The 60,948-nt window shown below is 37.0% G+C and overlaps 1 protein-coding gene and 1 pseudogene across 5 annotated transcripts; both read left to right on the top strand.

The window, feature by feature from the left end:
- Positions 1-1,361: 1,361 nt before the first annotated feature.
- Six6os1 (Six6 opposite strand transcript 1) lies at positions 1,362-37,602 on the top strand. Of its 5 annotated transcripts, none has more exons than XM_063262668.1 (18): positions 1,362-1,468; positions 2,230-2,286; positions 2,388-2,444; positions 3,882-4,008; positions 5,918-6,007; positions 9,082-9,269; positions 9,360-9,402; positions 11,040-11,160; positions 12,471-12,568; positions 15,006-15,127; positions 15,848-15,924; positions 21,123-21,208; positions 21,366-21,412; positions 25,163-25,224; positions 27,102-27,277; positions 29,019-29,157; positions 32,664-32,721; positions 36,522-37,602. In XM_063262668.1, exons 2-18 carry the CDS (start codon positions 2,238-2,240, stop codon positions 36,716-36,718), a joined length of 1,737 nt encoding a protein of 578 aa, XP_063118738.1. In that variant the 5' UTR covers positions 1,362-1,468; positions 2,230-2,237; the 3' UTR covers positions 36,719-37,602. The 5 variants fall into 5 exon arrangements, with proteins under 5 accessions (XP_063118738.1, XP_038969181.1, XP_063118739.1 ...); XM_039113253.2 differs by having other exon boundaries at positions 1,379-1,468; positions 12,474-12,562; XM_063262669.1 differs by having other exon boundaries at positions 1,379-1,468; positions 12,474-12,568.
- LOC120093488 (U2 spliceosomal RNA) lies at positions 7,164-7,336 on the top strand (annotated as a pseudogene).
- Positions 37,603-60,948: the final 23,346 nt, after the last annotated feature.

The following is a 60,948-nucleotide window of genomic DNA, read 5'->3' as shown; positions in this document are numbered from 1 at the left end:
TGCTGATAGATTATAAAAAGAAGATAAGGGACCAGAAGAGACACAGTACCTGGTTGATGGATATCTTGTGGTGTGAGGCCTTGCATTGCTTTGGGACTTAATTGCCAAGAGTGCTATCACCAGATGTGGCCTCTCAGCCTTGGTCCTCAGGAAGGATGAGCCAAAATAAACCTCATTAAAACAAATTTACTGGTCTGTAGTGTTGTGTTATTAGCAACAGACCGAGAATACACTAATGGATTCAAGATTATGTTATACTCTGCAAATGTATACTCGGGAGGTATGAGCCAAAGGAAACTTCTTTAAAACAAAGTTACTAGTCTGTAGTATTGTAGGTTTAGCCATAGACACCGAATACATTAATGCATTCCAGTTTCTAAGTTTCGCACTATAAATATATACAAATTTATTTGTAAGTTATACTTCGGTAAACCTGGAAAAATAGATTCTCATATACACAGAAAAAAGAATAAATTTGTTAAATTTTTATGTCATCAAAGCATATTAACCTTGATGGCTTGGTATCATTAATACCAGTAAGTAATATGATATGTTATAATAAAATTGATTACATGTATGTGTGTGTAACTTGAGATATTTGAGAAAAATGCTGGATGCTTGTTTTTTAAATTTAATTAATTTATGACAACACTTGTTGAGATGATTTAGGATGATAATAGAACCACTTCCGTTAGTAACATAAAACTGAGGGGTTGGGGATTTAGCTCAGTGGTAGAGGGCTTGCCTAGGAAGCGCAAGGCCCTGGGTTCGGTCCCCAGCTCCGAACAAAAAAAAAAAAAAAAAAAAAAAAAAGAACTTGTAACATAAAACTGAGAAATGGTATAGCTCCGTGGGTTCGGTCCCCATTACTAGTCGATTAAAAAATAAAAATAGGCATAAGTTAGTGAATACTTTAATTTTTCCTCTGTATGTTCGCTTTAGATACACAAAGTTCAAATGCATAAATTACGTAGGGGGAGTAGTTTTAAAAAGAAAAATTTTTTAAAACCAAAACAAATGAAACGGTCTTAAAATTTGCTTTGCAACAAGTTTTGAGAAATGCTAAGTTCAAGCTGAATTTTGAGTTCAAGTTTCTTCTTGTGTTACTGTCCATTTTACTGCTGATTTCCAAGTCACTTTTGTTGTGAGGACTGGGTAGTGTTTGAAGAACACCAGCCTTGAGAGAGCTGTAGATTCCTTCTGGCACTACTTTCTGCACCCAGCGTCCATTTTGGGATTTTTGACAGAGCTCCACCTCGGGAAGGCTTGGTTACAGCAGCCCAAGGCACCCTGTCAACGTGATCTCGCGAGATCTGTGGCTGACCACGTGGTGCGCAGGGTCTTCCAAGGCCGGCACCAAAGGGCTTAGACTCTTAAAGCTCAGGGCAGGTAGCGTTTGCAGAACCCCGCGCTGGGGACCCCGGGAAGAGCGAGCGTGGATGTCCGGGGGTCCGTAGGGACCTATTAGGTGGGCCGGGGAGGGGAGGGGACGTGCGTGGGCCGAGGTCTGAGGAAAGGGCCTCGGGTCTGAGGAGAGGGTGTAGGTCTGAGAAGAGGGTGTGGGTCTGAGGAGAGGGCGTCGTCTGAGAAGAGGGCGTCCGTCTGAGGAGAGGGCATCTTTGGGTCTGAAGAGAAAGCAGCAGGTCTGAAAGAGGCAGCGCTGTGGGCGGTGCACCAAGGGACCAGGGCCTCCACAGGCGAGCATCTGTGGGAAGGGGCGTTGTCCTTGAGCGAATTCCCGCCACAAATGCAGGAGCAGATATGCGAAGCCAGCCTGGGGCAGATCTAGGACTGTGAGTTGTGGAAAACCTTAAAAAGCAAAACAAAACAAACACATGGCGGTCAATTCATACACGTCAAATTGCACCATTTCACTTTCTTTAAGAATTCTCCAGTTGACACAGAAGTTTTAAAATATATATCAAGAAATCTGGATGTCTGGGTTCTAGTGTTTCAAAGACTTCCTGCAGTACCCTATATAAACAGTCACGAAGGAAAACTTCCAGAACTTTCCTTCTTGAAGAACCCTTCGAGTTTCCACTCAGTTGCTTATCTGAGCTCTGAAAGCTCTGGCTGGGAATTGAGCCGATAATTGCTCTGAAGAGACTCCCTTTTCTCCTCGTCTTAATCCACCTATATTTTCCTTTTGAAAATGCTATATTTGAAAGGTTCTTACATTATGCTGCTTTATGCATGACTTCTGAAATTTTTATTATTTATTTTACACAGTGTCCAAGATGAATGACAGCCTGTTTGTCAGTTTGGACAGGCTTTTGTTAGAATTTGGTAGGTATAAAATGAAAATAAAGAAGGAAATAACTATTTGTATTAACAATTGACCTTTAACCATGAAGAAAAAAAAATCACAAAAGAAATCTTTATTTTAGTTTTCCAGTATGAGCAAGACATAAGTATTAAAGAAGATAAGATTCAAAGAATTAATAGTAAGTAGTTTTGCATGAAATAAATATTTTAGTCTTTAAATTTTATATAGCATAATGCATAATTACACTACTTAGAGCAACTTATAAGTTGTTTGTGTGTGAGAAGGAGATCTTTCCTTTGAGTAACAATGAGCTATTTATTTGGGGAATAATAGTTGAAACAGTGTTGCAACAATGTTTGTATTCAACATCACTTTGTAAAGAATTTCTCAGAAATAATTCCTTATATACAGCTCAAAGACCTCTTTTTTTTCCCTTTCAAGTAAAAGTCACTTTAAATATTGAATTTTTTTTCTAGAAATAATAAAAAAAAACCCAGATGGTGGCAAGTGGCAACTTTCAGGAAGAATGATTCTGAAAAATAATAAGTAAAATAACAGGGTAAATTAAATAAATTAAAATGGTTCAGTTCTAATTTTAGTCTTGAAAACTGAACTGGTAACTTTTTAGTATTCTTAGTATTCCTTAGTATTCTTTTTAGTGTTCTTTAGTATTCTAAAAAATGTTATTTTATGAAATAAAAAAGAAAATAATGTATTAATTATTTCAGAGCTGGAGAGATAGTTGAGTAGCTAAAAGCACTTGTTGCTCTTGTACAAAACTCATGTTCGGTTCCCAGCACTCACATGGTGATTCACAACTTCTTGTAATTCCAGTTTCAAGGAATCTGACTGCCTCTTACATGGACACTAGACAACACATAGTACACGTGTCATAGTACACATACTATACAGCCAGGCAAAGTACTCATACACATAAATTTTTAGAAAACTATTCCAATTTTATGTGGAATCTTTTATATTTAATAAGCAACAAATGTGTTGGTGTATTTACTAACTGATGTGCAATGGATGAAATTTCACATTTGTCAAGAACCCCTTTGGTAGTATTATTGTTCTTTTTTTTTTTTTTTTTTTCGGAGCTGGGGACCGAACCCAGGGCCTTGCGCTTCCTAGGTAAGCGCTCTACCACTGAGCTAAATCCCCAACACCAAAATGTGTAGCCCAGGCTGGCCTCGAACTCGTGATCCTCCTGCCTCTGCCTCCTTCAGCAAATCCTACCGGTGTGCGCCACCACAACCGGCGCCCTTTGGTAGTATTATTAATGAGTAAATGTTTACATGAATTTATAGCAGCACAAGATAAATTAGCTTTAAATGCCCTCTAATTTAACACTTATTATAAAAGATGAGGGGGCGGGGACATTTGTTTTTAGAGTCTTCTGTTCTTTTTAGTTTCTGGGTCTAGGAAGTGGTAGGTCTTGCCTTGGTTCTTTTGATTTTTAGTATAGATGCCTATCTCTTAGGCCTCTCTTCCTTTCAGTTTTCTGATCCCCCCCCGTTAGGTATATTGCCATATACTTTTGTTTTTCTGGTATATTTCTTTATTTTGAACTTATGATTTCTGGTTAAATAAAACAAACATTTCCTTTTTCCAGAATGCCTTGAAAGTATTAAAGAAAACAAAGCAAATATTTCTAAAATATGTGAAGCTATAAACAAAATAGATGAGGACATCGCTTTTTACTATAAACATAGTAAGGAAATCAAAGACAGCTGTAGTAAGTAAGTATTTGACAGAAATGAACGCCCATATCATTTGGTACTTTTATTCAAGGGTTTAGAGTTTATAGTAGAAAAATGTCAAATTGGGGATGTAGCTCAACGGTAGAACACCTACCTAACATGTGCAAGGCCCCCACTTTTTTTTTTGATTACCACAGACAAACAAGTTAAAATAAATCCTATTTTAAAGTAACAGTGTTCTCTATCCCCCTTTTCTTCTTCTTCCTTCCCTTGCCTTCCTCTTTCTCCTCCCCTGGGAATTAATCCCAAAGCCTTGTACATTCTTCCCTCCCACTTCTAAGTTAGTATCCATATTAGCAAATAAAAAAAAAAGTCAGATTGCCTAGTTATGTGGCATTGCAGAAGAACTTAGAGAAGATTCCACAGAAAATAGAAATAAGGGTTATAAGTTCTCACTAATTCAGATCTACTTAATCGAAATACAGAATTTTGTAAACTAACAGTGTTGGCACACGCTTGTATCCTAGCACTTGAGAGATATAGATAGAAGAATTAGAAATTCAAGGTTGTCCTCAGCTGCATAAAGAGTTCCAGGACAGGTTGGGATATATGAGATCCTGTCTACGTAAAAACAAATAGGTGATTTTGAGTCTGAGCTTAGTGTGTAAAATTGCTATTAAATAAACTTTGAAGTAATTTTCATCTTTGGCTTTTCAAGTTCTTATATTTCTTTAAGAATTTAGCCTAGGGACTAAAGAGGTGGCCCAGCAGTTAAGAGCTCTAACTGCTCATGCAGAGGCCGGGGTTCAATTCTCACCACCCACATGATGGAGCACTACTGGCTGTAATTCTAGTCCCAGAGGATCCCATGCTCTCTCTGGCCTCCATAGGAACTTCATGCATTTGGTACTCAGACTGACACACAGGCAAAACACCCATAGCCATTAAAAAAAATTCAAGATCGAAGACTTAAAAAACTGTGTCTTTGTATTTATTCACTCAAATCTTTTTGGTTGCAATTGAATTGAGTTTCTTGTTTAAAATTTTAATGGTCAGAACACTAATTCAAATATCTAAAATGGGGTTTCATTGATTTAGGTACATACTTATTACTAAGCATTTGACCATTAATGAAATTATGACATGTACATTTGACATGGAAAGAAGTTAACAGTAATGATGACTAATGTGGAGTACTAATCAAAGACCATTAGTAGAATATGTAATAAAATGCCATAGAGGTACAGAATCAAACCTATACTTTTCTAGTAATCAGAGCCAATTTTTGTAAAATTTAATGAATATTAATATTATGATCATATGAATGCTGATAGTGGTGATGATAGGTTATGACATTTTTTAATGTGAACTTGTTTTGGAAGAGAAGGATGTAGATTAAATGATTATTATGTTCTGTATATATTAATTAATGGTGGGAATTAATGCAGTGGCAATTATTCCTTAACCAGCTTTCCCCCAAATAACCACATCGAGACCTTTTAATATTTCAAAGCTTAGGTCTTAGCTGGGCAGACTCTCAAATGGCTCATCTAAGCTAACCCGACCACCTAGCCCCATCTAGCCACATAGCTAGCTATACCTCCCAGACCTGTAGTCAGTGTCTGCCTCCCCTGATGTCTCCTGGTAAAACCTTTCCTCCTTCTCCTTCCCAGAGTTTTTTGTCCTTCCCAGGAAGTTCCTGCCTTCCACTTCCTGCCCAGCTAATTGGCCATCTGATTTTTATTAAAAACTATCAGAGAATGCCTTAGATAGGTGTGAGGGGAGGGAGGACAGAGACATAGTTTCACACAGCATACCCCAATAGAAAGATGCATTGTTCCTTAAATTATTACATTCTTTTTTGTTCTTATACTCATCCCATAATGTTATTTTTACATTATCAATTTGTCATTTTGAGATGGTAATCACAACTGTAATTTTTTCATAGCTGGAAGCCAACATGTGATGTTTTTCATAAGCATGAAGATTATATAAAAGACCAACTTACTACTTACCAAGAAACCCATGAGAAAGACAAGTAAAGTAATTTATATGTTGTATCAGTTCCATAAATGTGTATTATCAGAGCATGTTGTATAAGAATGATAATCAAAAATGTAAGGAGTTTGTATGAGTTTTAAGTTAACAGGTTCTCTGTACCATTGTGAGTCTGTCTATTATAAATCTCCGTTTAACTTTCTGTGTTTAGATATTTTTCAGATATAAACTATTTCTCAGTAGCAACTATTGTAGCAGAATCCTTCAAATAATTATCTTTGTAGAAAACCATGTAAAGGAATACTAATATGGAGAATTAACTTATGAAAATTTGGGGATATTGACTGTTTTGCAATGCTGGAAATTATATTACTGTAATTGGGTGGTTAACAATATTAATATAATTAGGTTAGCATACAAAATAATGGTATTCATCCTGACATGTTCACACAAGTGTGTCATACTTTGCTCTTGTTTGTATCCTTTCCTCATTTATTCTCCTCTACAACACTCCCTCTCAAATCTCAAGCTGGTTTCCATTCTTCCACTAGTTAGCCCCCCTCCTACATTTTAAAAACATTACTGTTTTCCATCTCCCTTAAGATCTACTCCTCTTCCTCCTCTTTCTAGTTTTGTTAGACACACACAAATAAATACAAATTAAAAAATACATTCTACATATAAAAAATGCAGTCCTTTTGAAGATGAACTCTAAAAGAAGTGGTGAACGTTATAGATTTAGACTTACTGTCATTAGAATTCAAGGAAATGTCGTGGATTGTTTGGGAAGGATGAGGAGCTGTAGCCTTGCCATAGGAGATGTGTCACTTGGGGTGGGCTTTGAGGTTTCAAAAGCCCATACCATTCCCAGTTAGCTTTCTCTCTCTGCCTTGTGCTTGTGGGTGAGATGTGTAAGCTCTCAGATGCTACTCCAGGACCCTGCTTTGCTGGTTGTTTCCATAATGGTTAGGGACTCCATCCTGGAACTGTAAGTCCCCTATAAGCTCTTTCTTCTATAAGTTGCCTTGGTTGTGGTGTCTCTTCAAAGCAATAGAAAAGTAACTAAGAGTAGGAAGCTAGAGTATATCATCTGAAGGCAGAAAATAGAAAAGGAAGACTATTAAGCTATCATTTATGGACACTGCTTTATTCCCCCAAAGAATTTGAAATGATTTATAATGGCTTTTAGAATCATCATCGCTTCTCGGCCTTTTGGCTAAGATCAAGTGTAGAATCATGGCTTACATCTAATCTCCTATTTTTGTCCAGGGAGTAAGAATAATGTAAGAAACCTTTGATTGAGTTAGAAATTCATACAAGGTGATCCTGCATATCTTATTAAGTATAGGTGTAGATTTTGAAATTCCTAATAGTCAAAGCATTATAGAAATGTGATCAGGTTGGGACTCAGACCATTTATTTAAAAAGCAGTTCAGTTGCCTAAGTAGATTTTCCTGATGTTTCAAAGAAATTTCTTTCCTTCAAAAAGAAGAAATAAAAGAATGGAATGATTAAAATTTTGTATGAGTGTGCATATATATATATATATATATATATGCATGTGTGCTTATGCCAGTACAATTCATCATCATTTAAGATTTTAAAAAATTAATTATTTAATTATTTAATGTGTATGGGTATTTTGCTTACATGCATGTCTGTGTACTGCAAAGTGTACCTGGTGTCCCTTGAGGCCAAAAGAGGGCATCAAATCTTCCAGAGTTGGAATTATAGAGAATTGTGAAGTGTCATGTGAGTCCTGGGAATTGAACCTGGGTCCTTTGGAAGAACAGCCAGTGCTCTTAACTGCTGTGCTATCTCTGTAGCCCTCATTCAAGTGTGTGTGTGTGTTTGTTTGTTTGTTTTTTTAAAGAAAAATGTTTTCATGAGATGCTAAAGCAAATCAATTCAAATATATATCTTTTTATAGTGTTTATTGTAGATAACTTTTTAAGCTAAACAGAGTTTTAAGTAGAAACAGTGGTTTTTCTTAACCAGTCATATATATAATTTGAATTGATGACTTAAGATCAGACATTTAAAAAAGAAACAGTCATGCACTAGCCATTTTGCCTGCCTTCTTCACATCATTTTCCAGACATGGTTTTTCTATGTACTATCAACTAGCTTTCAACTTGCTAAAACCTGTCCTTGCTTCAAACTTTAAATACTTTACTGTCAGTCTACTAACTTCTTACCTCTAATCTCCTATTTTTGTCCAAGATTCAGGAAAACTACTATTGCTATCAACAGGTGAGATAATGACTCTTCTTAATTGATAACTTAGGGAAGTTATGCGGTTGACCAAATTATTATATGGAGCGGTCATACACATATGTCATTAACAAGATGGATATATGCTAATCTCACATGGTATATTAGCATTCTTTGAGGTATCCTCTTTCTTAAAAGTATCCCCTGAAACTTTTTTCCAAGTTATTACAAGTGATAAGTGATTGATTAGCAAATACACAGTTTGAAAAGAAGCTTATTTAGGGACTCAATTTCAGTATCTTGTTAAAGAGGGCAGAGTTTAGAAATAGTGTCTAAGGAAGCCACAGTTAGGAATAGCAGCTACGGTTGCCTGCAAACTATTGAGCCAGTCAACATTCTAGCCCCATCCACAAGAGAAGAGCTATGGATAGTCTATGCCTTCTATGGGTGTGGAGAGTCAGTTTTCTTTAAGCATGTAGCTTCTGGCAGGTTGACCATGCTGCAGTGGGCTTCCCCACACCCAGAAATACATTAACATCACAGATGGGAGTTAGTGGGCTAGTAATTAACAAAAAGAAGACAAAAAGTTTGGGGTACTGAGAAGACAGGTAAAGATCTGTGCAAAGTTCAAGGTTAATAAGATCAAAATGCATTGTATGAAATTCTCAAAGAATGGCATTAAAATGGCAGGAATGGATGATAAATTGAAGAGGATTAAGGAGTGCAATGACTAACTCAGGTAATAAAACAGGTTCAGTGGAAGAGTCAAAGAGAGTTTGAAGAACAGAGTCTTGAAAGAAGTAAAGTTGAGTAGATGCCATTTGTGCTTAATGGAAGAGTTTAATAAATGATATTTGCTAAGTTTGTAGATTTCTACATACTTTCTTTTCATTTTAACAGAAAAATGTATCATGATTATATAAGTCAATATGAAGATGTTTTGAAACAATACCAACTAAAATACTCAGAAACACATTTTTCATGTAAATATTACGAGAAGAAAAAAGAACATGAAGAAATTAAAAATAGAGTGTTGGCATGTACTGAACAACTAAAATTGAATGAAACTACTCTTATGAAATTTCTAGGTATTAACATTTTTATTATATACTCTTTGATTACAGCATTTTTACACTGAAAAGAATATAATCATTCTCAATTACAAATTTGTTTTACAGTGCCTGCTCCTTTCCCATCTCTTACTAAATGGACATTATACATGTATCCACAACAGATTTCACTTATAATTTTATTAGATAAGTATAATTTATGTTTTTAATTATTAATGTGTTTTCATGTTAGAGTCTCATATACTTGCTTTTCAGTTTAAGTCAGATTTTTAAAGATTACTTTAAAAGTCTTCTGGGGTTAGTTTTCATATGTACCCATGTGATCAGAAGCAAGCAATTTAAGAGAAAACGAAATGGTATAGGCTTCTGACTTTAATGTGACTATCAAATTATGAAAAATTATCTTTACCTTTTAAAGCATTCCAGATGAATTGATTATTAAATATTCTTTAGGATAGAACAGAGTAAGAAGTGAGTCATAAGTATTACTTTTGAAATGTGTTGACGAATTGAAGAAAGCAGGCAGTAGAGTCTTTGAAAGAATGGCTTAAAATGGAATGGGAGCAAAACAAATGCAAGGATAAAGAAGACAGCACAAACAGGAAGAACTTGTGATTTAGCATGGGAAATAGACACATAAATAAATCTGATACGTACCACTGTAATAGACAATTAAGTAATTCTTAAATGGTTTAAGCCTCACCTGTTCATCAGAGAGATCTTTCCTGATGATGAACTTAAAACTTTAATCTTCTTCCAACCCTTAGAATCCTTATATGCTTTCTTAGCAGATTATAACTCCACCATTTGAGCTGTCTTCTTTACCCATGCATTTGTTCCGATTCCATCCGAAGCCATTCTTTTAATGCCTCTACTGCCTGCTTTCTTCATATTTTGGTCTTAGACTATATTTTTATTTGCTGTGCATTAAATTCTCAGTGGAAAATCTCAGGGCAGAGATTGTTAGGCACTTTAAGATGCAGCCAGAGTTCAAGGAGTTGGGTATGATTGGGATGACATGCGAGGTTTGAATGACAAAGAAAAGTAGACAATGGTGGGAAGAATCGACAATCAGGGATTACACGTTTATGTGTAAGATTTTAAATAGACACTTTCAGCAATAACGCGTGATAGAGTATTCACTGGATGCTTTGAATTGTAGCATGCAAATCATGTATGTTATAAGTCAAGATAGGAAAGGAATAATACATTTTCTTAAGAATTTTATTCACAGTTTATTATTCTACTCACTTCTTAGTTCTCCTAAATGGATTGTACAGTAATAGGAAATTGCATTATTTAATAACGGCATAGGATATCTATTAATAACTAATAAATACACTATAAATATAAATTCAGTTCAAGCAGGTATCCAGATGTGTGCTCTTTTCTGTTATACAGGATATATTGTTGAACATTGTAGATAAACAAAAGATAAATTGAGTGGATTTTTAGTGTTGTCTGGAATAAATAAATGATAGGAATTTAATTTGTACTTGAACTTATTATTAATATTTTATTAGCTATGCCAAATAACAGGATGAAGTTGTATAAAAAGAGATCAGAATGCTACCTTGTAAAAATATTTTATTGAAAAAGATTTGTAATAAGTATTCTTTATAGAATATTATTTTTTAAGCTCACTAATGTACTATAGGTAAACTAACTATATTAGTCATATTTTTGTTTTCAGATATACTGCTCTTGTAGAACATACATGTAAATGGTAAATATTAACCACATAATAAATGTAAAATTTATTTCACGCCCATTCCTTAACATAAAAAGAGTTAACTTGAGATACAAAACACAAGATATTCTTAAATGTGCCAACGATTTTACAAAAAGATCATTTGAATTGGAGAAAGAAGCAAATGATATGGAAATAGAAATTAATTCTTTAAATAAGGTATATATTTTAGGTTTATATATTGTTAATGTATAAATATGTTGTTATTTATATGTCTAATATGTCTTAGAAGAGTTGCTTTTTTAAGATTAATTGATTTATTTAATACATTAGTGCTCTATCTGTATGTACACCTGCGTGCCAGAAGAGGACATCGGGTCCCCTTACAGATGGTTGTGAACCATCATGTGGTTGCTGGGAATTGAACTCAGGACTTCTGGAAGGGCAGACAGTACTCTTAACTGCTGAACCACCTCTCTAACTAAGAAGAGCTGTTTTAAAAGACAGTTTAAATATGAAGAAAGGCTTTTTTTTTCCTTAGCGAAGCCAAAATGTATTTCAGGTTCTGAAAAAATTTAATTCTTTGTTTGGGAAATAGTTAGGCATTATTTGAGGTCTGAGGAAAGATGAAGAAAGAACAAGATTTAAGTTAGTCATAAGATTTATTTTGTTCATTGAAGGATCAAATGTAGGCTACTGTGCTTGTTAGACAAATGCATCACTGACTACACTCTCAGCCAGACTTTAAAGAACAACAGTGTATTTGAAAGAGGGAACAAAATAGTAAATACCTTAGGGATTTAATCTGGAAAAACTTATAGTTTGTAATATTTAGAAGACTAGGATAAAAATAACTTAGTTTTTATGATTTTCTGGAATATATTTTAGTATCATTCCTTGAGTTGTGTTTTTTTATTTAAAAAATTATGTATTTGTGTGAATGTTTTTTCTGCATGTATATGCACTAAATGAATGCCTGGTGCCTGTGGAGATAAGAAAAAGCCACCAAATTCCCTAGGACTGGAGTTATAGATGGTTGTGAGCCACCAGGTAAATTCTGGGAACTGAACCTGAGTCCCCTGTACGAGCAGCAAGTGTTCTTAACCATTAGTTATCTCTCCAGCCAGGGCATGGCAGTTTTTGACAAATACTAACAAAAATTATAGAAAGAATATACCTACTAGTTACGAGAAATATATACATGACTACTCTAAAAGTCAGTCTGTCTCTCTCTTTCTCTCTCTCTCTCTCTCTCTCCACATGGAGGCCAGAGATCAGCATTGGTATCTTCCTCAGTTCTGTCTCTACCTTCCCAGTACTGGCTTTACAGGCTCACAACCTTACACCTGGCTTGTGTGGATGCTGGACATCTGAAGTGAGGTCCTTATGCTTTCAGAGCAAGCACCCTACCAAGTTAGCTTTCCTTAAATGCTAGGCAGTGGCTCTGCTATAGTCTTCTAAGTACTGAGGATTGAAAGTGTGAGTCATCATGAAGCTAACTATTTTGTTTTTCTCGTTTTTCTTTTTAGCAGATCGCAAGACTTTTTGAAAGTAAAAAATTTTCAGAAGCTCTAGATGAAAAGAAAAAAAATACAGAAAAGAGAAAAGAATTTGAAGAGAGGTATAGGTAAACTTTAAAACAATTTTATGTGAACAGATATTCTGTATCTAAAATTTTTGAGTGTGTTCCTGATATAATTTTATGCATGATTTTCTATTAATTTTATGAAAATAGTATTTTTAAATGTTATGAATTAATATCCCAAACTGCCTTTTGCTTAAGAAGACCAAAGGTTCATACAGTAAAACACAGGGTAACAGCAGCACATCTATTCTAGAACTTATCAGAGTGTAAACTCTGTCCAGTTTTTGTGCTAATACCACAGCAGTTACAAACCAGGTTAAACAGTAGAGAAGCAGTGTCTTTGCCTTTTTTCACTTGACTAGTGACCAGTGTGACTGGTTCTTCCTTTACCACAGAGGAAGATGAGACCCTTTGGAGTCTATACCATAATTATTTTCATTCATCCTTATGGAGATAATACAAAGCATCGCTGAGACATTAAAAACATACTGATTTTACCTATTATTGTGGGAGAGAAAAATACATGGATTACTATTCCTAGTTCTAATCAGCTTTCTTCTTTTGGTTTTTGCATATAACTTGTTTGTTTGTATGTTTGTTTATTTCGAGACAAGGTTTGTCTAAGTAGCCTTGGCCATGCGGAAACTTGTTGTGTAGATCAGGCTGGCCTTGAACTTACAGAGATCTACCTCTGCCTCCCAAGTGCTGAGATTAATAACATATGCCACCACCACCCAGCTTTTTGTTTGTTCTTAAATTTCAATCCCCATACTCCATTACCTTTATCCTAATTTTTTTCAAACATACTTTTCTTCTGAGTTAATTTCCCTGATGCTACTTTCTTGGAACTATTATGTTGATGCCTCCACTCTTTCATATTACCTCATGACACTGTGTCATTAATTTTATGAAGAAATTGATTGGGCAGTCTGTAAATATATAGAGAGACTTTTTTTATGAATACTTGAATATTATAAAAACTTTGTATATTATAAGGAATGTATTTAATTACTTAGCCAATTTTTTACTCAATATATATTATTTACAATTCATGTTTTTGCTTTCCATAATTTGTTATTAATACTCAATTGTTATCTAAAAATATCATATGGTAAATTCCAGAAATAAACAAATTAAACACCATTCTGAACTGAACAACATTCATGCTGTTCTTTCACACATAAAATGTGAATCATTCCTTGGTCCAGTGAATCAGTGTTATATACACTGTTGGTTGCTTAGTATCCATCTCAGTTATCATATCAACTGTGCTGATATCATATTGTCTATACCCAGGGTAACCCGTATTTTTGAAATGGCTTGTACATATAAGAGTAGCAATGCTGGACTGGGAGATGGCTCAGAGGTTAAGGGCAGTGACTGCTCTTGCAGATGACCCAGGTTCAAATCCCAGCTCCCACATGGCAGCTCACAACTCTCTGTAACTATAAGATCTGACACTCTCACATAGACACACAGGCAGGCAAAATACCAATGCTCATAAAGTAAAGGTAAATTTAAAAAAAAAAGATAAAAAGAGTAGCAATGCTGGCAATTGTGATATGCCAGAGAGATGATGTAAAGGGTTTTCTTAAAGAGATAGTTTTCAACTCACAGAAAGAAAGCAACGATATACTTTGGTTAAGATTTGTGATATAAAGTTTATCTGTGAAACTCTGTAGAAGGAAGAAATAAATACCACTTTTACTGTCATACATTAATGCAGAAGTTAGGAAAAGTGTATAATAAGTGCTTATTTATAATGAAAAAGACATTTAGTATGTGCATGCTTCTGTGTATAGCAAAAGATATACTATAAATAAACTTTTACATTTAGGCATCCATTGAGGGTTGGGGGTCATATAATGTATCTTCTGTTCACAAAAGAAGAATAATGTACTTTTACAGTGCATATACTCAGTTGGGGATTTAGCTCAGTGGTAGAGCGCTTGCCTAGCGAGCGCAAGGCCCTGGGTTCGGTCCCCAGCTCCGAAAAACAGAGAAAAGAAAAAAAAAACTACAGTGCATATACTCATTTAATTTAGAAAATATTCAATGAAGTTGTTCTTACAGTAATAAGGTTAAAAGACACATTTACCTTTTGACTATAATATTGCTTTAATAATTTTTGTATTCATGATAATCGATTGTTTCTAAATAAATCTTTTAAAATTTCAAGTCTCTGAAGTCTGGAACACGTTATTTTTAGTGTAAGTGTTTAAAATGGTTTTTATCTTTGTTAAGTGGTTATGTTTACAAGGAAGGGTGAGGTATATTGAGAAGAGCATTGGGTTTAATCAGGACAGTGCTGGTACTACTTATTTCCAAGTAATTTAATAATAATGATTAAATCTGTTAAATGTTTTGTAAACCTAGTATCATAATCTGCAAAAGTGAAGATGTTTAACAGTATAGTATCTAAATAATTGCCTTTGGATTTTAATTGTAATCTAATAGTGAGTGTGAATTCTTTCTTCAGAATTCCTGAGAAAGATGAGCAAGTGTGGAACACAAGTTCTCAGAGCAGCCAGTTACTGCCGTGCGACCCTCAGAGACTTGTGAGACTCACAAGTAAGAGTTCCTCAGAACCAAGAGGTACAGGTACAGAATGTGTTTATCATTCAGAAACTTCGTTTTTTCTAGACAGAGAGGAAATAAAAGGTAATTTTAGTTATCATTTGATGTAAGCAAGGACAAAATACTTAAGACCTGTAGACATGGGAAAGTACCACTTTAACTTTGAGAACAAACAGGATATGACTTGTACACCATCTTTTCTACTCTGTTTTTGAGGAAATCAATTTTGTAATGTTTTTAAAAAGTATTCTAGTCTGGTAGTACAAACGTCAGATGAAAATGACTAGCTCTGTTTAAAGGGCTAGGTCATATATTTATAGTGCTGGTCATTGAGATGTTTCAATTACATTTCATTCAAGAGTTTGCAGATTCTATTAAAAACATTGAATACTTTGATTACACTTTAAATTTTTCTTCATTAGTATTACTACTGTCTTTTTAGTAATCAATTTTAAGAGAGTAGTTTGTCACTTGACTGTCTTGCCATTTTACATTCATGATTATGTAATAACTAGTGTACAGTAGTGAGTTAAAATGTTTGAAACTTTTCATATTTTAAGTTAAATACTCTTATAAACTTGATTTTTAAAGTATAAATTGTGATCAAATGGTTGGAGAAATGAGGGTGGAGCTGGATTTACAGCTCAGTGGCAGAGTGTGAACTTAGCATGTATGAGGCAATGAGTTTGAGATCTTGTTTGGTTTTATCTTTGGAATTAATTTGAAACAATACATTTAATCTAGATAAAAAAGAAGAAAATTCAGCCAATCAGTCCAAGTTTGTTAGAAGTGACTTGAGACAAAAAGAAAATGATCCGCAGGTATGTATTTCTGTTTTCAATAGGATAAATAGCTTGCTTAAATGAGATGATACATGTAGGTAAGACACAATAATGTATGTGTGTGCCTCTGTATTTATTTGCATTAAATTAGCCACTACTATTACCTCAGAGTTTCAATGTGGATGGGTGGTGGTGGCACATGCCTTTAATCCCAGCACTTGGAAGGCAGAGGCAGGTGGATCTTTGAGTTCAAGGCCAGCCCTGGCATGAGTTCCAGGACAACCAGGACTACAAGGAGAAACCCTCTCAAAAAAATAAAAAGAAGAAGAAGAGGAACAGGAACAGGAAGTGGGAGAGAGAGGGATAGGGAGAGGGAGAAGAAAGGTATCAATATGGCATTCAGGATAAACTTTCCCTTTGTGACTAAATATCATATAAAATATATTTTAAAATACCAAGCCTGGTAGTTAGTATACCAAAACTTTTGATAAATATCTACTAAACCCTTCATTAATTACAGGACCAATTTCACAGGCTGCACCTATAGCACTCTCTCATAGGGATTTCTGTTACTTACAAAATACCAGAGACAGTTCATAAAGAAAAAAAGTGACTCCCATAACATTATGGATTATTGCTATTGTGCTTTGTTGACTCTCAGAACTTGACCCTACTGCTCGAGATACCACACATTTCCAACATGGAACCTGAAGAAATTGAAGTGGGATCTGACCTAGAAGTCTCCCCACAAAAGACTGATTCTCTTAGTATTCAAAGATACTATTAGAGCTGCTAAGAGAGAAAAGCAATTAATAATCCTTCCTAACTCTAAAGCCTATGAACCCCAACAATGGGGTGTTTATCACTCTGTTTCATTCCCTAGAGACAGAGTCTCTCACTGAACCTAAAGCTTGATATTTCTGGGACCTGCCCATCCTTGCCTCTCATGCACAATTTTTATGTGGGTGCTAGGAATTCAAATCCAGGTTCTTATGCTTGCCCAACAAGTGAAGTTACTAGCATCCTTTTCTTTAGCCCTTTAAAAAAATTCTGTTTCTGTCTCTGTCTCTAGCTCTACCCAGTCTCTCTATATGTATCCATATCTTTATCTATAAGTATCTGTATCTTATGTCTCTATACATCTATATTTGTCTATCATCTCTCTATGTATATACATTATATATATATAGCTACCAAGGGAAAAGAATTTTGGGGATTATAGAAGAAATCAAAATAGAATTTATAAAATTTAACAAAATACTATAAAATATGTGATATGTGGACAGACTGGTTCTCAGAGCAAAATATATATTTAAAAACAAACATTAGAAAGTGGAAATTATTAATTATCAAATATTTCTACTTAAAAATTGAAGAATAAAATTTATACAATAAAGATTAGTAAACAGAAAGCAAAAAATTAGTGACATTAAAAGGTTGGGTTGATGATTCTGATCAAGAGCTAACATACCTTAAATATCAATAAAATTTCAACAACTTAAATAACCTTTCTGGAACAGAAGAGACAAAAGATAAATATTTATCTTCCGAATAAACAGATCATTCTACATGTGGAAGAATATTTTATTTAGAATATTGAGAGAATACTATGTAAGACTTTTTAAAATTAAATGTGGGGTAAGAAGGATATTTCTGTAAAACAGTTTAAATTATAAATAGGCTGACAGAAGAAAAACATAGCTATATAGTTTCCTCTCTCTAACAGCTTTTGCTCTTTCTCTGTTAATCTTCTCCCAGCATATATGGCTAGACTCAGAGTCTCAGGTGAGCATCATCAAAGCTTTCAGGATCCCATCAAGACTGCTTAGCCTTGATGCTACTGACTGGTTTTTTTTTTGTTGTTGTTGTTTGTTTGTTTGTTTTAAGACAGGGTTTTTCTGTTCATCCTTGGCTATCCGGAAACTTGCTCAGTAGATCAGGCTAGCCTCAAACTTAAATCTGCCTGCCTCTGCCTCCCACGTGCTGGGACTAAAGGTGTGCAGCACCATGCCCTGCTGCTACTGATAATTTTGACTAGATAACTTCTTTGTTGTGGATAGAGGCCAGAAACATCTTACTTCTAAGTTAATGACAATCAAAAATATCTGCATACATTCTTAGATGTTTTCTGACAGCAAAATTGTCCTCAGATGACAACCTCTGGTTCAAATAAAGCTCTTTAAACAATTTCAAAATACAAAAAATGTTGGAGAATTATCACAACAAACCTGATAGCAAAGACAAGAATACTTATACAATCAGTATTAAGAATAATCATAGCTGTAAAAGTCCCAATAATTAGCAAAGTAAATTTAATAGAATAACATTAATAACATAATTATCAATACCTCTGAGACATGCAATGGACTTTGAAAATTAGAAAAATCTGTTAATATGATTCATTACATTTACCAATTAGTAAAACATTTTAGCATCCAATCCCTTGGACCTGGAGTTACAGACTGTATGATGTCATGTGGGTATGTGTGCCACCAAGTATATCCTAGTAATTAAACCCAGGGTATTCTTAATTGCTGAACATTTTCCAGTTCTATGTATGCGTGTGATACTTGCCATAAGTGGTATGTGCCTTGACACATGCAGAGATCAGAGGTTGGCCTTCAGGAATCATCAGTTCTGCCTTCCACCCTGTGGGTGGGATCTGGGGATCAAACTCCAGTCATCAGGCTTGGCAGCCAGTGCCTTTATCTTCTGAGTCATCTCTGTGGCCCCCAAGAAATTTTTTAAAGGACCAAGCAAGGACTGCCAGCTATTGAAAACCATCCAATGGAAAACAGATAGCATTTTCAACAAATGGTGCTGGTTCAACTGGAGATCAGCATGTAGAAGAATGCAAATTGATCCATTTTTATCACCCTGTATAACCCAAGTAGATCACCTCCACATCAAACCAGATACACTCAAACTAATAGAAGAAAAAGTGGGGAAGAGTCTTGATCACATGGGCACTGGGGAAAATTTCCTGAACAAAACACCAATGGCTTATGTTCTAAGATCAAGAATTGACAAATGGGACCTCATAACACTGCAAAGCTTCTGTAAGGCAGCAGACACTGTCATTAGAACACAATGGCAACCAACAGATTGGGAAAAGATCTTTACCAATCCTACATCTGATAGAGGGTTAATATCCAAAAATAGACAAAGAACTCAAGAAGTTAGACTCCAGAGAGCCAAATAACATTAAAAATGGAGTACAGAGCTAAACAAAGAATTCTCAGCTGAGGAATACAGAATGGCTGAGAAGTACCTAAAGAAATGCTCAACATCCTTAGTCATCAGGGAAATGCAAATCAAAACAACCCTGAGATTCCACCTCACACCAGTCAGAATGGCTAAGATCAAAAACTCAGGTGACAACAGATGCTGTTGAGGATATGGAGAAAGAGGAATACTCCTTCATTGTTGGTGGGATTGCAAACTGGTACAACCACTCTGGAAATCAGTTTGGAGGTTCCTCAGAAAATTGGACATTGCACTACCTGAGGACCCAGCTATACCTCTCCTGGGCATATACCCAAAAGATGCTCCAACGTACAACAAAGGCACATGCTCCACTATGTTCATAGCAGCCTTATTTATAATAGCCAGAAGCTAGAAAGAACCCAGATGCCCTTCAATAGAGGATTGGATACAGAAAACGTGGTACATCTACACAATGGCATACTACTCAGCTATCAAAAACAATGACTTCGGGGTTGGGGATTTAGCTCAGTGGTAGAGCGCTTGCCTAGGAAGCGCAAGGCCTTGGGTTCGGTCCCCAGCTCCGAAAAAAACAAAACAAAACAAAAACAAAAACAATGACTTCATGAAATACATAGGCAAGTGGATTAAACTAGAAAATATCATCCTGGGTGAGGTAACCCAATCACAGAAAAACACTTGGTATGTACTCACTGATAAGTGGATATTAGCCCAAAAGCTTGAATTACCCAAGATACAATCCACGGACCACATGAAGCTCAAGAAGAAGGATGATCAAAATGTGGGTGCTTCACTCCTTCTTAAAAGGGGGAACAAAAATATTCATAGGAGGAGATATGGAGGCAAAGTTTGGAGCAGAGACTGAAGGAACAGCCATTCAGAGCCTGCCCCACATGTGGCCCATGTATACACAGCCACCAAAACTAGGTAAGTTTGATGCATCCTGACAGGAACCAGATACAGATGTATCCTGAGAGACACAGCCAGAGCATGTCAAATACAGAGGCGAATACCAGCAGCAAACCATTGAACTGAGAACAGGACCCCCGTTGGAGGAATTAGAGAAAGGATTGAAAGAGCTGAAGGGGCTTGGGACCCCATAAGAACAGCAATGCCAACAACCAGAGCTCCCAGGGACTTAACCACTAGCCAAAGACTATACATGTACTGACCCGTGGCTCCAACTGCATATATAACAGAGGATGGTCTTGTTGGGCACCAATGGAAGGAGAAGCCTTTAGTCCCGCCAAGGTTGGACCCCCAGTGCAGGGGAATGTCGGGGGGCATGAAGGGAGTGGTTGGGGAGGGGAACACCCTTATAGAAGAAGGGGAGGGAGTGTGATAGGGGGCTTATGGACAGGAAACCAGGAAAGGGAATAATATTTGAAATGTAAATAAAAAATCCAATAAAAAAAAACTCATTTGCCTTTTTCTTAAAAAGTAAAATATACTTACCAAGGAAGCGCAAGGCCCTGGGTTCGGTCCCCAGCTCCGAAAAAAAGAACCAAAAAAAAAAAAAAAGTAAAATATATTTCTTTGAGGCATTCTTCTACATAATTCCATTACAAAATTTACTAATTGTAAGTTCAATGATTTTTTGCATACAGTTTGCATAACTATCGTAACTGTCAGATTCCAGAATACTTCCATCACCTCGTTTATTTTGAAAAATAACATAAAAATCAAGTGATTAATAAAAAATTAATACTCATTTGATTAGTGAATATGGATAGGTTAAAATTTTAAAGTTTACCTTAAATGAAAAATTTCTACCACAAATAGTTACCATATTTATCAAGAACATCAATTATTTAAGAATCCTAAACCTTTTTGCTTCTCAGTATAGTTGCCTTATGTTTCCTTTGTAGCTATTTCAGTTAATGTATATAGTTTTAGGTACTGATCGTGGTAGTAATTATGGGAATGAAATGCTAATATAAGTAGAGATCCCAGTGTAGTTATGATACAGGATTATTTTATATAGTCAATCTAATGTTTAATTATTTTTTCAGATATTTAATGACTCCGGTATGGATAGTAATTCAAAATCTTCACATGTTCCAGCTGTTAAAAGTTCACAAGGTTTTATGCAATTCAGGTAATTTTTAAAATTTAAAAACTGCCCAAAGTGTTGGGATTTAGCTCCATGTTAGTGTATTTGTCTGCTTTCATCCAAGAAAAGAAACATTTTCATCTCTGAGGTAATTTCAAATATTGACTCTGAAGTAATAAAAATTATATTTATTGCATTTTAGATTGAATCAACCAAATTACAATCAATGGATTGAAAAGGAACATATAGGTATTTACTGTTTATATTTTTTCTAAATAATAACTATATCAGTTTTTACTAAATTATTTGGATGTTTTTTTGTTTTGTTTTGTTTTTTTTGTTTTTTTTTTTTTTAGTTTTTTTTTTTTTCCAGAGCTGGAGACCGAACCCAGGGCCTTGCGCTTGCTAGGCAAGCGCTTTACCACTAAGCTAAATCTCCAACCCCTATTTGGATGTTTTTAACTCTCACTAATGGAAGTATATATGTGGTTTAATGATACATTTTTATCAGAAAAAATACATTTCCTTATAGAAAATGTGGGAAACAAAGAAAAATATAAAGAAAACAAAATGTAACTAACCAAACATAACTAAAATAATGCAGTCTGTTGTATAGTCTCTTAGTTTTTTAAGATATGTGTTAATTTTACTCTCTATTCCCCATTTGAATTATACAATATATGTAATTTAATCCCATTTCCCAATTCGACTGCATACAGTCATTACAAATAAAACATGACATGAGGCCATTTTTCCTATCATTAATTTTATTTGCAATGACTACATAATATTCCATTGCATGAATATAGTAGATTTCTGTTATTTTCTTACATTTAATATCTTTTTGTTTCTATTTTTGAAACTATACATAGTGCTTTTATATTTTTATATTAATTTTTGCTGCCTTGACTATTTTCTTTAACTGAACATCATAGAAAAGTCATAGGATATATGTATGAGCTTATTTTCACAAGATCAACAAAACGTTGGAACTGTGGCAAACAATGGGACATACCTTTTCTAACTATTTATATGTGGATGTGAATGCATGGATGTATAGTGACATAAGCACACACGCATGTATATCATATACATAGATACATATTGATAACCTTTTAATGAGTCACATTATACCCCATATCATGGTATATGAAAGTCATCACCTTTTGACTTTTTGAAGTTTTACAATGAATCATTTGGAAACCATACAGTTTTGCAAACTGGGGCTGGAAAGATGGCTCAGTGGTTAAGAGTACATCAGCTTTTCCAGAGGACTCAAGTTCAATTTGCAGTACCTACAATGAAAACAACCATTCATAAGTCAACTTCCAGGGGACCTGCTACTCTCTTCTGTCTTCCTCAGACTGTCACACGTATGGCAAACATTCACATAGATACATATACATAAATAAAAATATCTCTAAAAATATTTGTAGATGTATATATTTTCAGAATGTTACAGTCTATCAGACTATTTTTTCACTTCTCATATATGGATCAATTTAAACAACATGTGTATATTATACAGATGAATACTCTTTGCTTTCTTTTAAGAGGAAAAAAATGCCTTTCCTGTGCATGTGATCTACTCCAGCTGTTTATAATCCTCTTCACAAGCTAAGCCGATTGGATTAAACAGGGAGGAATAGCTAATCTCTTAAGAACAATGCATCCTTGACATAGAGATGTTGGGAAATATATATAACTGGCATAGTCCTACTTGTGCTGAGCATGTGTTGTGAGACTTCATGCTCAAGAAGACATGTAATTATTTTAGAAAAAAACAAAGACTTTCAACAATCTCTAAACCTGTAAGTTGAGGAAATTAGTATGTGGTAAAAAAATAATAGGTGTGATTTAATGCAAGAGACAAAGGGTACAAAGCTTTCAGGAAATAGATGCATGACTTCAAGAGAGGCATTTTTATTTTTAAAGATTTATTTTATATACCTTATGATTTATTTTTAATTATGTACATGTATGTGTGTCAGAATATAGGCATGTGAACAAGAGTGAAGGTGCTAGTAGAGGCCAGAAGAAGGTGTTGGACCACCTGAAGCTAGAGTTACAGGCAGTTGTGAGTTGCCTTGAATGTGGGCTGGAAACCAAAATCATAATAGCTGCATATGTAGCAGAGGATTGCCTAATCTGGGCATCAATGAGAGGAGAAGCCCTTGAAACTATGAAGGCTTGATGCTCCAGCATAGGAAAATGCTAGGGTGATGAAGTGTGAGTGGGGGTTTGGGAGAGTACCCACATAGCGGGGAGGGGGATGGAATAGGAGGTTTGCAGAGGGAAACCAGGAAGGGGATAATACTTGAAGTGTAAATAAATAAAATAACCAATAAAAAATTAAAAAAAGAGTAATAGTCATTGTTAACCCATTGAATCATCTCTCCAGTTCCCAAGGCAAAGATTTCTTAAGCAATAATTAAAAGCCCAATTAATAAAAATTGATGTTTGGCTATATTAAAATAAAGAAATGTTATCAAAAGATACAATAAAAAGAAAGCTATAGAGATAGCTTAGAGGTTAAGAGCACTTATTCTTGCAGAGGATCAGTGTTTGGTTCCCAACACTTACAGATCCACTAATACCACCTTTAACTCCAGTTTCAGAAGATATAACACCCCTTCCTAGATTCTGTGTGCACTGCACACATTAAGTGGACAGACATACATGCAAGCAAAACACATGTAAATAAATATCTAAAAAAAGATGCAATAAAAAGAAGAAAATGAGTCATAAAGCCAAGGAATATATTTGTATGTAATACATAAAATTGCCTAGAGAGTAGTTCCAAAAAATGTAAAGAACCTTTACAAATCAAGTAGATGACAGCAGACAACTCACTTAGAATATTTCAGAATAGAGGTGTGGCAGGTGGCCTAGTCGGACAATGGTGACAGGACAATCCCTGGAAATTTGTAGGCCAGCTAGCCTGGCATAGTAGCCGCAAACAAGATGAAACAAGTGATTGACAGTCAGCACTGTCCTCTGACTTCCACATGCGTAAAAACACATGCATACACATGAATATGCACACACATGTAAATGGAAAGATTAATAATTTAAAACTTGAAAAGTAAAAATATGTGAACTGACATTTCAAAAGAAACTTTTCCAGCAGATAAACATGAAATGATGGTTAGCAAATTATGAAAGTGTAAAGCTACAGTAAGATCTGGTACATATCTACCAGATTAGCAAGTCTTAAAAAGTACCAAGATTAATACTTATAAGAGTATTGACCAATAAGGGCTCTCATAAGCTAGTGATATAAACTGTAATAATAAATATTATATATTAGCATTAATAAATAGTATTGTGATATAGTGACATAATGAATCCATCTTAACTTAGAGCTAATTTTCTGAGATTTCATTATTTTTACAATGGCTAGTTATCTCAGCCAAAATTGGTACAGCCATTTTAGAAAAATTTGACACCTGATATTGGGAGATACACATACTCTGTATCTCAATATTCCATCTTAGATATATGCCTAGAGAAATACAAATATGTTAAAATGGCATTACATTTTTCCAGTGCTCATCTGTTGTAGAATGCCTGGATATATGGTTTATACCAGTAATGAGAAAACTGTGTCTATATGTAGTGATATGGAGGATTTAAACAAACACATACTAAACAGAAAGGGATACATAAGAAAGATATTTAGGTGATAAAGCATACTAGGGAATTGTTATCACTCAAGTCAGGATAGGGATTACCTTTGAAGAAGAGGATATGGGAAACAGGACCTTTTGGAGTGTTCTTTACCTGGCTGATGGTTACATGAATGTTCTTTGGTTACTGTTAACTATTATATTTTGTGCTCTTACATGTATATATTGGGTAAAACTGGATGAACTTGTCATTTTTGTAAATAGATATTTACAAAATGCTTTATACAGTTGAAGCAAATTATTTAATTTCATAATGAGTCACATAAATGAAATAAATTAATGAATTTGTTAAATCTCATCTGACAAATAGATGCTGAATGTGGAGATAAAGAAACAGTAAGACAACTAAGAGAATCAAAATGTAGTACACAGGTAAGTCAAATGTTCGATTTTTAGTTTCTAAGCAGAGCATCCTAATTTTAAAAATGCTCAGTGTTCATTTAAATTTTAGCTTTATTATGATGAAGATTACTTATGTAAGATGTTATTGGCTTGAATTAGAAATATTTTTTCAGATTAAAAAAAGAATCCAAAAAAGTTGATATGAACAAATGCCAACAGTTGTCACTCATACGTGATGATAAATATTGAGGTCAAAACCAGCACATGGTTGAAGAAAATAAATTTGTTTGGCAAGATTTAATGATTTGTTATGGCAATTCAAGACCAGTGGATATGAAAGTATCTTGATAATAGTTTTGTATAGTGGAAAGCTTTAATGATGACAGATGCAAATAAGCTACCAAGGGTTAAAATGAGAAGTGACTAAGTAGTATTAGACTATAAAAAAATGAGCACGTTATAATTGTTTTAGACAGACTCAAATTGTTTCTGTAATAGGATTTGGTATAATCATATGTGATCTCTCTCTCTCTCTCTCTCTCTCTCTCTCTCTCTCTATCTGTGTGTGTGTGTGTGTGTATGTGTATGTGTAGTGTGTGCATTAAGTGTGTATAGAAATAAAGGAAAAGTTAGAATTTAGGTTCTCAATCTTTAGAAGTAAAATAGTATAAAAATTATAATGGCAAAAAATTAAAGACAAAGTAGTTGTTTATTATTATTCACCTTAATCACAGTTACCTAAAATAACTTATGAAGAAAGATTTATTATAGTTCAGAGTCTGAGAGTTCTTAGTTGGTCCCACTGCTTTGGGCCAGTAATAGCACACATCATAAAAGAAGTTCATAATGGGGTCAAACACCTCTGTAGGCTTAGACTTTCCAAAGCCTACTTTATTTAGGGGTTTTTAACACTCTTAACCTCCCCTCTAGCCCACTGACCAAATGTAGGGAAGGAAAATGGTTAATAGGACAAGGAGTTGTGGGCCTGTTTAGAAGTAGTTCTTTGGGGAGATTCCACGTTCATTATCAGGATACCAGCAGTCCAAGAGCAAACATCAAACACTAATCAGTAGTGGGCTACAATCCAGCAGAGATGGTGAGGCTCTGCCTTATTGGCACAAGTCAACAGAAATGGCAAGAAACAGCTGGAATACCATGAGAAGTTCTTTGGTACATTTCTCTCTACGAAGTCATGACAAGCAAAGATCAACAAAGACCAGTGAAGCCTTACAAGGCATAACAATGCAAGAGCGTCCTCTCACGCCTATTGGGTTCCACTTATACTCTCTCCAAACATCAGGAGCCTTCTCAAGAGTCTGCCTCAGCAAAACATCCTCTTACAAGACAGTTTCCAGAAAAATATCATGTGACACAATTGAGTTTTCAAAGAATTTCTACTTCATAACTCATCTATGGCCAGGATTTTTTTTTTCTTAAAGAAGAAAGCCCTTCAGAGCATGCTACCTACCATGATTTAAAAGACTCTCATGCCCTCCAAAAATTTTACTACCTCCTAGGAATGACAAGCTGGGGATTAAGCCTGTAACACAGATCCAGATTATAGCATAAAGCAATAAATAATATTGCTTAATTCCTTTTCATGGAGTTAGAGTATAATGTGAAACTTTTAAAAGAAAAACCACTCATTTTTCTTCAATGTCAGCATTTTTGGTTATCATTTAATTTTTTCATGTAATGTTAAGGGAAGTGGAGCTGGAATAAGAGAAGAATTTAGTTACAGAGTAACTACTTTTTTCTTTGAATATATATCACTTCATCAGTTCTGATTTTAGTTATCTGTGAAGTGGTAACAGAATAATGCAGTGCATTCTACCTTATGCAGTACATGTGTGTTCTTTTAAGTAACGGTCATTGTTAAACATTGTGCTGTTACTTTCCATTTACAGGCCCTATACATAGAACACTTTGGAAAGTCAATAGAAGCTGATAGTGTTGAAGAGGAAAAAGCTGAGAATTTTCCACAAACTCCAGAAACTCCTTCATTTCTAAGAACTCCTGAAGCTCTGAAGACACCTGAATCTGTGGAGAAAATGCAGTTCCCTAAAAGCCCCTTCTTTGAAATGTATGATTTTATTAATAATTCTAAGTTATTTATTTATTTGCTGTGTTATAAAGTAATTTATAGTAATAATTACCAAAGACTCTACTCCCTGTTTTTTGTTTGTTTGTCCTTTTGATGGTTGGGACTTGTTAAAGTGAAAGTGATAAAGAGCCTGAGTATCCAGTGTGACAATATGGTGGTTTAAGATTTTACAAAGGATAAAAGATGTGGAAAAATTAAAGTCAAGCTCAAGAACTACTGTCACATATAGTAGTTATAGACTACTGATGGAGTAATGTTTCAGTGGTCAATTTCCATTTGTGTGGTGTCTGAAGCAAGGGTTCCCACTTTTTAAGACTAAATGTCTCCAATATGAATATACAACAGTGAAAAGCAATGATTTGGGGTTTGTAGCCAAGAAAGTAGTGCTGCATTTAACCTTTGGGTTCCATTCAGGCTGTTCCCTAACACCGAATCCTAAGTTCTCCTGAGACATAAATCAGATTTTGCTTCAGCAGGTATCTCTCATCTGTGTTCTACTCCTGTAGTTTAAATTGCTAGTAAAATTTTGTGTTTGAATCTCATACATTTGACTCAAGAAAAAAAGTATTCAAAATAGAATTTATCATCGAATCCTAAAATTGAATGAACATTGTTCATTCTCTGGATGATAACATTATGATCTGTAAAGGTACGCTATTCATTTATGATTATAGAGAAAGCTGTGGCAGTATTGTCAGGCTGGCATATTAATATATAGCTATACATGTTTGTCTATGGGTTGGTGGGCAAGGAAATTAATCTAAACCCTCACTCATGCTTAGTGCACACTCTGGCCTAAGCTACAGTCCATCAACAGAAAACAAAAACAAAAGCAAAGCCACTTTATAGATCCCTGTGTACAAGCAGCTTTTGGGTACTTTATGCCATGATCTTTTTATATTAATATTGACTTTATGAATCATTGCTACACCATCATTTTTATCCTGTAGATGCCAAAACAGAATTATGGGTAATACAGTCAGTGTTAAAGTTGAATTTGTTTGTTTTGTTTCGTTTTTGTCCAAGGCAGGGTTTCTTTGTGTAACCCTGGTTGTCTTAGAACACACTCTGCTGAACTTGAGCTCAGAGATCCACCAACCTCTGCCTCCCAAGTGCTGGGATCAAAGGTGTGCGCCACTGCTGCCTGGCCTAAAGTTGGAATTTTAAATTAGACTACTCTGGCTCTATATTATATACTGTCTTGTCTACTTACTCCAGAACACGTACCTTTTCTTATCACTCTGTAATGTCTGACTTCTCATTAAAACATGTCTTATGACTAGTTTTCAAGGTCTTAAAGACAGTGCCAGAGTTGAGAGCTGGGCTTTTCAGTGTGAATTGCTGCATCTGAATTTCAGTGTCACTTGCTATTCTTTTAAACAAATCTCTTAATATTGCTAAACTTCAAAAGTATTTGCTGTAAATGAAAATGATAGTAACAGTGCTTTGTTCTGATGGATTGTGGAGAGAAATAAATCACACTTACGTAAGCTCTTTGAATAGTGCCTGGCAACATATTCTTAGTAAGTATTCACAGTTACTATCCCCAAATTTGTTTTTATATTCTTCATTCAAATGTACTTTCTTCATAAATTTGTCACCTTAAAACCTACCTTTACAAATTCCTACCTGTACACCATTGCTTTTGTAGTTTCCCAGTCTGCATTGTTTAGTAATATATTTATAACAGTTTGATGATTTTTAAATCTTTCTGTAACAGATCTAAAAATGCAGCATCTGAAGGACAGAAACAAAAGGATTCTCCTGGATTTTCATTTCTTATGAGTTATACCTCTAGATCACCTGGACTAAGTTTATTTGATTCTTCTGTATCTGATTCAGAAATCTCATCAGATCAGGTAAAGCGAGAACCAAATTTTTATTTCTAAAAATTGTACATTGGACCTTTAGGCCATTTTAGTTCTTTAGTACCAGATTTTCTTGGGACAGACTATTTACAGGGACAACTCTGAAAAAAAAAAACTATGGCTGTAACTCGGTGGTACAGTGCTTGACTAGTGTCCTTGAGGCATGTTCCCACCTCCAATGTGAAAAAAAATTCTGAGTATTGATAATATAGCAGAGTTTCCTATGACCTCCTCACTTTTAACTTCAGATGACCAAGATTCATATTTTTATTAAAAGAAAAGAAACTCTTGAGACCAGAGGGATGATTCTGCAGCTAGGATCACTGCTGCCTTTCAGAGGACCTGAGTTCAGCTTCTAGCACCTACGTCAGGTGATTCTTCAGTTCCAGGGTATCCAACAGCATTCTAGCCTCCAGTTTCCAAGAGCACGCACACACACACACACACACACACACACACACACACACACACACACACAACAAATAAATAAAAATCTTAAGAGAAATCATAGCGGGGATATGGCTCACATAGTGAGAGTGCTTGCCTACCATTCATGAGATCCTGAGCTTGATTTGCAGCACCCAAATCAAATCAAATCAAAGTTTAAAAAAAAAAAGACTAAAACCCTTAAAAATTTGATTAAATAATTCCATTCCTTCTCTGCAAAATATAAATAATGACAGTGCCTGCCATAGAGCTTATAGATATTAAGTGGGTTTATACACATAAAGCATTCAGAGGTATCACTTACTAATGCTATATAGTAGAATGTAAGTATTTTCTTGTTGTTGTTCATTTAAATACCTACACCTAAGAATTTTGTGTGGCTTAAGTTTTTGTTATATTACATTGGAAAAATTATGAATTTATTGATAGAAGATATGGTATTATAGATTTTATAGTATTTAATGTGTTTAGCTTTTGTTGTTATTTATACATTTACTATACTTTTTTAAACAAGTAATTTCTTAAAGGAATATGCTGGACTTGAAAAATAGATCAAAATTCTCCTTTAGAATAGTAACAGGAATTTAAATATGTATGACTTTGACAGGAAGCACATATATTTTGCACATATAAAGCACATACAAAACTACTGAAAAATTATTAAAAACATAAATACATAAAGTTTTTATATAGGAAGAAAATGTTTTGAAGGTAATTTTTTTCAATGCAATTGAAAAAGCCCTATTAATAAATTTCCTAGGATAAAAATGACTTTTCAAGAAAATGCTCAAAAGTAATAGAATAAAATCCTAAACAAGTATATAACCAGAAGAGGATAATAAAGAAATTATATAAGAAAGCATAAAAGAAAAACATAAATATAAACAGCATAACTTACGAACTTCTTAATAAGTGAATTAATATTAATGAGTTAAATATTCCACTAAAAGGCAGAGTTTGTCCAATTGGGTAAAAAAGAAAGACCCGAATATAAGCTCACACATATTTCATTATAAAGCTGATGATAGGCTGAAAGTTGAAGATGTAAACTTACATTTCATGAAAACTTTAAGTCTAAGAAGGCCACAGTGGCTATATTTTCACTTGGGGGTACCCTTCAGGATAAAGATGTTGTTAGAAATTAGAGATAATGTATAAAAATTAAAGATTCAACTCATAAGGAAGATATGACACTTGTAAATATGGTTTATATCTAGCAACAGCTTTAAATTGTGCAGCATAGAGCTGTGTACTGAGCTTAGTGGTGGAGTGTTTGTCTATAAACTGTGCCTTGGGTTCAATTCCAAGTAATAAAACTAATGAGTTAATTAGTTAAATTTGCATGAGAAGAGAGAGACTCAGCTATGGAGGTTTTATACTCCTTTTTCTCAACAGTTGGTAAAATTAAACAACACAAGAAACATATCCTGTAAGGTCTGAATGATATAGTTAATCTTTTTGGTCAAATTGACCATATCCAACAACTGCAAGTTTTCAAGTGCTAATGGTGTAATTACAAAATAGACCATGACTTTTCTTTTTTGAGACAGGGTTTATCTATGTAGCCCTGGCTGTCCTGGAACTTGTTGTGTAGACCAGGCTGGCCTTGAACTCATGAGGCATGCCTACCTCTGCTTCCCAAGTGCTAGAATTAAAGGCATGGGCCACCATTGCACAGCTCATTAATGAATCTTATGAATACAAAAGAATTATAATCAGAATGTGTTCTTTCACAACAATACAGTTTAATTAAAAGTTAATAAAATATCTAGGAAAATCCTAAACATTTAGGCTGTGAGTCAAGGGAATGGTCATGAGAGAAATCATAAAAGATTTTGAAATTATTATTATAAAAATTCTGCTTATCAAAATTGAAGAGTCTAACACAGCCAGAGCAAAAGTGGCAGCTAGATAATTTAGTTAATAAAATAATTAATAGAAAATAATTCTCTAAAATTAATGACCTTTACTTCGTTATGAAAAGAACAACAAAGCAATTGCAAAGCGAGTGAAGAAATAATAGACTAGAAGTCAATGAACTGGAAAAACAACAAAGAAAATTAACAGACCCAAAGTTGATTCTTGGAAAATAACTGACAAGATGACCAACTCTTAGCTAGATGAGCCAACTCTACCAGAAACATTAAGAGGACATAATTATAAATTCTAAATATTATAAAGTAGTTTGGTGAAAGAAACTTATTCTGCACATTAAAACAGTGTATATGGTGGTTGAAATGACTGAACACTGGTCCAAGCCTGGGACCACAGGGTGGATGCAGAGAACCACCCTACAAGTTGTCCTCTGATCTCCACATGCGCACCATGGCACATCTGCACCTGCACATGCACTCACATTAGTAACTAATTTCATAAAACTGTACATAAAAGTGTAATCAAAGTGGTATGAGAAAGATAAAAGGATTGGTCAAGTAATCAGTGGTATAGGCTAGAAAGTCTTGAAATAAAAGGATTTAGAATGTGATACGTTTGGGACTTTTAATTGTAAGAATAAATTAGGAAGTTATACATTATACCAATAAAAATAGATAAATTAAATTGAAAAATATTAACCATAAAATATTCAGAAGAAATGTAAATGGATGGTTCTCTAAGTGCAAATATTTTATATATTACTATAATCTAGTTAATAGGATTTATTTATTTATTTATCTATCTATCTATCTATTTATTGCAGTGCTGGAAATTCAACCCTAGGCCTCACAAGTACTATAGACAAGCACTCTACCACTGAGTCACACCCTCCAGATCAGTCCTTGGTTTAATATAAGTAGATGACAAGTTTATTTATCTAATGCTAGAGATTGAACCAAGAACCACATGTATGCTAAACAAGGATTCTACCATAGTTGCATCCTGAGCTCAAAGAGAGATGTTTTTTAAAGTCTTGTAATGTGCTATGTAGAAAGTTACTGTTATGTCTACCCTAATATTATATGCTAAAAGTACAGGCTCTAGTGTCAATTATAATGCTATATAAACTGTTCTTTTGATTTCACAAGTAATCGTTAATGGAAATTACTTTGCAGTTTAATGAACATTACCCTGCAGTAAATCTAAATCCTCCTTCATCACAACAAGGAATTGGTGAGTGTTTTGAAGTTTTCTACATGTAAAATATGTTAACTTTCCTCTATGTAGGAAAGTTTGTTTGAAAGGATAGGTTGGTTTATTTCTAATTGATTTTTGGCATTCTGTTTATTTATTTATGGACATTTGCTTGTAGACCCTGTTAACGCAGTAGACAGTCTCATCACACAGAAAAAAATAGTAACTGCTCTCTCTGTTCTCCTTTCCCTTCCTCCTACCCTCTTCCTTTTCATCCTTTCAGCACTTGACCATCTTTCACAACTCTGCCAACACTTGTTTTCTTCAATATTACTGACTTCTCAATTATCAAATGTTATGGTATTTATATTTGTTATCATATTTAGTTCTTTTTAATAATTAACATTAATTATTCCCATTCTTTTGGAAATTGTTTTATCTTGGTGCATACTTTTTATTGGGTAGCCTTTCTTCTTTTATTCTTTGGTTGGTTAATTCAGTCAATATTTGTATATGTGTAGGTATTTCATTTGTTGCCAGGTACTGCTTTTGTCCACAGTGGCAAGAATTCAGAATCTTCATAGGGCTTGTATTCCACTGCCCTATAGACAAATAAATGTGTATAATATAATTATGTATATGATATTAATATACTAAATAGTTTATGGACTTGAAGAGGTAGTAAGATTCATACTATAAATTTAATATATTTACTTTGTAGAAGGATGAGGAGTAAGAGATAACAGCGTGTTCAGTGTCTTTTGTCTCATTGAGAACCTGTTAATTACCCAGATATTAAGATCTCTTTTGCTACCTCATCTACATAAACATGTCATGCTGCTATGGACAAGACACATACATGGAGCATGTCTGTCACCTTGACACAAAAGCTACCCTATCAGTTTCCCATCATCATTTTTTTCCATTTTAGTCAGACCTATATGCCAATTCTTAGCTTCTCTGATCCAGGTGTATTCTTACACAGCACAGTTGGCAGGGAAAACATTCGATATTTATCCATAATACTATGTTTTCTAAGAAAAAATATTATGAGAAATGAAACTATTAAGTCATCCTTCCATGTTGGTCTGACTCAGCCCTAGTTTGAGTTAACCTTTAAATACTCAGAAGAAAAATAAACTAGAATAAGAAGACTAGAAGATACTTAGCTTAGGAAAATGGTTGCTGTGCTAAAAGGGCATTAGGGAACACATCAATGAAAGACATTTGAACAGAGGCATGAGGAGATGGCCGTAGTAGCTACTGGAAAAAGTATTCTAGACAAAGTCTGAAAAGATCTTACATGGAAGCATGCATGGTATGTTCAGTGAAAAGCAAGTAGATTGATTTAAATGGAGAGCAAGGAGAATAGTGCAGAAAAAAATAAGTCAGAAGCGTGAGAAGGAACAAGTCGTGTTTGACCCTTGACCATTAATATCTTTTTAAGTGAAGAAAGAGGCCACTGGAGAGAGAGTTTTGAGCAGATGACTGAAATGATCTGATAGGGTTTGTTTGTTTGTTTGTTTGTTTCTTTCTTTCTTTCTTTCTTTCTTAAGATTCTCTGGATTGCTATATGGAGAACACACTGTATAAAAAAACTAGGATAAATGCAGAAAGATGATTAGCATGCTATTAAAACGATTTAAGTGGAAACTGATAGCTGTGAAACCTTTTCTAAACTGGAGGCTTGTATTTCTGATTGGATAGTGATAAGCTCTTTATAGCTAAGATATTTTTTGACATTAAAAACCCAGTCATCTGGGGCTGGGGATTTAGCTCAGCGGTAGAGCGCTTACCTAGGAAGCGCAAGGCCCTGGGTTCGGTCCCCAGCTCTGAAAAAAAGAAAAGAAAAGAAAAAAAAAAAAAAAACCCAGTCATCTGAGACAAGTGCTATTCTCCTTTTGACATCTCTGATGATTATCTGCATTACTCTGTCAAGATTCAGAATATCAGCAATAACTTCTCTCTGTTGTTATAATTAAATTCAACTAAGCATCGAGCTTTATGTTTCTAGAAAAACTTCTTTTTCTATTTTTAGTGATTTTATTGTGTTTCCAACTCATAACCGCTCACACGGGATATTGTAATGACATCCTAATGATGTTTTGTCCTCTTGGCTTACCTGTAAATCACATCTTCACCTTCTCTAAGCGTAATGCTGACTATCATCTGCCATTGTCAAACACTTGAGCGGCTTTCATTGGCTGTCACTTACCATCTTCTTACTTTTCTAACTTAACACCAATATAAGCAATTTAAAAGCAAATTACCTGTCTTTGGTCAGACTGAAGAGTTCAGCAGATCTCAAGTATGTCCAGACTTTTTACCTGTTTGCTTCTTGCAACCTTCAAATCCCATCTTTATCTTTGAAGAGTACTTTCTCACCCATAAAACTGTTATTTCCACCTTCTACTTTCCATTCCCAAAAAATCTCTCTACTTTTCTGAACTTCTTTTTAAAAAAAGTAATGTTTATACTCTACATAATATCATTAAGTGTTTATGAATATATAAAAAAAAACTCTGGATCTTTTGATAAGGGCTTGCTTTATTTTTACCTTTGAATTTCTCAGAGCAGTTAAAATATTGTCTTATACAGCAATATGCTTTTGTTTATAAAGCGATTAGGAATTTTAATACTTCATGGGAACTCTTAAAAAGAAAATAAAACTTATTTATGCAGAGGGAAATTCAAGATTTTATTTCTTTCAGAATCTATATACTTTTGTCTGTTTAAGTCTTATGGTTAGGAAATGAAGTTGGTAAAGAAACAAATAAAGAAGGGAGTGAGAGAACTCAAATATCTGTAATCTGTGCGTCCTGCTGGCCAGGGTCTGACTATTGGTTGACTGAGCTTTGTTTAGAGTGAAATAATGGATGTTGATTTCCAAGTGGCACATAGAAAATTTTCTGTTTAATTACCAACTACCTAACTCTGTATAGGAAACAGTTAAGCTTCATGCCATTTGTTTCCCATAAGCCATTCTTTTGCTGTAGATTTTAAACTGTGGAGTAATAGTTGATTTTAAAAAGACAGTGAAAAGTATTTTTATTTTATGTTTTAAATAATGAATGAAAATGTATAATTTTTTGTTATGCCAATCCTTGGAGTCAACAAGCAAATCTACAAGTGAAGTTGATTTATAAATTTTCTTTTGAAACTGTGGAAAACTCTTTTCACAGATTCATCAAAGGTTCTGAACGCTGCTATAACCGTATTTTGTAATTATGCAATAAATAGTAGCTGGATAAATTTGACCTTTACAGCATCTCAGATGCAGCATTTTCCCTCTCCATATCCACTGCTGTGGTAATAGGTAAAGGACACGTTCTCTCGAACTGTTGGACACTATGTCTTTCCCCTGTTGGTTTTCATTACTTCTAGATGCTCCTTTTCATCCATTCTATACATGTTTTCCAATTGTTAATGGTTTCCTCTTCCCTATTTAAGCCTACATTCTACGGTGAGACATTCAGTAGTTTTTGCAAGCTCGTTTTCATCAACTCTTGTTCAATATATCTTTGTTAGTCTTCAGTGCCCCTGATAAGTGGAGTGGATGGATGCTACCCTACTGTTTGCTGTGCAGATCTGTCTCTGGACATGCGTACTATTCTCTTTTTTAGAGATGTATTACCCTAGTTTCTGTTCTGCTTAAGTTCGAATTTACCTTTCCATAGTACCAAGGACAATGCCTTATATGTATGAAGAATACATTTAAGTATCTACTAAATAGATAAGTGATTTAATGTAATGTATTTACTGTGTGCAGTACACTGTAACCTAGTAAATTGTTTTATAAAATATGAATACAATGATATTTCAATATTTATGTTCTTCAGGAAACTTATTTGGGAAATCAGAAGGAGAAGATGCCTTCACATTTTCTTTCTCATCAGACTCTTCTCACACATTTGGAGCTGGAAAAGACGACTTTAGTTTTCCATTTTCTTTTGAACAGGATCAAAACACAATGTCTTCCTCTTCCTCAAAAGATTTTTCATCCTCACAAAATAAAACACAATTTATGTTTTTTTGAATCATTATTTTTGAACTATTTAATGCTATTTAACTATTTGAACTATTTAATAACTGTAAAATTTTGTATTATCACTGAATGCAAGATACATTTTTCCCAATTAAAGTAGTAATTGTTACTACAGTTGAATTATTTGATTGAAGTTATTTAGATAGTGAATATTTGATTTTTATTTGTGACACTAGCTAATCATTACTTACTTTGACTTTGACTTTGTAGGCCCTGTCAGACAATCCTTTATTTTAGAGATGTCAATACTTCTTCCATAAATTTTTTAAGTAATATTAAGTCTACTTCTTCCTGGAATTTGAGTTTTAGTCTAGTAACTAGTAGCACTTTAGTTGTTTTGATAATAACAAGAATGCCTTCAAACTATCAGAAGATCTTTTAATGATAACTGTGCAGAATTTATACTTTAGCCATTAAAAATTTTGAATCACTGGGTTTTAGTTATGCTTTTGGGGGGGCAGGATGCTGAATGTTATTCTGATTATAATTTTAAAAAATTCATGCCAATGACAATAAAAATACAACAGTAAAATTCCAATTTTGTCAATTATGTTAGTATATCTTTAAGAAAGTGAAAAGTGAGAGAAAGATGAATATTTGAAGATTGTGTTGTTATATCACTGGTTTCCCTGGTTAAACCTTTTTTTGAAGAACCAAATTTTTTTGTTTTTCATCTTCAACAAGGAACACTTAATATTCACATTTTTATATTTTGTTTTATGTTTGTATTTCATTTTTTATATTTGCCAATTATATAGCTTAAATTAAAATATTTAAAATTTGATGAAATTATATATGTATTACTTAATTTTTATTTGCTTTTTTTATGTGCTTTTCAAATTGAGTTATCAAGTAATAAAAAGAGTATGACTGCATATTTGATGCATAATTACTGACAGATTTTTATTTTTATTTTTTTACATTTAAAAAATTTTTTTTATTTAATCTTTTTTTTTTACAGTCCAGATTTTATCCCCCTCCGGGTCTACCCTCCAACTGTTTCACATCCTATACCCCCACACCCCACCCCCATATCCACGAGGATGTCCCCATTTTCCACCCCACCAGACCGCTAAACATCCTGGGGCCTCCAGTCTCTTGAGGCTTAGGTGCATCTTCTCTGACCAAACCCAAGGCCCTGCAGTCCTCTGCTATAAATGTGTTGGGAGCCTCATATCAACTATTGTGTGCTGCCTGGTTGGTGGCCCAGTGTCTGAGAGATCTTGAGCAGTCAGGTTAGTTGTGGCTGCTGATCTTCCTACAGGGTTGCCCTCCTCCTCAGCTTCCTCCAGCCTTTCCTAATTCAACCACAGGGGTCAGCAACTTCTGTCCATTGGTTGTGTGTAAATAGCTGCATCTGATGCTTTCAGCTGCTTGTTGGGTTTTTTGGAAGGCAGTCATGATAGGTCCCTTTCTGTGAGCGTCCCCAACCCCACTAGCCTCAGTAATAATGACTGACAGATTTTTAAGCCATCATATTTTTCCCTACATCTAGTCAAACTGCAGGGAAAATACGATTGGTTTCTCCTTGCTGCCAACAAGAAGCTCAAAGCTTTTATGGTTCCCTCACCCCTAATCATTATTTATAATGCAAATGCTGCTCTAAAGCCATTCTCAAGACATTTTAAGCTTGAACTTTTCTCCCCAGAAATCTTTGTTATATGAGCATAAAATTGTTTCTTACTAGATTATGATGCATGTATGTGGAATCATGATTCTCAACATGCAAGTCAGAATTTGAATGAAGGTCTGTGAATATCTACATGTCACAGTTTAGTGAATTAAGCCTTTCCAAAGACTTCAGGGTACTGATCTAATGAGTGATAGAATTTAAGACCACTTTAGACTGGATAGTTTATATTTAAATATTTATTTATTTGTATGAATGCTTTCTGGCATATATGTCACTACGTGTATGTCTGGTGCCTGCAAAAGTCAGAAGAAGGTGCCAGATTCTCTGAAACTGGAGTTACATATAGTTCTGAGGCACCATGAAGGCTCTGTGAACCAAATCCAGGTTCTCTGGGAAAGCAGCCAGTGTTAACCCCTGTCCCATCTATCCAGCCTCAGAATAAATATATATATTTAAAATCTAAACCTTCAATAACTGATTAAAAGCATGAAAAAGAATTCTAGTTTAAAATTTAGAGTTTTATAGTTATATGGTATTCTTTGAATAAATATAAGATAAATGGAAATATATCTTTGTGAAAAAATGTTTTTAAAAAGAATTTTACAAGACGGGATACTGTGTTGTGTGGTGTGTGTGTGTGTGTGCATATGATTGAAGCACACTGAATCCACGAATGAGGATGTCATAGAACTAATCTGTATAATGCATACATACTTTAAAAACGTGGAGCGTTTGTTTTTGTGTCAGATACCTTTATATGGCATGCTATAGATTTGTTATGATAAAGATACTGTATCTGAGAAAAAAAGATTCGGAATTAGATTGTTTTAAGAGACTCTAAGTCAGGCGGTAGTGGTACTGCATGTTTTTAATCCCGGCACTTAGGCGGCAGAGACAGACAGATCTGAGCTCAAGGTCAGCCTGACCTACAGACTGAGTTCCAGGACAGCCAGGACTGCACAGAGAAACCCTGTCTCGAAAAACAAAAACAAAACAAAACAGAAGATTCAAAATTTGTTTTTTAATTTAATAATATGTAAACCACTTGTATGGTTAGATTTATTAAATATCAATAAATGAAGCAAAACAAAATGATGTTTTTAAAATATCTAGTGGATGTGCACATGTCATTTTGAGAATATATGAATAGTTCGGTCTTGCACTCAAGAACATATAACATGATTGATAAGACAAAACTCAGGTACTAACAATAATACTACAATAAAATAGTTATATTTTTTCATAGACTATACTGATGTGTTGTAGAAAAGATATTGGTTTCTTTATAAAAAAAAAACTGTAAAGTATGAACTGAAAAGCCTAAGAATGATTCATTGAAGAAGTAGGTTTGTAGTTAGAGCTCTACAAGTATGTAGATTATAAATGTTCAAGAGTAAGTTGACACTGTTAAGTGTACATTTTTGTTAATTAATCAGCTAATTAATTGAGCACTAGGGATTGATAGATCACAACTGATGGAGATGACCTAGAAATAAAGCAGACAGGCATCTCCAGAAGCAAACTTGTCCTTTCATCAGAACAGCTAAAGGCTGCATCTTTCTGCAGAGTAGAGATTGTGTGCACCTAGTACCAAGGGGTTTGGGGTTTTATAGACAGGAAAAGGAGGAACTTTGAGGATGAAAATGTCCATCTGCAGGTCAGTTCTTCTGCAGTCTTGCAGTGGGAGACCCCAGAGGGGTTTGGTATTCTAATCTACTGAACAGAAGCATCCACAAGTGTTACCAGTCAAGTCAACTTTTATCTGGAGTTTCTCAGTCCACCTGAGGCCTTTATTCAATTCAGGGATTGAATCCAGAGCCTTGATGTATCTTCCACTGAATTACCTACAACTCTGAATTGGTGGCATTTATTTATTTTACTTCTTTGTTTTGTTACATGGGTAGTTTTGTGAGACATTCGTCCTAGTGTTAAGGTATGTATGTCTGCCCATGCATGTGCCTTTATCTCTTTCTACTGAATTGTCTTGAGACAGGGTCTGTCACTGAACATGTAATTCTTGGTTTTGGCTAGCCTGGTTGACTGGCCTCTGAGCTCCCAGGATCCTCAGGCATCTGCAGTCACACCCAGCTTTTTGCATGGGTGCTGGGGATTTGAGTTTACATCCATTCCCACGCTTGCATAGCAAATACTCTTAGCCACTGAGCCAGGCCCCAGGCCCCAGCTGATGGCATTTTGGCATTGCATATTTTGTTGGCCAATTCTAATGACTAATGTTAACAGGATTTTAATAAACATTTAATAGAGGTGAGCTGGATTGGTAAAGGAGACAGGGAAAGGTTTCCATGTAAAGGAGACCATTGGCCAGAGAAAAATAGATACTATTTATGAAGAGGAGAAGTCTTTCTGGACTAAAGAAACACAGGAAACTGAGTTTAGTAGATATTGTAGAACTCATATTGGTAGATCATGGTGTACTTGACATTGTATTCTGAGAGCAGTAAGGACAATGAAACAATTTATGTTTTAGATATGAGAAAATGAGTGTCGAGAGCTGAAGACAGTAGCCCATCAGTAAAGTGTTTGCCGTGCAAGCATGAAGAGCTGAATTTCTTCTTCTGACTCCACATAAAACAGTTAGTGCTTGTGATCCTAGCACTAGGGAGGCAGAGACTGGAAAATCCCTGAGGTTCATTGGCCAGCCAGCATTGCAAAATGGAATAAACAAGTTCTAGGGAAGGAACAGATCTTGCCTCAAAACAAAACAATTAAAAACAAAACCCAAGGGGGTTGGGGATTTAGCTCAGCGCAAGCGCAAGGCCCTGGGATCGGTCCCCAGCTCCGAAAAAAAAAAAAAAAAAAGAAAAGAAAAAAACAAACCCAAAGTGAATGGCATTTGAGAAACAATACTCAAGGTTGGTCTCTTACCTTCGTACACACACTCACATTCACAAAATGGAAAGCCGAAGAAATTAAACTGACAATATAGTCCATCAAGTGTTAAGAGAACCTAAAGACAAACCACTTAGAAGGCAGTTGGAATTGTCCAGGTGTGTGGGCATCATAACTAATTGACCTATGGTTTGATTCTACTGGCCCTGAAAATTAGAAAAACATATTAAAAAGAAATTCATTTGACTAAATACCATCTTGATATAAGGTAAAAAGAAGAAAATTACCTTTGGTAGGTTGTGTTCTGCTTAATCAAGTCATCAAATAGCAGGAACTTGTGCAGTGTTTCTCATTTAAAAGTAATTTTGTGCTTGCCAGTGTGCCTGCACATGTACACAAATACCTATGGCAGCCAGAGCTTAGTGCTGGGTATCTTTCCTAATCACTGTCCACTTAGGGTAAATTTTTTTTGGCATTTGCATTTTAGTCTTTATTTCCTTGATTTGTCTTTTTTTTTTTTTGTTTTTATTACCTTGAGTATTTCTTATATACATTTCGAGTGTTATTCCCTTTCCCGGTTTCCGGGCAAACATCCGCCTCCCCCCTCCCCTTCTTTACGGGTGTTCCCCTCCCCACCCTCCCCCCATTGCCGCCCTCCCCCCAGCAATCTAGTTCACTGGAGGTTCAGTCTTAGCAGGACCCAGGGCTTCCCCTTCCACTGGTGATCTTACTAGGATATTCATTGCTACCTATGGGGTCAGAGTCCAGGGTCAGTCCATGTATAGTCTTTAGGTAGTGGCTTAGTCCCTGGAAGCTCTGGTTGCTTGGCATTGTTGTACATATGGGTTCTCGAGCCCCTTCAAGCTCTTCCAGTTCTTTTTCTGATTCCTTCAACGGGGGTCCTATTCTCAGTTCAGTGGTTTGCTGCTGGCATTCGCCTCTATATTTGCTGTATTCTGGCTGTGTCTCTCAGGAGAGATCTACATCCGGCTCCTGTCAGTCTGCACTTCTTTGCTTCATCCGTCTTGTCCAATTGGATGGCTGTATATGTATGGCCACATGTGGGGCAGGCTCTGAATGGGTGTTCCTTCTGTGTCTGTTTTAATCTTTGCCTCTCTATTCCCTGCCAAGGGAATTCTTGTTCCCCTTTTAAAGAAGGAGTGAAGCATCATCCGTCTTGAGTTTCATTTGTTCTAGGCATCTAGGGTAATTCAAGCATTTGGGCTAATAGCCACTTATCAATGAGTGCATACCATGTATGTCTTTCTGTGATTGGGTTAGCTCACTCAGGATGATATTTTCCAGTTCCAACCATTTGCCTACGAATTTCATAAAGTCATTGTTTTTGATAGCTGAGAAATATTCCATTGTGTAGATGTACCACATTTTCTGTATCCATTCCTCTGTTGAAGGGCATCTGGGTTCTTTCCAGCTTCTGGCTATTATACATAAGGCTGCGATGAACATAGTGGAGCACGTGACTTTTTTATATGTTGGGGCACATTTTGGGTATATGCCCAAGAGAGGTATAGCTGGATCCTCAGGCAATTCAATGTCCAATTTTTTTGAGGAACCTCCAGACTGATTTCCAGAATGGTTTTACCAGTCTGCAATCCCACCAACAATGGAGGACTGTTCCTCTTTCTCCGCATCCTCGCCAGCATCTGCTGTCACCTGAGTTTTTGATCTTAGCCATTCTCACTGATGTGAGGTGAAATCTCAGGGTTGTTTTGATTTGCATTTCCCTTATGACTAAAGATGTTGAACATTTCTTTAGGTGTTTCTCAGCCATTCGGCATTCCTCAGCTGTGAATTCTTTGTTTAGCTCTGAACCCCATTTTTTAATAGGGTTATTTGTCTCCCTGCGGTCTAACTTCTTGAGTTCTTTGTATATTTTGGATATAAGGCCTCTATCTGTTGTAGGATTGGTAAAGATCTTTTACCAATCTGTTGGTTGCCGATTTGTCCTAACCACAGTGTCCTTTGCCTTACAGAAGCTTTGCAGTTTTATGAGATCCCATTTGTCGATTCTTGATCTTAGAGCGTAAGCCATTGGTGTTTTGTTTAGGAAATTTTTTCCAGTGCCCATGTATTCCAGATGCTTCCCTAGTTTTTCTTCTATTAGTTTGAGTGTATCTGGTTTGATGTGGAGGTCCTTGATCCACTTGGACTTAAGCTTTGTACAGGGTGAAAAGCATGGATCGATCTGCATTCTTCTACATGTTGACCTCCAGTTGAACCAGCACCATTTGCTGAAAATGCTATCTTTTTTCCATTGGATGGTTTTGGCTCCTTTGTCAAAAATCAAGTGACCATAGGTGTGTGGGTTCATTTCTGGGTCTTCAATTCTGTTCCATTGGTCTATCTGTCTGTCTCTGTACCAATACCATGCAGTTTTTATCACTATTGCTCTGTAATACTGCTTGAGTTCAGGGATAGTGATTCCCCCTGAAGTCCTTTTATTGTTGAGGATAGTTTTAGCTATCCTGGGTTTTTTGTTATTCCAGATGAATTTGCAAATTGTTCTGTCTAACTCTTTGAAGAATTGGATTGGTATTTTGATGGGGATTGCATTGAATCTGTAGATCGTTTTTGGTAAAATGGCCATTTTTACTATATTAATCCTGCCAATCCATGAGCATGGAAGATCTTTCCATCTTCTGAGGACTTCTTCAATTTCTTTCTTCAGAGTCTTGAAGTTCTTATTGTACAAATCTTTTACTTGCTTTGTTAAAGTCACACCGAGGTACTTTATATTATTTGGGTCTATTATGAAGGGTGTCGTTTCCCTAATTTCTTTCTCAGCTTGTTTCTCTTTTGTGTAGAGGAAGGCTACTGATTTATTTGAGTTAATTTTATACCCAGCCACTTTGCTGAAGTTGTTTATCAGCTTTAATAGTACTCTGGTGGAACTTTTGGGATCACTTAAATAAACTATCATATCATCTGCAAATAGTGATATTTTGACTTCTTCTTTTCCGATCTGTATCCCCTTGACCTCCTTTTGTTGTCTGATTGCTCTGGCTAGAACTTCAAGAACTATATGGAATAAGTAGGGAAAGAGTGGGCAGCCTTGTCTAGTCCCTGATTTTAGTGGGATTGCTTCAAGTTTCTCTCCATTTAGTTTAATGTTAGCAACAGGTTTGCTGTATATGGCTTTTACTATGTTTAGGTATGGGCCTTGAATTCCTATTCTTACCAGGACTTTTATCATGAAGGGGTGTTGAATTTTGTCAAATGCTTTCTCAGCATCTAATGAAATGATCATGTGGTTTTGTTCTTTCAGTTTGTTTATATAATGGATCACGTTGATTGTTTTCTGTATATTAAATCCATCCCTGCATGCCTGGGATGAAGCCTACTTGGTCATGGTGGATGATTGTTTTGATGTGCTCTTGAATTCGGTTTGCCAGAATTTTGTTGAGTATTTTTGCGTCGATATTCATAAGGGAAATTGGTCTGAAGTTCTCTTTCTTTGTTGTGTCTTTGTGTGGTTTAGGTATAAGAGTAATTGTGGCTTCGTAGAAGGTATTCGGTAGTGATCCATCTGTTTCAATTTTGTGGAATAGTTTGGATAATATTGGTATGAGGTCTTCTATGAAGGTTTGATAGAATTCTGCACTAAACCCGTCTGGACCTGGGCTCTTTTTGGTTGGGAGACCTTTAATGACTGCTTCTATTTCCGTAGGAGTTATGGGGTTGTTTAACTGGTTTATCTGTTCCTGATTTAACTTCGGTACCTGGTATCTGTCTAGGAAATTGTCCATTTCCTGAAGATTTTCAAGTTTTGTTGAATATAGGTTTTTATAGTAAGATCTGATGATTTTTTGAATTTCCTCTGAATCTGTAGTTATGTCTCCCTTTTCATTTCTGATTTTGTTAATTTGGATACACTCTCTGTGTCCTCTCGTTAGTCTGGCTAAGGGTTTATCTATCTTGTTGATTTTCTCAAAGAACCAACTTTTGGTTCTGTTGATTCTTTCTATGGTCCTTTTTGTTTCTACTTGGTTGATTTCAGCTCTGAGTTTGATTATTTCCTGCCTTCTACTCCTCCTGGGTGTATTTGCTTCTTTTTGTTCTAGAGCTTTTAGGTGTGCTGTCAAGCTGCTGACATATGCTCTTTCCTGTTTCTTTCTGCAGGCACTCAGCGCTATGAGTTTTCCTCTTAGCACAGCTTTCATTGTGTCCCATAAGTTTGGGTATGTTGTACCTTTATTTTCATTAAATTCTAAAAAGTTTTTAATTTCTTTCTTTATTTCTTCCTTGACCAGGTTATCATTGAGTAGAGCATTGTTCAATTTCCAAGTATATGTGGGCATTCTTCCTTGATTGTTATTGAAGACCAGTTTTAGGCCGTGGTGGTCCGATAGCACGCATGGGATTATTTCTATCTTTCTGTACCTGTTGAGGCCCGTTTTTTGACCAATTATATGGTCAATTTTGGAGAAAGTACCATGAGGAGCTGAGAAGAAGGTATATCCTTTTGCTTTAGGATAGTATGTTCTATAAATATCCGTTAAGTCCATTTGACTCATGACTTCTCTTAGTCTGTCTACATCTCTGTTTAATTTCTGTTTCCATGATCTGTCCATTGATGAGAGTGGGGTGTTGAAATCTCCCACTATTATTGTGTGAGGTGCAATGTGTGTTTTGAGCTTTAGTAAGGTTTCTTTTACATATGTAGGTGCCCTTGTATTTGGGGCATAGATATTTAGGATTGAGAGTTCATCTTGATGGATTTTTCCTTTGATGAATATGAAGTGTCCTTCCTTATCTTTTTTGATGACTTTTAGTTGAAAATTGATTTTATTTGATATTAGAATGGCTACTCCAGCTTGCTTCTTCTGACCATTTGTTTGGAAAGTTGTTTTCTAGCCTTTCACTCTGAGGTAATGTCTGTCTTTGTCTCTGAGGTGTGTTTCCTGTAGGCAGCAGAATGCAGGGGCCTCGTTGCATATCCAGTTTGTTAATCTATGTCTTTTTATTGGGGAGTTGAGGCCATTGATATTGAGAGATATTAAGGAATAGTGATTATTGTTTCCCTTTATATTCATATTTGGATGTGAGGTTATGTTTGTGTGCTTTCATTCTCTTTGTTTTGTTGCTAAGACGATTAGTTTCTTGCTTCTCCTAGGGTATAGCTTGCCTCCTTATGTTGGGCTTTACCCTTTATTATCCTTTGTAGTGCTGGATTTGTAGAAAGATATTGTGTAAATTTGGTTTTGTCATGGAATATCTTGGTTTCTCCATCTATGTTAATTGAGAGTTTTGCAGGATACAGTAACCTGGGCTGGCATTTGTGTTCTCTTAGGGTCTGTATTACATCTGTCCAGGATCTTCTGGCCTTCATAGTTTCTGGCGAGAAGTCTGGTGTGATTCTGATAGGTCTGCCTTATATGTTACTTGACCTTTTTCCCTTACTGCTTTTAATATTCTTTCTTTATTTTGTGCGTTTGGTGTTTTGACTATTATGTGACGGGAGGTGTTTCTTTTCTGGTCCAATCTATTTGGAGTTCTGTAGGCTTCTTGTATGCCTATGGGTATCTCTTTTTTTAGGTTAGGGAAGTTTTCTTCTATGATTTTGTTGAAGATATTTACTGGTCCTTTGAGCTGGGAGTCTTCATTCTCTTCTATACCTATTATCCTTAGGTTTGATCTTCTCATTGAGTCCTGGATTTCCTGTATGTTTTGGACCAGTAGCTTTTTCTGCTTTACATTATCTTTGACAGTTGAGTCAATGATTTCTATGGAATCTTCTGCTCCTGAGATTCTCTCTTCCATCTCTTGTATTCTGTTGGTGAAGCTCGTATCTACAGCTCCTTGTCTCTTCTTTTGGTTTTCTATATCCAGGGTTGTTTCCATGTGTTCTTTCTTGATTGCTTCTATTTCCATTTTTAATTCCTTCAACTGTTTGATTGTGTTTTCCTGGAATTCTTTCAGGGATTTTTGTGTCTCCTCTCTATGGGTTTCTACTTGTTTATTTATGTTTTCCTGGAATTCTTTCAGGCATTTTTGCGATTCCTCTCTGTAGGCTTCTACTTGTTCTCTAAGGGAGTTCTTCACGTCTTTCTTGAAGTCCTCCAGCATCATGATCAAATATGATTTTGAAACTAGATCTTACTTTTCTTGTGTGTTTGGATATTCCATGTTTGTTTTGGTGGGAGAATTGGGCTCCGATGATGCCATGTAGTCTTGGTTTCTGTTGCTTGGGTTCCTGCGCTTGCCTCTCGCCATCAGATTATCTCTAGTGTTACTATGTTCTGCTATTTCTGACAGTGGCTAGACTGTCCTATAAGCCTGTGTGTCAGGAGTGCTGTAGACCTGTTTTCCTGTTTTCTTTCAGCCAGTTATGTGGACAGAGTGTTCTGCTTTCGGGCGTGTAGTTTTTCCTATCTACAGGTCTTCAGCTGTTCCTGTGGGCGTGTGTCTTGAGTTCACCAGGCAGCTGTCTTGCAGCAGAAAAGTTGGTCTTACCTGTGGTCCCGAGGCTCAAGTTTGCTCTCGGGGTGCTGCCCACGAGCTCTCTGCGGCGGTAGCAACCAGGAAGATATGTGCCGCCCTTTCCGGGAGCTTCCGTGCACTAGGGTTCCAGATGATGTTTGGTGTTTTCCTCTGGCGTCCGAGATGTGTGTGCAGAGTGCAGTCTCTTCTGGTTTCCCAGGCATGTCTGCCTCTCAGAAGGTTTAGCTCTCCCTCCCATGGGATTTGGGTGCAGAGAACTGTTTATCCGGTCTGTTTCCTTCCTCCTGTTTCTTTCTGCAGGCACTCAGCGCTATGAGTTTTCCGCTTAGCACAGCTTTCATTGTGTCCCATAAGTTTGGGTATGTTGTACCTCCATTTTCATTAAATTCTAAAAAGTCTTTAATTTCTTTCTTTATTTCTTCCTTGACCAGGTTATCATTGAGTAGAGCATTGTTCAATTTCCACATATATGTGGGCATTCTTCCCTTATTGTTATTGAAGACCAGTTTTAGGCCGTGGTGTTCTGATAGCACGCATGGGATTATTTCTATCTTTCTGTACCTGTTGAGGCCTGTTTTTTGACCAATTATACGGTCAATTTTGGAGAAAGTACCATGAGGAGCTGAGAAGAAGGTATATCCTTTTGCTTTAGGATAGAATGTTCTATAAATATCTGTTAAGTCCATTTGGCCCATGACTTCTCTTAGTCTGTCTACGTCTCTGTTTAATTTCTGTTTCCATGATCTGTCCATTGATGAGAGTGGGGTGTTGAAATCTCCCACTATTATTGTGTGAGGTGCAATGTGTGTTTTGAGCTTTAGTAAGGTTTCTTTTACATATGTAGGTGCCCTTGTATTTGGGGCATAGATATTTAGGATTGAGAGTTCATCTTGATGGATTTTTCCTTTGATGAATATGAAGTATCCTTCCTTATCTTTTTTGATGAATTTTAGTTGAAAATTGATTTTATTTGATATTACAATGGCTACTCCAGCTTGCTTCTTCTGACCATTTGCTTGGAAAGTTGTTTTCCAGCCTTTCACTCTCAGGTAGTATCTGTCTTTGTCTCTGAGGTGTGTTTCCTGTAGGCAGCAGAATGCAGGGTCCTCGTTGCGTATCCAGTTTGTTAATCTATGTCTTTTTATTGGGGAGTTGAGGCCATTGATGTTGAGAGATATTAAGGAATAGTGATTATTGCTTCCTGTTATATTCATATTTGGATGTGAGGTTATGTTTGTGTGCTTTTCTTCTCTTTGTTTTGTTGCTAAGACGATTAGTTTCTTGCTTCTTCTAGGGTATAGCTTGCCTCCTTATGTTGGGCTTTACCATTTATTATCCTTTGTAGTGCTGGATTTGTAGAAAGATATTGTGTAAATTTGGTTTTGTCATGGAATATCTTGGTTTCTCCATCTATGTTAATTGAGAGTTTTGCAGGATACAGTAACCTGGACTGGCATTTGTGTTCTCTTAGGGTCTGTATTACATCTGTCCAGGATCTTCTGGCCTTCATAGTTTCTGGCGAGAAGTCTGGTGTGATTCTGATAGGTCTGCCTTATATGTTACTTGACCTTTTTCCCTTACTGCTTTTAATATTCTTTCTTTATTTTGTGCGTTTGGTGTTTTGACTATTATGTGACGGGAGGTGTTTCTTTTCTGGTCCAATCTATTTGGAGTTCTGTAGGCTTCTTGTATGCCTATGGGTATCTCTTTTTTTAGGTTAGGGAAGTTTTCTTCTATGATTTTGTTGAAGATATTTACTGGTCCTTTGAGCTGGGAGTCTTCACTCTCTTCTATACCTATTATCCTTAGGTTTGATCTTCTCATTGAGTCCTGGATTTCCTGTATGTTTTGGACCAGTAGCTTTTTCTGCTTTACATTATCTTTGACAGTTGAGTCAATGATTTCTATGGAATCTTCTGCTCCTGAGATTCTCTCTTCCATCTCTTGTATTCTGTTGGTGAAGCTCGTATCTACAGCTCCTTGTCTCTTCTTTTGGTTTTCTATATCCAGGGTTGTTTCCATGTGTTCTTTCTTGATTGCTTCTATTTCCATTTTTAATTCCTTCAACTGTTTGATTGTGTTTTCCTGGAATTCTTTCAGGGATTTTTGTGACTGCTCTCTATGGGCTTCTACTTGTTTATTTATGATTTCCTGGAATTCTTTCAGGGCTTTTTCTGACTCCTCTCTATGGGCTTCTACTTGTTCTCTAAGGGAGTTCTTCATGTCTTTCTTGAAGTCCTCCAGCATCATGATCAAATATGATTTTGAAACTAGATGTTGCTTTTCTGGTGTGTTTGGACATTCCGTGTTTGCTTTGGTGGGAGAATTTGGCTCTGATGATGCCATGCAGTCCTGGTTTCTGTTGCTTGGGTTCGTGAGCTTGCCTCTCACCATCAGATTATCTCTAGTATTACTTTGTTCTGCTATTTCTGACAGTGGCTAGACTGTCCTATAAGCCTGTGTGTCAGGAGTGCTGTAGACCTGTTTTCCTGTTTTCTTTCAGCCAGTTATGTGGACAGAGTGTTCTGCTTTCGGGCGTGTAGTTTTTCCTATCTACAGGTCTTCAGCTGTTCCTCTGGTCATGTGTCTGGTGTTCACCAGGCAGGTCACTTGCAGCAGAAAAGTTGGTCTTACCTGTGGTCCCGAGGCTCAAGTTTGCTCATGGGGTGCTGTCTACGAGCTCTCCGCGGCGGCAGCAACCAGGAAGATCTGCACCGCCCTTTCCGGGAGCCTCTGTGCACCAGGGTTCCAGATGGTGTTTGGTGTTTTCCTCTGGAGTCAGAGGTGTGTGCAGAGTGCAGTCTCTTCTGGTTTCCCAGGCGTTTCTGCCTCTCTGTATGTTTAGCTCTCCCTCCCACGGGATTTGGGTGCAGAGAACCATTTATCCGGTCTGTCCCTTCAGGTTCTGGCGGTGTCTCAGGCGCAGGGGTCCTGCTGCTCCTGGGCCCTCCCCCACGGGAACCCAGAGGCCGTATACAGTTTCCTCTTGGGCCAGTGATGTGGGCAGGGTGGGCAGTGTTGGTGGTCTCTTCTGCTCTGCAGCCTCAGGAGTGCCCACCTGGCCAGGCGGTGAGGTCTCTCACGGGGTTTGGGAGCAGAGAGCTGATGAGGGCCGGGATCTGCAGGTTTGGGACTCCCGGTAAACACCGGAAGTGCCCGGTCCTAGAGGAATTTTGCCTCTGTGTGTCCTCAGTTCACCAGGCAGGTTTCTTGCAGCAGAAAAGTTGGTCTTCCCTGTGGTTCCGAGGCTCAAGTTTGCTCGTGGGGTGCTGCCTACGAGCTCTCCGCAGCGGCAGCAACCAGGAAGATCTGCGCCGCCCTTTCCGGGAGCCTCCGTGCACCAGGGTTCCAGATGGCGTTTGGTGTTTTCCTCTGGCATCAGAGATGTGTGCAGAGTGCAGTCTCTTCTGGTTTCCCAGGCGTGTCTGCCTCTCTGTATGTTTAGCTCTCCCTCCCACGGGATTTGGGTGCAGAGAACCTTTTTTTTTTTTCTAATTAACTTGAGTATTTCTTATATACATTTCGAGTGTTATTCCCTTTCCCGGTTTCTGGGCAAACATCCCCCTAAAACTCCCCATCCCCTTCTTTATGGGTGTTCCCCTCCCCATCCTCCCCCCCATTGCCGCCCTCCCCCCAACAATCTAGTTCACTGGGGGTTCAGTCTTAGCAGGACCCAGGGCTTCCCCTTCCACTGGTGCTCTTACTAGGATATTCATTGCTACCTATGAGGTCAGAGTCCAGGGTCAGTCCATGTATAGTCTTTGGGTAGTGGCTTAGTCCCTGGAAGCTCTGGTTGCTTGGCATTGTTGTTCATATGGGGTCTCGAGCCTTAGGGTAAATTTCAAAAGGGAAAGTATTCCTTTAAAGATAATCTGCTGGGGCTGGATTAAAAGCCCCAGTTAAGGGCACTAACTGCAGTTAAGAGCACTAACTGCTCTTCCAGAGGTCCTGAGTTCAATTCCCAGCAATCACATGGTAGCTCACAACCATCTGTAATGGGATCTGATGCCCTCTTCTGGTGTGTCTGAAGAGAGCTGTGAAGACAGCTACAGTGAACTCATATAAATAAAATAAATAAATCTTAAAAAAAAAGATAATCTGGTGTCGTCTTAAAATTACAAACTTGCTTGCATTTACATTGCTTACATAGCCCAGGTTGGCTTTTAATTTGATAGGCAGCCAGGGATGATCTTGAATTCCTGATCTTCCTATTTCCATCTCACAAGTACTGGGAATATAGGCATATGCCACCACTTCTGATGAGTGTCCCCTGTTTTTAGTCAGTAAAATTTCAGAAACATAGGTGCAACTTCCAGAGTCTTCTAATACATTTGAAAGAAAATCACTCTATATCTAATTTTGTTTAAGAAAAAAGCTACTTTAATAGAAGCAGGATAATCTTGTCTCTAATTAGGAAAGATTTTTTAAGAATAAATACTTCCTAAAAGTAGTCAAGACTCTCATTTTCAAAGTACATGTATGTCTAATCATACGCTGGCTTCTAGAATATCACTGCTGAAGGAACACATACACACCTCTACCTATGCATGTACAGTTAAGTTAGTGTCTAATAAAAATGAGATGAAACATGAATTTATACAAGTAATTCAGCAGCATGCATTTATCCTGTGTGTGTGCTTTGGATGCTGAGGGTTTGCATGTTAAACCTGAGGGTCCATATGCTAAAGGCTTAGTCCCCAGGGAGAACCTATATGAGGTGATGGGAGATTTAAGAGTGAGAAGTTATTGGGTCATTGTAGCATTAGGAATATGGGACCCTGCCTACCTTATCTCTGTGTTTTTGATCAAAATGTTTTCATTTGCATCTACAAATGCTCCTGCATGGTATACATGCCTGAGCTTGCACCTAGAACTTCCAAGCTGAACTCAATAGTCCCTTTCTTCTGAGTTAACCCTTTCATGATTCCGGTAATCTTCTGTTATTTATAACTACTGGATGTCATTATCTATAATGTATAAATATTTTCCTGTTCTTAATATTTAATGTAGTTTCATGTATAAAAATATTTTAATTAAGTTGTCAACTAAAGCATATTAGTTTCCTGTGGTTCTTGTAGTAAATTATCACAGCAATTTTTAATTAAACAACATTCTGAGGTCTGTAGTACAAGAACTGATTTTAGTGGACTGGAATCAAGATTTAGTCAGCTGGATTTGCTTTCTCTTGAGGCTCTGAAGGAGAATGCCCTGTGCCTCCTCCATCTACTGATCACTGCTGACATCTGCTTGTGGGGCATCACGGCATAGTAACAGGACCAGTGGCGTGCGTCCCTCCACATGCCCGTCTGGATTCATGTTAAAGAGTTAGAGGTCAGGATTGAGGAGTTGGAAGATTAATATTGTAGGGTGAGTTGGCAGGAAAACATTCAGGTAAGATTTGATACTGGAAATCAGGTTTAAAACCTACAGGACAGGACAGGCAGGAAACTCAAACCGAGTTTCTATACTGAGTTCTTGAAGCTAAAATCTCTCTCCAATGGAAAACTACAAATTTTGCTCTTAAGGTCTTCAGTTGACTGAGTAAGGCCCACGCACACAGTAGATGATAATTTGCTTTATGTGAACTGTATCGATCAACATTCATCACTAACCAGCTGGTGGTTCACACTTGCATTCCCAACTTCTCAGGAGGCTGTGACTGGAGGATCACTTTAGAATCTAGTTTAGGAAGAGTCTGGGAAGCATCACAAAACATGATCTCTTAAAAAATGGGAGAAAGGGCTGTGCATGCTGGTGTCTCGTTAACCCCAGTACTCTGGACACTACAGAATCAAAGGTAGGGGTATCTCTTTGGATTTGAGTTCAAGGCCAGCCTGTCTCACATAGTGCGTTGTAGCCATCCAGGACCATATAATAAGACTACCTCAAAAGAAAAAAAAATGACTACCTCAAAAGAAAAAAAAAGGTTAGTCTCATTTATAAAATAAATATCTTCACAACAAATTATAGAGGTGTTTGGCCATTGGTTGTTATATTCGGTTAATAAGGTTACCTATCACGGCTGGGCATCTTCAAACGGCTTTCTTCTTCCTTGGTGTGTCTTCCCTGTCTATGAAATCTTTGCTGCTTTTATCCGGATGTGTGCAATGCCTTTAGGATCTGTTTGACAATGATTCAAACTATCACCCCAGTTGAGGATCCTCAACTTAGTGATACTACCATATGAAGTAACTTTCACAGATTCCAGGAGATAGGTTGTGTCTATCTCAGGGGAGGGACACACTTCTCAACCTAGGGCACAATAATTTTTGGTCCTCAGTCTTGTCAAAAATAAATGTTTTCCACTGTTTAAGTTAACTCCTGCTGCCATAACACTCTAAGCATGATTATGTCACTGACTTATTATGGATAGATTAAATGATGTCTCTCTACATCCCACTTTTGTCCACCCAACTTCCTGCTTGACTTTAGATTTTTTGTGTATTTTTTTGTCATTTTGGTTGTGAGCGTTAGCCTTTGGTGGATGAGCCGTCTCTCCAGTCCTGTGTTTTAAAGATTTATTTTATTTTTTTATTCTTATGAATGTTTTACTAGAGATCCGCTGGAGCTGGAATCACAAATAGTAGTGAGCTGCCATGAGAGTACTGTCCGCCCAACTCACTCCTCTGAGAGAGCAGCGACAGTTCTTAACCACTGAGCAGTCTAGCCAGCTCCAGGCTGGGGTTCTTTATATACAGTAAACTTTTCTTTTTCTTTGTGGCCTGTATCATGAATTTTGATAAAGAATCCTTTATCCACTCCCACAGAAAACAGTTCCATCACACCAGAATCCCCTAAGCCCTTTTCTAACCCCAACTCCTCTTTCTACTTCCAATGCCTGGAAACCACATATCTGCTTTCTGTCTCTTTAGTTTTGTCTTTTTCAGAATGCCATATAATAGAAATATAAAATATGCATCTCTCAGGATCTGGCTTCTTTCACATAGCAAAGTGTGTTTATGCTTGCCCACAGTATTAGCATAGTCCTAGAGCTCATCTTTATTGCTAGGTTTGGTCCACTGTATATTTACAGTATATCTCATATGTCAGCCTGTTATAGGGGAGAGGGGGCTACTTTCACAGCTTTTGTAACTTTTGATAATTATGAACAAATTTTCATAAATACCCATGTTCAGGATTTATGTGGATATCTTAGTCTGTGTGTGCTAGAAACTGATCAGCTGGGCAACGTATGAACAAATCCTTGTTTCTAGAAGCTTACCATCAGCTAGGTTGCTTATCAACAAGTATGCGTTACTCACAACCTTGGAGGCTGGAAAGACCACGTTCAACCCTTTGGGAGGCTTGGTGTCTGGTGGAGGTTGGCCTCTCTAGTCATGTCCGATTTATTGTAGCTATGCCATTACATGGTATGGAGAGACTGTCTCCTTCAGGACTCTGATCTGATGAGAGCCCCCATCCCCTGTCACCTCTTGGACTAAAATGTCAGTATATGGAATTTACAGGGATCTAAGGCTCCTGATTAGAGCAATATGTGTTTATTTCACATGCACAAGTGCCCAGCGGTGTTCTCTAAAGTGATTGCATCGTTTTATAATCCCGCCAGCCCTCTGAGCATTTCAGCCTTGACAGCAGTTAGTATCATCAGCTTCACATTTTTTCGAAGCTGTTTGACTAAATGTGGTAATGCATGTAGTGCTTGAAAGCCAGAAGCAGCAGGTCATATGCTCCGGGCCAGCCTGGGCTACATACAGATTTCAGGACATAGTTTGCTGAGTATTTTTATTTTGACTGGCTTTCTTTTTAATATATAAGTGACATTGATTTTTTTTTGAGGCAGGGTCCCTCAGTGAAGTTCTATCGGTGCTGGAATTCAATTTGTATGCCAGGCTGGCCTTGAACTCAACAGAGATCCACTTGCCTCTGCCTTCCAAGCCCAGTTGACATCTTTTTTTAATGTTGAGGGTCTTACAAGTTTATTATTGTTACTCTATGAAAATTTAGCTTCTGATTTATTTTGTTTTTAATTTTACACATTTATACTCATCATTTCCTACCTTCTCTCTTGTTTTAGTTTTGATTTTTCTCTCTCGCTTTAGTTTTTTCTAATTTTTGTCTTTGAAAGAGGATTTCACTGTGTAGCTACCTCTGACCGACCTCAAACTCATTATTATGTAGACCAGATTCTCCTGGAACTCATAGAGACTACATGTGTCTTATAATCGTTTTCTCTTTTTTCCAGTTAAACTAGGTTTGTTTGTTTTTTGTTTGTTTACATTCCAAATGCTGTCCTGAGTCCTTTCTACCCCCATGTCCCATTAGCCTCTAAGAGAGCAGCCCCACCCCACCCCTGGGTATTCCCCACCCTGGTGCACCGAGTCTCTGCAAGATTAGGCTCATCCCCTCCCACTGAGGCCAGACAAGGCAGTCCTCTGCTACATCTGTGCTGGGGTTGGGGGAGGCTCAGAGCAGTCCAAGTAGGCTCTCTCCTTGGTACCTCAGTCTCTGGGAGCTCCCAAGGGTCCAGGTTACTTGACATTGTTGGTCTTCCCTTGGGGTATGCCATCTCCTAAAGGGCCTTCAATCTTTTCCGTTGTTCTTCCATAAGGGTTCCCAACCTCTGCCCGATGTTTGGCTGTGGGTGTCTGCATCTGTCTGAGTCAGCTGCTGGGTGGAGCCTCTCAGAGGGCTGCTCTACTAAGCTCCTGTCTGCAAGCAAACATAGTATCATTAATAGTGTGAGGGATTGGTTCCTGTGGGTGGGATGTGTCTCAAATGGGCTGGTCACTGGCCAGCCAGTCCTTCAGTCTCTGCCCCATCGCTATCTCCACATTGCTTTTAGACCAATTTGGGGTCTGGCTACTGGAAGTGGTCTCTTCAGGTTCCATAGCCCTACTGTTGGGCATTTTGGCTAAGGTCACCTGCATTGACTCCTGGGAGCTTCCCTCATTCCAAGTTCCTGGTACTTCCTAGAGAAACCCCTCAAACCCCTTCCCGCCTGGGAACTGCATATTTTCTGTTCATTCTCCTGGCCCTCTGGGCCTCTCTCCCCATGCCTGATCCTGCTCCCTATTTCCCTCACACAAAGGAAAATTTCCTGAACCAATGGCTCAGACACCAAGGTCAAGAATTAATAAATGGGACCTCATGAAACTGAAAAGCTTGTGCAGAGCAAAGGACACTGTCATCAGGACAAAATGGCAGCCTACAGATTGGGAAAAGATTTTCACTAATCCTTTGTCTGACAGAGGCTAACATCCAAAATATATAAATAGCTCAAGAAGACTTCAAAAAAAACCAAATAACCCAATCAAAAAATTGGGTACAGAAATAAACAGAGGAATCTTGAATGACCGAGAAGCAGTGAAAGAAATGTTCAATATCCTCAGTCATAAGGGAAATTCAAATCAAAACAACCCTGAAATTCTACCTTATACCAGTCAGAATGGCTAAGATCAAAAACCAAGGCAACAGCACATGCTAGTGAGGATGCGGAGAAAAGGGAAACACTCCTCCATTGCTGGTAGGATTACAAACTTGCACAACCTCACTGGAGATCAATCCAGCAGTTTCCCAGAAAATCGGAAATAGTTTTACCTAAAGACCTAACTATACGGCTCCTGAGCACCTACCCAAAAGACACTCCACCATTCTCCAAGGACACGCGCTCCACTATGCTCAAAGCAGCTTTATTTGCAATAGCCAGAAACTGTAAGCAACCCAGATGCCCCTCAACCAAAGAATGGATACAGAAAAGGTGTCTTATTATTGTAAAGAATGCTAACTGTTTGAGAGCATTCTCTTATTCTAGTAAGTCTCTTATGCTAGAGCATTCTCTACTACATAGTGGTATAGATTCTCTTCTTGGTATTACTTTAGCTCTATCTATTATCTGTCTACCTCTACCCAATCATTCTATTTGAAGTACTACTTTATCAAAGTTTATTTTCATATAAAAGTATATGTAAGACTAGAGAGATGGGTGAGCAGCTAAAAGCACTGCTACTCTTCCAGAGGACCTAGGTTCAATTCTCAGCATCCATCTGATGGTTGTCACTATCTGTAACTCCGGTTTCAGGGGCACTGACATCCTCTTCAGTCATCTCTGAGGACCAGTCATCTCTGGACATACATGCAGGCAAAACACCCATACACATAAAATAACAATAATTGTTTATATTTTCTTTAGGACCACCCATGACTTAAATTATGTAAAGGATTTTTGTTTATTTTCATGTAACTGGGGGATTATTCAGGGATCCTTTTGTCATTGGCTTCAAGTTTCTTTTTATGTTTGTTAGGGACTGTGTTATGGCCTGGAATGTACTGCGTCTTGATAAATGTAACTGGTATACTTAAGAAAGTCCTTGGGCTCAGTGGCATACCCATTTAATCCCAGCACTCAGGAGGCAGAGGCAGGTAGATCTCTGTGAGATTGAGGCTGGCTTGATCTATACAGTGAGTGTCATGCCTGCCAGGATTACAAAGTGAGATCCTCTATTCAAAATAAATGAGTGAGTGAATGAATGGATGGATGGATATTTTTAAAAGAAAAAGGTATTTTCTTCTTTGTTACCATGTTCTACCCCTTCCTAACAATTTCTTTATTCTTTCTAAAAGATTCTTTCCTGAAATAATTAACCTGATCTTGTGTGTCTAAATTTTATTTATTTTCCCCTTAATTTATTTACTCATTCACTTTACATCCTGACTGTGGCTCCCCCCTCCTCCCAGTCCCATCCTCATACCCTGCTTTCCCCAATTGCCCCTTCCCCTTCTCCTCTGAGAAGGGAAGGCTCTCCATGGGTATCAACCCAATCAACCCACCCTGGCACTTCAAGTCACAGCAGGACTAAGCACATCTTGCCCACTGGCCAGAGAAGGCAGCCCAGGTAGGGAAAAAGGATCCAAAGAGAGGCAACAGAGTCAGAGTCAGCCCCCACTCCACTTCTTGGGGGACCCATATAGGGACCATGCTGCACATCTGCTAGCTATGTGTAGGGTCTAGGTGCTACATGTTATCTATATCTTAGATGGTGGTCCTAGCACACTAATCATCACACCTTCAGTTTTCTTAATCCCAAGGTCTGTGTCATAACTGATTCTGATAATTTCTTGTTAAGTATTTAGCATGACCTCTCTTTTTAGAAATTACCAATAAGTAGCAAGGTATTATTAACTGTCGCTAGATGCTTCTTCCTATTAAACTGAAACTTTGTATCCTTCATCCAACATCTCTCTGTTTTTCTGGCCTCCTTCCTTCCTGGCAAACACTTCATTTAGCTTCTATGACTTGGACTTTTTTTTTACCTTCTGTGAAAAATCAAAAAGTTCTCCAGGTGTTTGGCCTCTGTGTGCCTGGTTTATTTCCCTAGCATATTGCCTTCCTGTTGTCACAAATGGAAGACTTTCCTTCTTTCAAACCTTCATACTTGCTTGCTTCAGCCATTGAAATCACTGAACACTTAATGTTCATGTCCTGTCTATTGGGCTGCAAGAAGGTCGTGTGCCAATACATTTTTGATCCTGATTCCGTTTTCTCTGAACATATATAACTGACATTTCTAGTGGATAGTTCTACTTTTAAATTTTAAAGGCATTTTCTTGCTGTTTTCCATAATGTTCCTACTACCCCACATTCACGCCAACAATGGACACAAGCTTTCTTTTCTCCATAATTTTGCTAACTTTTTTTTATCTTGTCTTTTGGTAAGAGTCAGGTTGGAGCAGCCTTGGATGACTTGGAGCTTGCGATTGTGGGCACTGGCCTGATGTGGGGAGAATGTGCAGACTGGATCCAAAAGAATAGGCTTTCAGCCTGAGGCTGCCTGGGCTGGCAGATGTTGGGGTAGATCTGTAGCCCAGATGGAGTGGAACAAGGGCTTGCCAAGTCATCCTGGAACCAGGGTTCACCCAAGTGGACTTGGAGCTGGGCTCGGTAGCAAAGCAGACTGTTCACTCTGACCTCTGCTGTGCTCTCCTGGATTCGTTATCCCTGGAAATAGTTATCTTTGACATTAACACTTAATGTCACATTGAAGCTCTTAGACTGAAGTATGTCCACTTAAATTGGATTAACTTTCTTTAGAGTTCCCACACCATATGGTCGCCACGCAGAAACCACTTGGCTTGATAGTAGTTAAGTCCTTGACTCAGTACAAGTAAGGCAGTTTACTATTTAACTGATTTCCCCCTAGTATCCCGATACATTTTAAACAGTGTAATTCCTATCAGACAAAGTTCGTGAAATAAGGTCTGCTTGGATACTGTAGCATCGGCGCATGTCGGCCCATTTGAGGAATGAGACGAAAATCCTTGGACCGTGTTGCTCCACGTCACTAAAAGCAGTAAGCCCTCCTGCTCTGCCTGTTAGGGGTTGGGAATCCTCTGGATGAGTGGAAAATGCAAAGGCTAATTTTTTTATATCTAGTTCAGCTGATTATGTCTTAGGATTTCAGGTGCGGCAAGTATGATCATGTGTATGTGGGTACATTGGTGCATGCGCACATGGAAGCCAGAGGACAACCTCGAAACCTCAGCTGTTGTTCCTCAGGTTGGTTCATGCCCCCTCCCTCCTGCCTGCCTGCATACACGCACGCATGCCTTCTTTCCTTCTTTTTGGACAGGCTCTCTTGCGGCCCTGGAGCTCACCGAGAAGGCTAGGCTCACTGGCCAATGAGCCTGGCCCAGCTCTTCAGTACTCACATTGCACCTCCATGCCCAGCCTTTTTCTAATGTGGGTTCTGTCCTCCTAGCTCCGACTCTTTTTTTTTTTAAGTATCTCTATGTATCCAAGCTGCCTCGAACTTACAGCTTTCCAGCTCTGCTTTCCAAGCTAGGATTTCAGGCATGTGCCACCACTCACAAAGAAACGTTCTGACCTTCTGAAGGAATGAACGAGCGAATGACAATGTATACCTGAAAGACAGGAGAGCTGGCATGTCAATGCCCTCCCTTTGGATTTCAGCTGCTGTCATGTGACCTGCCTCAAGGGCTCATTTAGAAACCTCCCGGTCGCCTCATCGCCTCTCTTTACATTTGCTTTTGATTACTCCAGAGTTGACACAAGTCACATAATCAAATCTGTACTCCTGGTGAACAAGCCTTGCCCTACTAGCCAATGACTCACACCCAGGTTGTCTGCAGCTCAGAGGTTCCCTCTAGAACATCACCGTTTTGTAAGGTGCCTTTCATGTTTTCATAGAATCATTAGCCCTCATTACCTAAAACAATTAAAGCAATTAAAAACCCTAACAATTAATAGCTTACATATAACTCACATTCAACTCTGTCAAGACATAAATTCATGGGATGA

This window comes from Rattus norvegicus, chromosome 6, assembly GCF_036323735.1.
Source record: "Rattus norvegicus strain BN/NHsdMcwi chromosome 6, GRCr8, whole genome shotgun sequence".
Classification (NCBI taxonomy): Eukaryota; Metazoa; Chordata; class Mammalia; order Rodentia; family Muridae; genus Rattus; species Rattus norvegicus.
Note: the sequence above shows the minus strand (reverse complement) of the source record. Positions and strands in the feature narration are given on the sequence as shown.

Excerpts from the sequence above, each read along its gene's own strand:
- Six6os1 (XM_063262668.1), top strand. The coding sequence starts at position 2,238 with ATGAATGACAGCCTGTTTGTCAGTTTGGACAGGCTTTTGTTAGAATTT. Across the intron at positions 2,287-2,387 it reads CAGGCTTTTGTTAGAATTTG|TTTTCCAGTATGAGCAAGAC; the intron begins GTAGGTATAAAA and ends TCTTTATTTTAG. Across the intron at positions 15,128-15,847 it reads CTCAGAACCAAGAGGTACAG|ATAAAAAAGAAGAAAATTCA; the intron begins GTACAGAATGTG and ends CATTTAATCTAG.